At 36.2% G+C, this 72,089-nt stretch overlaps 1 protein-coding gene across 1 annotated transcript; it reads right to left on the minus strand.

The window, feature by feature from the left end:
- Positions 1 to 36,026: 36,026 nt before the first annotated feature.
- Positions 36,027 to 56,415, minus strand: LOC105060143 (uncharacterized). Its single transcript, XM_010943750.2, has 4 exons — positions 56,004 to 56,415; positions 53,034 to 53,179; positions 51,198 to 51,305; positions 36,027 to 36,638 (listed from the first exon to the last, which is right to left on the minus strand). The coding sequence occupies exons 1-4, from the start codon at positions 56,341 to 56,343 to the stop codon at positions 36,069 to 36,071; spliced, it is 1,164 nt and encodes a 387-aa protein (XP_010942052.2). The 5' UTR covers positions 56,344 to 56,415; the 3' UTR covers positions 36,027 to 36,068.
- Between the last annotated feature and the right edge of the window lie 15,674 nt (positions 56,416 to 72,089).

Here is a 72,089-nt window from a genome sequence, read left to right on the forward strand (position 1 = left end):
AGCGATTATTCAACTATTGCTATAGCTTATAATATAGCAGTGGTAATTTCAACCGCTACTATAATTTTTATAGCAACGGTTGGGCAACTGCTGCTTTAAAATATATAGCAACAGTTAAGAAATTACTGCCATAAACTATGGCAGTGGTTGTGCAACTACTACTATAGATCTACGAAAATGGTTTGTCAACTGCTGTCATACATCTATGATAGTGGTTGGTACGAAAATAAGACAGTGGTTGGTATAAATATAGCAGCGGTTGTGCAACCGCTACCGTAGGCTGTGGTTGTGAACCATTGCTATAGTCCTTTTGTCACGCCCCCGACTCGAGATCGCGAGCAGAAGGTCGCGGCAACCGCCGCATACTTATGAAGAACTTTCTCCATAAGCATGCAAGGCATCTCATCACGATATCAATGCATCACAGGGAATAAATTCAAATAATTATTATTCAACTTTAATTCAAGTAATTAAATCAAATATCTTACATCCAATAAAATTTTACTAAAAATAAAATAATAGATCTAAGTTCAATGAAGTTGACAATGCTAAATCTCGCCTCTAAAAGCTCTGTCCCAATATTTCTTCCCACGCTCGAAATTAATTATCAGAATCTGAAAAATAGAAAGAAAGGTAATGAGCCAGACAGCCCAGTAAGTAACAAATATCTCAACTAGATATTTCAGATATTATATAATTTTCAAGAATAATATTGTAAATAAACATAAAAAATATATTTCATGCTGATTTAATACAAATTCAATATTCTCAAATATTCATATATAATATAATCATAAATCCGATTCGATTCAAAGCACTCGTAACTCAACAGCCTCGACTATGACCAACGTTTAACCCCCATTGGCGGGGTCCACAGAATACCAGCGCACAACCCCCACTGGCAGGGTCTACAAATACCAGCGCACAACCCCCACTGACAGGGTCCACAAACACCAGCGCACAACCCCCACTGGCATGGTCCACTGAGTACCAACATATAATCTCCATTGGCGGGGTCCACTGAAACATAGTTAGGCTGAGAGCATAAATCCGATCTGTATCAAAACACTTTGTATCATAATATATCATAATTTTTCACTGAACATGTGCATAAATCGACATACCATAATATTTCAAAAGCACTTTTCTTTCAAAATATAATTTCATAAATCATACATAATTTCAGAGAATAATTATTTATTTTCAGAATAAATATGAAATATCTCGAGAAGATGATTCATTACTTACTTTTCACGGAGCACTGAATGAACAGATCGACTAACTTCTAGGAGATTCTTCCGTACCTATTATCCAAAATTATATTTTTATATTAATTTTAATTCAAAATTAAAACTAAACAAATCTCAAATCAAAACCTCACTTAAAATCAGGCTCTTCCCTAAACTCGATCAAATCATCAGAATGAAGTCTTTCACTACGTTAATCCCAGAGGAATAACTTTAGAGAGAAAAAAATCCATCAAGAGAGAGAAACAATCTAGAGAGAAAAAATTCTAGAGAGAGAAAGTAAGGGTTCAGATTGAAAGAAGAGAGAGAAGAGAGAGAAACTCTCTCTCTTTCTCTCTTTTTTATTTTATTTTATTTATTATATATATATATATTTCTTTTTCTTTTCTCTTTTTCTTTTCTTTTCTCTTTTTCTTCTTTTTTTTTCTTCTTTTTCTTCTTTTTTTTTCTTCTTTTTCTTTTTTTTTCTCTTTTTCTTTTCTTTTCTACTTTTTCTTCTTGTTTTTTTCTTCTTTTTTTTTTTCTTCTTTTTCTTCTTTTTCTTCTTCTTCTTCTCTCGGGCTCCTTCCAGGCCGAACAGGAGACCGGCAGTCCCCTCCTTTGTCGGGCCGTTCAGGCCGCGGCCGCCACGGCGGAGGCCGGCGACAGAGGGGGGCCACTCCCCCGATCACGGAGGGGCATGGCCGGCGGTCGATTGCGATCATCGGTGTCGGAAAATCCAAGGAAAAGAGGTCAAAACAGGGGTCTCTTTTCCGACCAAGAATCGGTGACTCCCGTCGCCGGCAGCCACGCACAAAGGCACGGGAGGAAGGGAAAGGAAGAGAGGAAGAGAAGGGAAACTCACCTCGACCTCCGGAGACCCCACCGACGAGCAATCACGGCGAGAACAAGAAGAGTGTCTGCGGCTCCAAATCAAAAAATAGGGAGAAAGAGAGAGGAAGAGGGCCGATGATCGGCTTCTAGGGAAAGGGGAGGTCTTTTTATAGAGGGCCCTAGGACTTCGAGAGGTCCTAGGACTCCCGTTTCGCCTGGGTCTCGCCGGAGAAGAAGACTCCTATCGGGAGTCTTCTTCTCGATTTTTCCTCTATTTTTTTTTTGAATGGGCTTGGGTCTTGCTAAATGGGCTTGGGCTTTGGGCTATAACACCTTTCCTATAGTTACTAACTTTCCAACAGCTTAAATTTATCATTTTTTACTTGATAAACGCAGTTCACTATATAATTACTCAAACTAAAACTTGTAAGAACCAAAAAATTCACATAAAACTCAATAATAATGCAGGAATATGCCTCAAATATTCAAATTATATTACTGATCAAATTATGTTATAATATTTTTTAAATAAAAATAAAATATATCAAAAATCTTCTAAATCAAAATTCTCTCCAAACATCTCGTCATCACCGGGAGGAGCTAAAGCAAGATCAGGATGGGTGTAGTAAGAGCTGGAGACACTGGAGCAGGAGGGGCTGGAGTAGGAGTTGGAGGGTTGGAGCTGAAACACTGGCCAACATATCCTAAATACTCAAAAAATCAGCTTCAAGATGAATGGAGAGCTGTGTCACCATAGCGGACATAACGCTCTATAGCTGAGATATGCGCTCCTGAGCCTGAGCTACCTGCGCCAAGACCTCGTCAAGCTGCTCTCAATTGACGACCCTAAAAGCATGTGAAGAGATGCTCGCTTCAGATTAGTAGCTCATCGGCGTATGTCCTGGTCTGCAATGAATCCTCTCAAAGTGCTCAGGTCTCAAAACCTAAGACAAATGATCATGGGAGCCAGAGGTATCCGGACCCTCGCTCGTAAGCATGTCTAACTGCTCCTGTAATTATAAATTCAAATAAAATATCATAAAAAATATTATAATACTAATCATACTTCAGTTATTACTTACAAAAAATCCTCTCAATCGCGGTGTTCATCGGCCTGCCCTTCTTGTCCATACGACTCGATCGAAAGATGGCACTATGGCTGGGCATCACCCTCTCTCTCATCAGCTACAACAATCAATCAACTTGTTAGAAATACATAAAAATAATAATAATTCAATAAATTATAAACTAAAAAATCAAAATTCATTACCTCTCTATGCACATGACTAACCATAGACTCACGATCGAGAGTGTGTGTATGCTCCGGAGCAGCCCGATTCTCTCGGTTCTGACGAGATGCAGCCTAAAAAATATTTAAATCATATAAGTTAAAATCAAATATAATTATCAGTATAATAAAAAATTTACAAGTTACAAATTAAACATGAAAGTCCTGGCTCCTCCAATGCCTGACCATCCCCTCCCACTGACTTAGGGAATAGTCTTGGATCCAAGGAACAAGCTCCCTCAGTGTCCCTACGGTGCTCTAGCCACCCTTTATGGAGCTTGATCTTGTAATTCTGGTACAACTCCTTAATCTTCTACAGTCGGACATCTCGAGTCCTCTCATGATCTGAGAAGTCATACCTCCTCTGCATAAAGTTATTAAAAGTTAATTACGAAATTATTCTAATCAAATATAATGTAAACATATCACATGCATATATATAATTAAGATACACTTATCCAAATCTCCTCCCATACCCGATCCTTGACCCGAAGGTCCATCAATCACCAGTCTACGGGCAGTATAGGAATGATGTCTGACCGCCTCATAAGCACTCCAAAAAAAAAATGTATCTCCCGTGCGGTCTCTCCTACTGGCCTTTCCTCCTGATCGTACTCTATCATGACCTAATGCTAGTGGTTCCACACATATGGCATGCGTGTGGGACCATAAAATATCTGACGGGATGATGCACCTGCAATGAAAATATATTACAAATATATAAGAGCATCCAATAACTATACAAAAATAAATAAATAAATAATTGATATAATAAAAATCTACTCTCATTGGGATTGTACGACATGGATGTTGGTGGAGCTAAATCGGTGGGTGGAGTATGTGTCGAAGATGTGGCTGTCGGTGGAGGCACAGATGTGTTGGTAGGAGAAAAATGTACCTACAAAGTTGAAGCCGAGGTCGATACGGTGGAACGAGTATGTGCCTTTGAAGCCGATGCGGATGCAGAGATGGATGCAGAGGTGGAGCTCCACGTAGCTTGCCGAGCGACGGGGGTGAAAGCTAGATGGCATTTTGATGCCATCATTGTTGGATATATGCCCTAAAAATCAGATCGGCTGACACTTGTAAAATACTTCTAAGGACATATTTTGTAATTTGACTTTGAATATTAATAAAAATTAGATTATTTTCATTCACATTATATTTAAAGTGTCTGTGAATCGTCTATTGAGTTAATGGATAAGATAATATATAGTATCAAAAGTTGAGAATTTGAGACATGTACTAATTTTAGTTAACTCATAAATTGCTTTCGATCATAGGATCATCATAGAGACGGTGATCGATCCAGAAGATTGGTGTATGATCGCTTTCTTCGAATAGATGAGTCTTGAATTTACGGTGTGGAGACATCAGAGTGAAAGTACTGGTGCTTATTAAGAATAAAGATGTTGAGCTTGACCATTTACGAATAGTCATAAGGATATCTACCTTCTCGTCAGTGACTTATTTACAGCTGCAGTTGTATGTCTAGTTCTTTGACCTGAGGTACATCGACAGTTCATCTTGAGAGTGCTATAGTTTGACTATACTATAACTCGATCTTCTAGCCATATAGAGCCTTGAGGTATATGTTGGCTGCAGTATATTTATTGTAGGACTTAGATTGCATCGAGATGGGATTTAACGACCTCGATAGAAAGGGAGTAGTCCTATATAGATCATGAGGTTGAGTCCAAATGTTCATGACTATGGCAGTGTGAAAGATAGAAAGGAGTTTCTATTGAGTTTTACATCAGACTCAAATCGAATGATTCTATTATATGACATATATGAGATTTGATAAGTTTATCTTAATCTCGATTCTGTCGGAACTCACGATAAAAGAATTGAATCATACGGTAACTCCATCTAGAGATTCTTATTCAGTTCTGATGGGTTGTCACTATATACTATTAGATGTTACTGGCAGATTGTGAGATCAATTAAAATTATTTCAATGATCGATAATTTTAATTGACTGAATTGAAAAGAGTTTCGATCCATCGAAAAGAGTTCCAATGATGTTGCTAATAGAGATCACAACATATTTCATTACCATACAGAATTAAATCTATAGGGTCACACAACAAAGTACTTTGGTTTAGGATTGTTTAATTGGACTCAATTGATCCAATTGGATGTAAGGTATTCATGCTAGCACTTGGTTTGACCCAGATTTCTCCAGATTAAGTTTTCCTATTGGATAGGGCTTAGCCTAATCTAATTGGACTCTTAATTAAGCACCAATTGTTGGTTGCATTAAACCTCCTTTTTTTAAGTTTGAATTAAATTCAAATTCTATTGGATAAATACCCATTTGAAAGTCAAATGGGCATGTGAATGGGATGAGGAGGGGCGACAACATGTTGTCACCCTCTCTCTTTTTTCATGTGTTCTCAAGGAATGATAGGACGCATGCCCCTTCTGGATAAGATCCAGAGGGTGTGTGCCCCATACGGATGAGGATGAAAGTTGTTGGAAGGTTGTTCATTCAAATTTGAAAGGATTAATTTTGAGCAAAGGTTGTTTGGATAAAAATCCATTTGAATTTGAATAAAACAAATCCTTCCATATCCTTTCTGATTTCTTGTGTAAGTGTTACATGAAGAAATGAAAAGAGATGGGATTCGGTCCCTCTCTTTGTGCATGGAGAAAATAGGGCTGACGCCCATTATGGATAATGGAGTTCGATGGAGAGATTAATGAGACACCCCATTTGAAATATGATTTCAAATGGGTGCCACCTCATCTAGTTTTTGTAAGGATTTCAAGTTTATAAAACCCTCTTGCAAAAAGGGTTCAGAAGTTTTTCAATTCCCGAAACCCTATCTCTCCTCCGACTCTCCTTATCCCACATGCCTAAGGTGTTAGGCTGATCTTCTCCACATTTTCTCCCTATTCCTCCACCATTTACCCAAGGTAGGCTACCTTATCCCACACCCAAAGGAGTTGATCTGATCAAGTGAGTGCTTAAAGGTGTTCAGATGCTGTCCGATCAAAAAAAGAAGAAAGCTACGGTGAGTGTCGATCCGTTAGCCTCGGAGGTCAGATCGTCATTGATCAAGAGCTCCACATCCATCTTGGAGAAAGTGGTTAGATCTAGAGAAAGAGTCCTAGACGGAGGTCTGAATGGATACCTGTAGAGGTCAAGCACGTACGTGGCTCAACAGCAAACCTCAATATTACCACAGATCATCGATTGTGGAGATCGTCTACCCGCATACGGTGATGAGATCAACTCTTATCTTTTGCATGCTGATTTTTATTATTAAATATGCTATTTATTATGATTTAGATCTATGAATGGCGAGCCGGGTCGGATCAAAAATTTTGAAATTCCACTGTCTCTGATCCGATCTGATCCGATGCGTACCCTGATTCTTTAACTAATATCAGAGTCAGGTTGAGGTCTGAAAAATAGATCAAAATCAGATTTGATCAGATGAGATCTAATGTTGTTAGTAGATCTAAAGTTGTTTAGATTTATTTTTTAGCATGTGTTAGCTAGGTCTAATGTAGTTCTTATATATATGATATGTTAGAACTAGATTTTACATATGTGATATGTGGTAGATTAGATCTAGTTAATTTTCAAATAACCAAATACTCCAATTGGATTTATCACCAGGCCTGTCCGGTCATAAGAGGAAGCAAGGATTATGTCCCTCTCTTAGCCATTTAAAAGGATTCTCTTATGACGTGTAGGGGTGCCATGTAGTTACATCCCATGAGGAAGAAAAGTGAAAGGAAAGAACTTAATTTTCTTACAAAATCCTAGATTTGAAACTCTAAGTTTGATTTATTGTGATGCATGATTAGTTATTTAGATATGAAAAAGGATTTTCAAATCTAAACTAGAATTGTTTATGCGATGCATACATGGATCAAAGCAAAAAAATTATGAAACCCTGAAATCTGCTACTGGCACGTCGCAAGGTCGACTCAATTTTTGTTTGAGTTGACCCAATGCCCGGTGGGTCAATTCAATTTCGAATTGAGCCGACTAAGTTTTCAGATGGAGGCCAATTGAATTTTTGTGTGTCACAAGTTAGTCGACTCAGTCCTTGAGCTGAGCTGACTAAGTATATCGAGTCGACTCAATTTCAAGGTGAGTCGACCCAGTTTTGTGAACAAAACTTGTATGTGATACTAATAAGTCTAAATTATTTGGACATCTAAAATAGATCCATAAATTTAACTAGGAATTAAAGATGAAATTAAAAGATCTAATTGGAAATTTAGATATGACACAATTTTATAAATCATAGGTCGAAGGTGTAGATAGCTCAATTAGGTCTAACAGGAGCAGTTGATCAAACTGACTCAAGAGTTGAATAGGTTTGGGTCAAGAGTACTTCAGACCAACTCAACAGTTGTAAGTTTGGCCAGATCGATTAACAGTCATATGTTATCGATTAATTTAAGACTTAATTCGGCTTAGTGGTTCGAGCCTGGGTCAATTAACCAACCTGATCAATTCTAATCAACCAATTTGGTATCTAAGATAAATACATAGATGGTGGTTCTTTAATGGGTTTCATTGTCTGACCTGGCCAACCATGTTGGTGTCTAAGGAAAGCAATAGGGGGACTCCTACACATCTTAACTTACATGACCATTTTGAAAGTTTAGTTTATGTATTAGGTTGACTTGTTAAACTTGAGCTAGCCCATGCCACTAGGTTAGTCATGATTATTATGACTAATTAAGGATGAGATCTGAATCAAATCTTCTTAAAAAAATATTAAGTCTAGTGATCTTCCACCGTTGCAGTTGTGCGGGCTCTTTCCAGGATTGATTATTCTCGACTGGATATAGTGCTTCAATTACACTGAAAAGATACAACCATGAGTATTAGGCATGAGATGCTATAGAGTGGAGAAGAGGTTGGGCTCAATATTTTGATCATAGTGAGTCCCAATGATAGCTCTATTTTGCACAAATAGTAGATTTGATTTGACTAAGGAGTAGGCCAATATTTCAGACATGGTGAAGCTCATGAAATAGAGACCGAAATTAGTTATAACGTATTTGGATAAACACTAGATAAGAGTTATCCACTTATCAATTGATCCGATACCAATAACTATTAGGTGAGGTAGTGAGTCAATTGATAAGACTGCAGCACCCACTAAAGACTCTTAATCGTAGAGGTCTTCATTTCTCTTTCCAGAGAGTGTGGAGAACTAAAAAAATAGTGAGAGCCCTAATTTATTTTTAAAATAAAATTTTTAAAATAAATTGGTTAAGTCAATTCAAATCTCCTAGCCTATATCCTAGAGACCAATTGGCTGATTGGACCGAATTCTAAGGACTGGCTCCAGAACTTGAAAATCATTTTGAGTTTTAAAAAATTAGCCTATATCCTTGACTAGGACCTTCCCCCTCGATCAGCCCATCTGACCACTGATCAGAGAGCATCTCATGAGAAGTGGTTGGATGATGACAACAAAGTTAGGTGCTATGTGTTGGGATCAATGTCTAATGAATTACAATACCAACACGAAGACATGACTACTGTCAGACAGATACTGACTCACCTATAAAAGTTGTATGGTGAGTAGAGCCATACAGCTCGCTATGAAGTATCCAAGCAACTCTTCAAAAGAAAGATACGTGACGGACAGTCGGTCTACGATCATTGTTTGACAATAATCAAGGACCTTAAGGAGCTTGAGAAGCTCGGCATGTCTTAGGATAAGGACTTACAGGTTGATCTGATTTTATAGTCCTTAACTGATTCATATGGACAGTTTATTTTAAACTTTCATATGAATAAGATCTAGTGCACCATCTACGAGTTGGTCAACATGCTAGTTACAACGAAGGAAATCTTGAAGAGTTCAAAGAGCTCTGTACTTATTGTAGAGCAGACTTCTTCCAAGAGAAAATCTATTAAAAAGAAGAAAAAGTCTGAGAAGAAGCAGAAGGTGGAGAGCAAGAAGGAGAAGAAGGCAGTCCCGAAGAAGAAGGCCATCAAAAAGAAAAAAATATTTTCACTGTGACAAACATGGCCATTGGAAGCAAAACTGCCCTGCTTACTTGGCAACACTGAAGAAGAAGGAAGGTAGACCTTCTGGAGATATGCTTGTCATAGAAATAAATCTGATAGTTTCTTCTACATCCAGTTGGCTGCTTGATTCTGGATCTAGTGCTCATTTGTGCACTTCTTTATAGGATTTTGAGGATAGCAGGAGATCGAGGGATGGAGAAATGATTCTATGCATCAAAAATAGAGCAAAAGTTACTGTTGTGATCGTGAAAATCTACCCTTTGCGACTACCGTTGAGAAATATTTTATTATTAAAAGATTGTTACTTTGTATCTATTGCGAGTAAGAACCTAATTTCTATCTCTTACTTAACCCAAGAAGATTATGTAATTAGCTTTTTTAAGGACCACTATAACATTTATTTTGAAAATAATAAAGTTGGAAGTGGTTTCTTAATTAACGATCTTTTTCAGTTACATGCAGATATTTTTATTTATTGTGTCGAGCAAAATATGAATGCAATAGGTTCCAAACGTCCTAGAGATAATGTGAATGAAAAGTACTTATGGTACTTTAGGTTAGGTCACATTACAGAAGATAGGATTAATAGATTGAAAAAAATTAGACTGTCAAGTTAGTTGACTTTCAAATCATATCCGGTCGTGAATCATGCCTTCAAGGCAAAATAACCAAGTTGCTCTTTGTGGGACATGGGGAAAGGATCATAGAGAAACTTGCTTTGGTGTATTTTGATGTTTGTAGTCCATTTGATGTGCCAGATAGAGGAGATTTTATCTACTTTATTATCTTTATCAATGATTTTTTATGGTATGGATATGTGTACTTTATGTGTCACAAGTCTGAGGCCCTTGAAAAGTTCAAAAAATTCAGATATGAAGTAAAAAAATAAATCAAAAAGCCCCTTAAAGCTTTTCGATTAGATCGAGGAGGTAAATATCTTGGTGGGGAGTTTCTGAATTATATCAAGAAATATAGAATTATCTCATAGTGGACTCTATTTGGAATGCCTCAACTCAATGGTGTTTCAGAACAGAAAAATCGAACCTTATTAGATATGATCCGTTCTATGATGAGTTTCACAGATCTTTCTAATTTTTTTTGGAGATATTGTATTTTGACTGCCATATATATATTGAATAAGATTTTATTTAAAATTATTCTTACCACACCATATGAGATATGGTATCGTAAGAAGCTGAGTTTGAGCCATCTCGAGATTTGGGGTTGTCCGACCCATGTCAAATGATAACAGACCGATAAGTTAGAAATCAGATTGCTTAGAGCTCATTTTATTGGATCGTCGAAAAAGTCATTAAGATATTATTTTTATCTTCTGAAAGATCATAATGTGATTGTGAGTCGATATACAGTCTTTTTTTAAAAAATAGTTTATTCAAGATGGAGGCATTGAAAGATAGATTAGGCTCGAGAAGAAAATCTCCGAAGAGCAGCGAGTCTTGAAACCTGAGGAACTAATTCAATCTGAGCCGATCAACACACTTCCTCTTCCATCTTGTAAGTTTAGTAGGATTTTCCATCTTCCTGAGAGGTACTTAGATATTATTTTAGAGGATGCAGAGGAAATGTTCTTCATAGAAAATGGAATACATGAAAATGAACCCAAGACCTACAACGAGATGATATCAGATATCGACTCTGAGAAATGGTTAGAGATAATAAAGTGATCAAAAATTAACTCAATGCACTTGAACCAAGTCTGGACCTTGATAAATCTACTTGAAGGTATTGTACCTATTGGGTATAAATAAATCTTCAAGAGAAAGATAGGCACAGATGAAAAGGTAGAGACCTTTAAGGCTAAGTTTGTGACGAAAGGGTATAGCCAGCGCGAAGGCATTGACTATCAAGAGACCTTCTTGCCTGTAGCTATGCTTAAATATATCCGCACATTGCTTGCTATTGCAGTGTATTTTAACTATGAAATATGGCAAATAGATGTGAAAATGACATTCTTGAATGGATATCTTGAGAACGATATCTATATAGAACAGCCACTTGATTTCATTCCTGTGATGATGATCACAAGATTTGCAAACTGCAAAGATCTATTTATGAACTAAAATAAGTATCTCGGGTTGAAATACTAGTTTCAATAATGTAATCAAATCGTTTGATTTCATCAAGAATGAGGAGGAGCCATGTGTCTTCAAGAAGGTCAGTGGGAGTGCTGTTACGTTCCTTATATTGTAAGTAGACGACATCCTTCTGACTGAAAAATGATATTTTCATGTTGACCTCGATCAAGATTTGGTTGTCTGAGTTTTCTATGAAAGATCTAGGAAAGGCATCCTTCATTTTAGAGAAAAAGATCTATAGAGATAGATCTAAGAGGATACTAGGACTGTCACAGAAGATATACATTGAGGAGGTGCTGAAAAGATTCAGCATGGAGAACTTCAAGAGGGGTCTAGTATCCTTCAAACATAGCATTCATCTTTTCAAAAAAATATGCTCCAACACATCGAAAGAGATTGAATGTATGAGCAAGATTTCTTATGCTTCAGCTATAGGGAGCCTCATGCACACCATACTTTATACATGACCTGATATCGCTCATGCTGTGAGTGTCACAAGCAGATATCAGTCAAATTCAGATGAAAAGTACTAAATTTTTGTGAAATATATACTTAAATACTTGAGAAGGACTAAGGATATATTTTTGATCTTTAGAAATGAAGAACTAAAAGTATAAGGGTATAAGATTCAAACTTCATGTCTGATACCGATGATCGAAAATCGACATCGAAAAATATTTTTTTATGTAATGGTGGTGCTGTTAGCTGGAAGAATTTCAAGCAGACTGTGATTGCAAACTCTATCATGGAAGCAAAATACATCGCCACATCAGAGGCTGCGAAGAAGGCATTCTAGTTCAACAAGTTTGTTGCAAAACTTGGAGTAATGCCATCCCTCTTTATTGCGACAACAATGGTGCCATAGCCCTAGCTAAAAAGTCGAGATTTTATCAGAAATTCAAGCACATCGAGCGGTGGTTCCACCTCATCCGCGATTACCTTGAGAAAGGATATATCGAGATGAAGAGAGTCGATACCGTAGATAATGTGGCTGATCCACTGACGAAGCTATTGAGCCAGTAAAAGATCGAAGCCTATCTTGAGAAGATGAAAATTAGATTTTTAGTCAATTGGCTTTAGGTCAGTGAGAGTTTGTTGGATGTATACCCTAGAAGCTAGATTGACTAACACTTATAAAATATTTTTAAAGATATATTTTATGATTTGATTTTAAATATTAATAAAAATTAAGTTATTTTCATTCACATTGTGTTTAAAGTATCTGTGAATCGTCCATTGAGTTAATGGATAAAATAATACATATTCTCAAGAGTTGAAAATTTTAGACATGTACTAATCTTAGTTAACTCATAAATTACTTCCGATCATAGGATCATCATGAGGATGGTGATCGATTTGAAGATTGGTGTACGATCATTTTCTTTGGATGGATAAATCTTGAATCTATAGTGTGAAGATATTAAAGTAAAAGTATAAATGCTTGTTAAAAATAAAGGTATTGAGCGTGACCATTTATGAACAGTCACAAAGATATCTACCTTCTCATCAGTGACTTGTTCATAGCTATAGTTGTGTGTCTAGTTATTTGATCTGAGGTGCATTGGCAGTTCACCTTGAGGGTGCTGTAATTTGATTATACCATAACTCGATCTTCTAGCCATATGGAGTCTTGAAGTGTATGTTGACTGCAGTATGTTCATTGCAAAAATTGGATTGCACTGAGATGGGATCTATCGACCTCGGTAGGAGAGTAGTCCTATGTAGATCATGAGGTTGAGCTCAAAAGCCCATGGCCATAGCAGTGTGAAAGATAGAAAGAAGTTTCTATTGAATTTCATATCAGACTCAAATCAAATGATTCTATCATATAACAGATATGAGATTTGACGAGTTTATCTTGACCTTAGTTCTATCGAAACTCACGATAGAAGAATCAAATCACACAGTAACTATATCTAGAAGTTCTTATTCAATTCTAATAGATTGTCACTACATACTGCTGGTGTTACTGGTAGATTGTGGGATCAATTAGAATTATTTTGATGATCGATAATTCTAATTGGCTGAATTGGAAAGAGCTTCGATCCATCGAAAAGAGTTCCGATGATGTTGCTGATAGAGATCACAACATATCCTATTACCATACAGAATTGAATCTATAGGGTCACACAACAAAGGACTTTGGTCTAGGATTGTTTAATTAGACTCAATTGATCCAATTAGGTCTAAGGCATTCATGCTAGCACTTGATTTGACCTAGATTTCTCCAGATTGGGTTTTCCTATTGGATAGGGTTTAGCCTAATCTAATTGGACTCTTAATTAAACACCAATTGTTGGTTGCATTAAACCTCCTTCTTTTAAGTTTGAATTAGATTCAAATTCTATTAGATAAATACCCATTTGAAAGTCAAATGGGTTGTGAAAGGGATGAGAAGGAGGGTTGTCACCCTCTTTCTTTTTCCATGTGTTCTCGAGGAATGATGGGACTGCTTGTTGTCACCCTCTTTCTTTTTCTCTGTGTTCTCGAGGAATGATGGGACTGCTTCTAGATAAGATCCAGAGGGCGTGCACCCCATATGGATGAAGATGAAAGTTGTTGGAAGGTTGTTCATTCAAATTTGAAAGGTTTAATTTTGAACAAAGGTTGTTTGGATAAAATTTGAATTTGAATGAAACGAATCCTTCCATATCCTTTCTGATTTCTCGTGTAATTGTTACATGAGGAAATGAAAAGAGATGGGATTCGGTCCCTCTCTTTGTGCATGGAGAAAATAAGGCCGATGCCCATTATGGATAATGGAGTTCAGTGGAGAGATTAATGAGACGCCCCATTTGAAATATGATTTCAAATAGGTGCCGTCTCATCTAGTTTTTGTTAGGGTTTCGAGTCTATAAAAACCCTCTTGCAAAAAGGGTTCAGAAGTTTTTCAATTCCCGAAACCCTACCTCTCCTTTGACTCTCCTCATTCCACATGCCTAAGGTGTTAGGTTGATCTTCTCCACATCTTCTCCCCATTCCTCCACCATACGCCTAGGATAGGCTACCTTATCCCACACCCAAAGGAGTTGGACTGATCAAGTGAGCGCTTGGAGGTTGCAGCAAGTGTCGATTTGTTAGCCTTAAAGATCAGATCGTCGTTGATCAAGAGCTCCACATCCATCTTGGAGAAGGTGGATCAGATCTAGAGAAAGAGGCCTAGATGGAGGTCTGAGTAGATACCTGTGGAGGTCGTGCAAGTGCACAGCTCAATAGCGGACCTCAACATTACTATGAATCATCAATTATGGAGATCGTCTATCCATACATGGTGATGGGATCACCTCTTATTTTTTTACATGCTGATTTCTATTATTAAATATGCTGTTTATTATGCTTTAGATCTGATTTAGATCTATGGATTTTGAAATTTCGCTGCCTCTGATCCGATCTGATCTGGTGCATAATCCGATCCTTCAAGCATGACCTGCAACATTAATGAATATTAACAAATATAATATGTTGTTGAACAATAATATTAGTAGAGCATAAATAAATAAATACTAATATTTATACTAGGATGTTGACTTACTGGCATCCACAATATGTACATAATTCTTTCATCTATACAAAAAATATATAAATATATGGATACTATAGATTATGTACACTAATCAATTGACGGATCTATCGTTATGCAATGCAACATGTAAAAGTAATAGGAACTAAATAGTAACCCAAAAAATTTTATGTAATTAATTTCACAACAGAAATTACATTAATTCTATAGCCCTGAACTTGTGGGCACAACTCAAAACCTGCCAGCATGGTCCAGAATTCAATAGCCCAGAATCTACTGGCATGGCCCAGCATCCGATGGCTCAAAACCCGACGGCATGATTCACAGCCACCGGCACGGCCTAGAACCCACAGGCACGGCCCAAAACTCATGAGCATGATCCAGAACCCATCGGCATTGCCCAAAATCCGACGACCTAGAATCCGATGGTCCAAAAATCGGTGGCATGGTCTGGAACTTGTGGACATGATCCAGAACCTATCGGCATGGTCTAAAACCTGACGGCATGGTCCATGTTAAGCAGATCTTACAAAAGCACAAGCATAATTACTTAAAGACTTTAAGAATGAGTATCAAGAGATATATGATTTTGGATCATTCATATATGCACGGTTTGAATTTTACAATCATCAATGTACCAATGATTAAAGTAATAGCAAAGATCATTTATCTAACAAATCATCTCATAATCGGACATCATTTGGCCTTTTGATCACTCATTTTTTATTTAATGATCGAAATCATCCCATGCTAAATTGATCATGATAATGATGTTCAATTGAAGTAAAATTTTGATAATGTGCTACAAACATCATCGAGATCATTGTTATAAATTTTTGGATCTATCGGTGATCTCTATCTATCAGATCATCATGCAGTCATTCGCAATCATTGAAATCAAATTTTATTAATCGACATAGTTAGGGCTATCAGATCGAGGTGGTCTTTTGTGACGATACTCTAAAAATAATTACTTAGATAATGAATGATGAAGATGAATTTTAAATTTTAAAATTATATCATATTCAAATAAAAATATAAAATTTATATTCTACCTATGACAGTGGTTATTCATAACCGCTGCCATATGTTCTTATTGTAGCGGTTATGCATAATTGCTGTCATAGGTCACGTATGGTAGCAGTTATGTATAGTATATGGCAGCAGTTTTTAAAACCACTGTCATAGATTAGGTCTTTTTCCTAGCCCGCCCCCTGTCTTCATTTTGCATCGGCATTTTGGTTTTTCTCTCTCTCTCCTCTCTATTCGAGCCCTACTCTCTTCGTCATTAGCCTGCCCCACCGCCGCCCCCTCCCTCTAGCACTGTCGTCAGCTCCCTCTTCCCCGATCTCCCTCGGGCCCACCCCGCGCCCTGCCTCCCTCTTCCCCCGGCCCCGCCTCGCTCTTCTCTTGGCCCTGCCTCCCTCGACCCCGGCCTTCCCCAGCCCTGCCTCCCTCTTCCCTCGACCCCGACCTTCCCCGACCCCACCTCGCTCTTCCTTAGCCTTGCCTCCCTCTTCCCTCGACCCCGCCATCGGTCTCCTTTGGCCCCGCACCCTACCTCCCTCAGCTCCGGCCACCTTTGCCCCCAGCCCCCTTTGGCCCTGCACCGCACCCTGTAGCTGCCCCCTTCTTCTAGCGTCACTACCAGTGACCCCCACAGCTCTGTGCGACCCCCCTCCCCACAGCTGCAGGTATGACTTTTTTTTCATTTCATGTCATATTATTTTTATAATTATATTTATAATTATATCATAATAATATTTAATAATAATTATGTCATAATAATATTTAAAGAAAACCACCGTCGGTGGGTTTTGGGCCTTGCCAGCAGCTGTGGGCCATGCCATTGAATTTTGAGCTATGCCGGTGGATTTTGGACCATGCCAGTGGGTTCTATGCTGTTAGTTTTTGAGCTAGACCAGCGAGTTCTGGACCGTGCCAGCAGGTTCTGGGCCATGCTGGTGGATTTTAGGTCGTGTCGGTGGGTTTCAGATCATTGGATTTTAGGCTAGGCTGGTGGGTTCTGGGCCGAGCCGGCGAGTTGTGGACTGTTGGGTTCTGGACCATGCTGGTGGGTTTTAGGCTATGCCGACAGATTCTAGGCCGTTGGGTTCTAGATTGTGTCGGCAAGTTTGGGGCCATCGGATTCTAGGCCGTGCCGATGGATTCTGGACCATGCCACTTTATGAAAAGTATTTTTTTTTTCTTTCTTTTTTGTATAAAGAGGCTGTGATGATTTTGGACAGAAAATGGTTAATTCTTAGCATTGATTTTAGTGATATTTTTTTTTATTTTTTTTCTTCTTCTATAAATATTTTAACAATTTCGAGCGGCAATGTGATCTTGGATGGCCTGTGGTTGTTTAGTGGATAACCGTTCACTGTCGATTTGGTTTACTTATAGTAGATACCGGAAGTAACGTTGCAATGCATGATTAAATAGTGAATCCGAGCCTCCCTTTTACATATTATTTTTATAATTATATCATAATAATATTTAATAATAATTATATCATAATAATAATATTATAATAATATTTAAAAAAACCATCATCGGTGGGTTCTGGGCCTTGCCGACGATTGTGGGCTGTGCCATCGAATTTTAGGCCATTGGATTTTGGATGGTGCTGGTGGAATCTAGATCGTACTGGCGGGTTCTAGGCCATCGGGTTCTGAGCCGGACCGGTGGGTTTTGGACTGTGCCAGCAGGTTTTGGGCCATACCAACGGGTTTTGGGCCGTACCGGCAGGTTCCAAGTAGTGGAGGATCTGAACTATTATGGGGTTGTGGAGAAGATAGTCATCTTAGACTACTATTCTAAAGGAAGGGTTGCATTGATGAAATACAATTGGTTTGACACCTTATCTTAGTCAGGAATGAAGACTGATGAGTGTGCTTTTACTCTCGTCAACTTGCAACACCATCTCTGCACTGAAGAACCGTATATACTTGCCTTCCAAGCTAGTCAAATTTTCTACGTTAGTGATCCCTTGGAGCCTCAATGGGATGTTGTTGTGAGGATGGTGGCTAGACATATCTTTGATGATATCGAGATTGATGGTGATATTGTACCATGCATACAAAGTGTTCCTCTAAGACAAAACTTATCTAGTATTGTCGAGGTCCTAAATACATTTATCAAAAGTGATGGTGATGTCTACATTGTAGATGCCACTAGGCGATGAGTTCAATATCTTGATATAAATGTTAGTGTTTATTTATTGATGCTCTACTAATATTATTATTCAACAACATATTATATTGGTTAATGTTCATTAACGTTGCAGGTCACGATGGCATTGAAATGTCATCTAGCTTTCTCTCCCGTTCCTCGGTGGGCTACGCGGAGCTTCGCATCTGAGCCGCTGGAGGAGCCTACTCCATCCACCTCCATATCAGCTTCGGCTTCGCAGGCACCATCGGCATCTGAGCCTCCATTGGTGGCCATATCTCTGGCACATACTCCACCTACCGAAGAAGCTCCATCGATATCTATGTCGCACGATCCCAATGAGAGTAGATTTTTATTGTGTCAATTATTTATTTATTTTTTATATAGTTATTGCACACTCTTATATATTTGTAATATATTTTCATTGTAGGTGCATCATCCAGTAAGATATTTTGTAGTCCCACATGCATGTTGCATGTGTGGAATCGCTAGCATCTGGTCATGGTGGAGTACGATCAAAAAGAGAGGCCAGTGGGGGGACCGCATGGGAGATGCATTTCTTTTTTGGAGTGCTTGTGAGGTGGTCCGACATCATTCTCATACTATCCGTAGGCTGGCGATTGATGGATGCTGATGTTAAGGATCGGGTGTGGAAGAAGATTTGGGTAAGTGTATCTTAATTATATATATGCATGTGATATATTTATACTATGTTTGATTAGAATAATTTTGAGCTGACTTCTGATAACTTTATGCAGAGGAGGTATGATTTTTCAGATCATGAGAGGACTCGAGATGCCCGATTGCAGAAGATTTGAAAGTTGTATCAAAACTACAAGGTCAAGCTCCACAGAGGGTGGCTAGAGCATTGTAGGAACACTGAGGAGGAGCTTGTTTCTTGGATTCAGGATTGTCTCCCTAGTCAGTGGGAGGGGATGGTCCAGCATTGGAGAAGCCAGGAGTTTCAGGTTTTAATTATAACTTATGAATTTTTTATTATACTGATAATTATATTTGATTTTAAGTTATATAATTTAAATACTTTTTAGGCTGCCTTCCGTCAGAATCAGGAGAATCGGGCTGCTCAGAAGTACACGCACACTCTCGATTGTGAGTCTATGACCAGTCATGTGCATAGAGAGGTAATAAATTTTGACCCTTAGTTTATATTGAATTATTATTTTTTGCATATTTCTAACAAGCTGATTGATTATTATAGCTGATGAGAGAGAGGGTGATGCCCACCCATAGCGTCATTTTCCAATCCAGTCATATAAGCAAGAAGGGCAGGTCGATGACCGCCACGATTGGAAGGATTTTTATAAGTAATAACTAAAGTATGATTAATATGATTAGTATTATAGCATTTCTTATGAGATTTTATTTGAATTTGTACTTACAGGAGCAGTTAGACACGCTTGCGAGTGAGAGCCCAGACACCTCTGGCCCCCATGACCATCTGTCTCAGGTCTTGGGACTTGAGCACTCTAGGAGGATTCATTGTAGGTCCGGATATACGCCGACGAGCTACTAGTCTTAGACGAACGTCTTCTCATATGCTTCCAGGATCATCAGTCGGGAGCAGCTTGATGAGGCCTGGGCACAAGCAGCTCAAGCTCAGGAGCACTCATCTCAGGCTGAGGAGCGCGCATCTCAACTACAGAGCATCATGTCCGCTATAGTGACACAATTCTTCGCTCATCTTGAAGCTGATTTTTCAAGCATTCAGGATATGTTGGCCAGCATTTCAGCTCCAGCCCCTCCAGTGCTTCCAGCTCTTGCTCCAACCCCTCCCGATGATGACGAGATACTTGGAGAGGAGGATTTAGATTTAACAGATTTTTGATGTATTTTATTTTTATTTAAAAAATATTATAATATAATTTGATCAGTAATAAAATTTGAGTATTTGAGATATATTTCTGCATTATTATTACATTTTATATGAAATTTTTGATTCTTTCAAGTTTTAATTTGAGCAATTATATATGAAATTATATTTATTAGATAAAAAAGATAAATTTATATTTTTTTTGCTATCCAATTGCCTATGACAGCGGTTGCGCAATCGCTGCCATATCTGCACCAGCCGCTACCATATATCTGTGCTAACTACTGCTATAATCTATGGTAGCGGTTCAATAACTACTACCATAATCTACGGTAACAATTATAGTAGCGATTTTCTAACCGCTGCTGGAGGATCTATAGCAGCGGTTTCTAAATTACTGCTATAGAAGCTATAGTAGCGATTTAGGAACCGCTGCTGTAGAAGGTATAGCAGCAGTTTACGAACTGCTGCTGTAGACTCTATAGAACCACTGCTCTAGATGCTATAGCAGTGGTTTACCAACCGCTGCTATATACCACTGCGATAGATCCAATTTTAGCAGTGATTTAATAACCATTGCTATATATATGTATGGCAGTGTTTACCATAACCGCTGCAACAACCGCTGTCATAGACCTACGGTGACGGCGACGATGACAGCCTGTTGTGAAACCACTGCCATAGACTATGGTAGCAATTGTTTGAGTTATGGCAACGATTTCGAACTGCTACCATAGACCTGTCCTGTAGTAGTGATAACCATCATTTACAATCCTCTTATTAAAGATATTAGTGATATATTAGCAATAGTTTGTCCAAGCAATGCTAATAGCTTTTAATTAGTAATTGGCTTTTCCAAATTCCTGTTGAATTGTGGAATTGAATTTTGGATCCTTCATGTGATTGGAACCCTCAAAACCACTAAGGCATATCTCGTAGTTATTCTCAGTTATGATTTGTTATATTTTTGGAAAATTTATTTTTGTCATTAGAAAGTAGATTTTGAGGTTCTGAAATTTTGATAACCACTTTTCCCCTTTGATAGAACATTAAAAAAAATAAATAATAATTTAATTTTTAAAAAATTATTTATAGATCCCTAGATGGATCCGAAATTACTTTTAAGTCTCTGGACCTTTTAAGTGCAATAAAAAGTCTCTGAAATACTAAGAAGTTATTTTTAGGTCTCTACCATCCACACAGATTAGTTATACAGGTTCATATTCAGATTACACAGATTTATGTTCAAGTTTTACCGGCTTATATTCAGGTTACATAGATTATCTAGTTTCAATATCTGGTTATACACGTTCATATTCAAGTTACATAGGTATATATTTTGGTTACACAAAAATAACTCCTTAGCATTTCAGAGACTTTTTATTACACTTGAAAATCTAAAAATTTAAAAGTAATTCCGGATCCATCTAGGGATCTATAGATAATTTTTTTTTTAATTTATTCATTTGGATATTTTCATATCTTCAATATTTAAAATAACTCAAAAAAACAAAAGTACTATATTTTCCTACATTGTATATGGTTGTTGTTACATTAAAAAAAAAAGTTTTATAATATTATTTTATATTTATTTTGCAATTAAACAGACATAGAGAATGTAGATCCAAGTGATTTACAAAGTGATATTTAAACTAGGAAATTTATCAATAGACATATTCTCTTACAATATATTTAATATTTATATTTTATTTTTAAAATTTTAAATATTAGTTCAAACCAACCAGTTGATTCAATTGTCAGATCAGTGAGCAAAAGACTCGATCTAGGTAATATCCACTTTGTGTTTAATAATTATGCTTCTAACAATATTTTCCTCAAAATTTGTTGACTATTTTGGCCATAGCTAGTTGTACACTACATCAATAAGTAATTCTTTATGCTTAACAATCCTAAAAATCATAACTAATTGCAAAACAATCAGGGAACCTTTAGCAACAGTTTGAAAAGATGCCATTAATTATAAGTCAATTAGTAATAACCTAGGAGCAGCTAAAAAATTGACAATCTCTATAAGGTATTTAATTGTGATTCAGCGATGGCCTTAAAGCTCTTCGAGAAGTTGGTGACTTTAAAAATTGTTGCAAATGGCAAGAGTATTAGTGATAATTTAGTAATGAATCTATAAGTTATTGTTGATTGTAAGATAATTAGCAATATTTAAATATTAGTTTTATAAATCATTTTTAATTATAAGATAATCAACGACAACATAGTGATAGTTTATAACAACCATTTCTAAAATTATATTTTGTATTGAATCTTATGTTTCATTGCTAAAAATATGTTGCAAAAAATGCATCTAAATAGACAACTCAAGAAAACCAAATCTAGTCATGTGCACAACTATGCAACAATATAGTGGACAAAAAAGAAGTAGCATGCATAATATGTTTCCTTATCCATTGCAACTACCAATATCATCTACAGTATTGATAAGAATTTTGAAAAAATGGTTGCAATAACTTTACTAATACCATGAAAGAATTTGGGCAGAGAGGAAGGGCTGGCTTCATGATCAGAGGCCTTGTCTCCAGATTTATTGCTGTTAGAGGTGGGTAGAATTTTGATGTCTCCGTACTGGGGATAGAACTGCATGCGGCTTGGAAGCGGATTCGTTATGCGAGGCTCATTCTCGTAGCTAAGTCCATCATTCTCAAGGGTGGCTCCATGATGGTGATCCGATGGATTGCAAGGCAGTTGTTTACAGAGGATGATCACCTCCTGTTGCAAGACATTTGGAGGATGATGGGAAGCTGTCACATCTTTCGAGCAATGCATGTCTAAGGAGAGGAGAATAGTGTTATAGACTAAGTTGCTTCCTTTATTGTAAGCCATTTGGATGGACTGATCTAGATTCATGACATTTTGTTTTTTTGATTTCCATGGATGTATTCATACTAAAATTATATGATTCCTCTGCTACAATAAAAAAAAAAAAAAAATTCAATGTTATTTTTTGATGGAATTGTTGATTAATTGAATTGGTAAAGTTTGTGAATGTTGGATATACAATTATCCATGTGACCTCCATCATATATCTCTACCCTTAGTTCACTTTTCTTGCCATGCTACATCCTATCATATTCTTTAAATAAAATAAAAAAACAAAAGTATTCTTGGTTACGGACAAAATCATCTATGAAATTCTCAAATACCATTGCTAAATCCTTTAGCAAAGATTAGTGTAACCAACATGTACAATCCTCGTACTAAAGATATTAGTGATAGATTAGCAACAATTTGTGTAACCAATGCTAATAGCTTATAATTTGTGATCGATTTTTCCAAATTACTATTGGATTGTGGAATTAAATTTTGGATCCTTTATATGATTGGAACCCTTGAAACCATTGAGACATATCTTGTAGTTATTCTCTCTAATGATTTGTTATATTTCAAGAAAATATATCTTTATCACTAGCAAGTAGGTTTGTGGTTTTGAAATTTCAATAATCAATTTTCCCCTTCGATAGAAGATAAAAAGAAAATAACTAGTAATTTAATTTATTCTTTAGGAATTTTCATATCTTTAATATTTAAAATAACTCAAAAAATCAAAGTACAATATTTTTCTACATTGTATGTAATTATTGCTACAATTAAAAAATGATGTTTGATAATATTATTTTATATTTATTTTGCAATTAAAGAGATATAGAGAATGTAGATCTAAGTGATTTACATGATGATATTTAAACTAGAAAATTTATCAATATTAGACATATTCTCTTACAATATATCTAATTTTTGTATTTTTAATTCCCATACTTTAAATGTGAGCCCAAACTGACTGATTGATTCGATAGTTGGGATCAATGAGCAAAAGACTCAATATCTTATCTAAGTGTCAAATATCTACTTCGGGTTTAATAACTATTCTTCTCATAAAGGTCTCCTCAAATTTTAGTGACTATTTTGTCCTAGCTGATTGTACACTATGTCAGTCGTTTTCTACATTTTTTTTAGTACTAGCAATAATCGTAAGTTTTTTTTTATACTTAGCTATCCTTAAAGTCATAACTAATTGCAAAACAACCAAGGAACCTTTAGCAATAGTTTGAAAAGATGTCATTAATTGAGATTCAATTAGTAATAATTTAGTAGCACTTAAAAAATGGACAACCTTTGTAAGAAATTTAATTGTGATTTAGCAACATCGCACTAATTTTCGAGTAGTTAGTGACTTTAAAAATTATTACAAATGATGAGGGTATTGGTGATAATTCAATAATGAATCAATAAATTGTTGTTGATTGCAAGATAATTAGATAGTCAAATATTAGTTTTAGAAATTATCATTAATTATAAGATAACAGGTGACAGCACAGCGATTGTTTACAGCAAGCATTTGTAGAAATATATTTTGCATCGAATTTTGTATTCTATTGCAAAAAATATGTTACTAAAAGTGCCTTTTGTTTATACAGCTAAATAGACAACTTTGGAAAAGCAAATCTAGTGGAATGCACCAAGGCATACGACAACATATTGAACAGAAAAGACGTAACATGTAGAATAATATTTTCATGTCAATTCCGATATTATCATAACGACTACCAATATTATCTACAATATTGACAGGAACTTAAAAAAACATAGTTGCAATAAGTTTACTAATACCATCAAAAACTTTTGGAAGTGAGACCGGGTTAGCTTTATGATTGGAGGCTTTGATTCTAGATTCATTACTGTCGGAGATGGACATTTTTGATATCTCCATGTCGGAGGCAGAGTTGCGTGCAGCTTGAGAGAAGATTTGCTATATGAGGCTAGTTCTTGCAGTTTAGTTCATCATTTTCCATGGTGACTCCATAATGGTGATCGTGAGACTGAGACAGTGGAATGTAAGGCATGATCACCTCATGTTGTAAGAGACAGTGGAATGTAAGGCATGATCACCTCCTGTTGTGAGACATTTGAAGGATGATGAAGAGCTGTCATATCTTTTGAGCAGCATACATCAATCAGGAGGCGATCAGTGCTACAGACTGAATTACTATCCTCGTTACAAACCATTTGGATAGACTGATTTGGAGTTATGATATTTTATTTTTTAATTTTATTTGATGTATTTATATTAGAATTATATGGTTCCTTGCCGCATCTTTACAATATATATATATATATATATATATATATATATATATATATATATATATATATATATATATATATATATATATATTTAATGAAATTGTTGACTAATTAAATTGATAAGGTTTGTGAATGTTAGATGTTCAATCATCCAAATGACCTCCATTAAATGTCCCTGCCCTCACTTCACTTTTCCAGCCATACTTCCTCCCACCATATTCTTTTAAATAAAATAAAACAAAAAAAAAAATTACGAAACGTGTTGTTTTCCATTACCCAGGCTGGAGGGATTTGGTCACCACCACCATGATCTACTCCTCCACCCTCTAACTCCTCCGATGAAGGTGTAAGCATCCATGTGCGCAGCACCCAAAGGCCACCCCTGCTATCACCGCCACCAGCGCAATTGCCTCACCCAAATCTATTACTAATCGAGCACGGATCGCCTGCTGTGCACTGTATGGTATAGTACACAGCACGCACCATCCATCGTGCGATGGATGGCCGTGCACAGCCACGTGCAACGAGCACACATCCATGCATGGCTGTCCATCACACGATGGATGATGCACTGTGTACCATATTGTATGGTACTCTAACCCTGTATATTTTGCTTGTTTTTCTCCTTTCCACTCACGTAGAAAGGGAGAGATACGCTCCGACTGCGACCATGGAGTTATGGGAATATTGATTATTTGATTTATACCAAACCGAGCTACTACGATGAGAGCAATGTTTCTTAACATGCAAGAAAACCACCCTTTTAACTGACAAGTGCATTCGCAGGTGATTGGATCGGAAGTGGTATGATCTGCTTTACAAGCAATCAAGTTGCTGAATAATTTATCAATGTCTCCCTACTTTTGGATTTTGGGGAAAGAATACGGCTTTTTTATCACAAAAGCAGAAAGGGAGATTCCGCCTTCTTTACCACCGATAGCAAGCTGATACTACTTCAAATTATACTTGGGTAGAAATACCTATATGAATTTATTTTCATATCTGATTTTATTTGGATATATATTAAAATTAATTTAAGAATCCTGCTAATTTTTGTATTCGTATCTATATCTATAAAAAAAATGGGTATCGTTGTGGGTAGACAACTATGTGATCCACATCCAAATATCTAATTCTAAATCATTTAAAAATTTTGGAAAAAAATATATAATTAAATTAACATGCTATTAGTTTACTTAACATCTACTAGTAATATTTTTAATTCTATATCATAAAATTTAATTATCCGACTTATATCCATATTGACTTCATATTTGTAGTATAAAATTTGTATGTGTACTCATGTAATAATAATATGGATATGAATTTTTGCATCCAACTAGTATTATCCGTATTCCTCATGAAATAAAACAAATATTGATATGGATACACTGATATCCGATCTATATTCAATCTGATTTCAGCATTAGTTGTATGGTTAGATTTGGGTTAAGTTGGTTCGAAAGTCACTTAAATCTATTTATTCTACATGGATTTGGGCGGCTAGTTGGATACGGGTTAGGTTTGGCCACTCTCTGCCCGGCATAAGCGGGCAAAAATATACATATTTCTTTTATTAGTAAAAATATACGTACGTAGCGAAAACATAATCAACACTGTGACATTATATTTTATAATCAATTTGCAAATACATTATCAATATATGAACCAAAATTTCAATAATTAGGTTCATCCATTATATACTAGACTCCTACCAAACTCATCATGACTCTTATGATGGTTATAATGATCCTTTTTACCATAAAATGGTTGATTTCAACTTTTGTACCATTGAGATAATGATCATTATAATAATTGTTACAATGGCATTATAATAAAAAATGACTGAAGAATAATATCATTGTTTTCTAAATCATTATTCATGCAGAAAAATATTATCTTTAGGATGTAAAATCACTTTTGGTGAAAAATTGATACAGAATTCTGAATTTAAAACAAAAAACATACGGAAACAATGGAAAACATTTGCACTATAACGGATCATTATAATGTAAAATAACCAGCTCTAATGATCCTTATATTTTTTCTTCTTATTATCAATATAATGTTATGTTAGGGATCCAAAATTGTTATCACAGCTGTTATTTTAGACCTTGATGCGAAAACAAAAGACATATATACAAAGTACAAATATACCAGATTTTTTATTTTTCTTTTCTTTTCTTTTTTTTTTGTTTGTTTACATCGTAGTGTGACTTATTATGCAGACATTGCATTGCATGGCGCGATGCTATTTCTGTTTGAATCTTTGAATAGAATCTAATCTAATAGTCAAATAATTAACTAAAATAAAATAATAATAATATTTTATTTTTAGGAAGGAAAATAAATTAAGGCCAAGTGGGATTTGTTACACTTGTAGGAGTGGAATCAGATCAGACCGGAAGGATTTGGCTAATTGGATCACGCTTTTGTGATCCTTTGTACAGAACAAATCATTTCTTCAGTTCTAATATATCAACTATACTCTTATCTATCTATTGATATTAGGGATGGCAATCGGATTGGATCGGATATAAATGGGTCGGGTCAGATATAGATCGAGTTAAAAAATTTTGAATCCAGATCCGATCTGTTTATTAAACAGATCAAGTTTTAAAATTCAAACTCGACCTACTTAATAAACGGTTATCCGATCCAATTTATTTATGATCCATTTATAACCTAGTTAAAAGAAATTAGAACCCAACTCATTCACGATCTGCTTAAAAAAATATAGAAAAATTAAAAAAAACTATTTATTAACCCATTTGCCGCATCTTTGTTCGACTGCATCTCTACCATTGCTGCACTCTTAACCATTTCTTCGCCAACCCACGCCCTCGGCTGCCTTTCCATGCCCTCACCACATCCACATCTTTGCCAGACAGGCGACAACCTCCTTGCCCTCATCGTACTGTTGGCCACCTCTTCACTAGCCCGCACCCTCAGCCGCCTCTCCTACCCTCACCGCATCTCCGCCCTCACAGATGAAGTGGAGGAGGTTGCACTCGTCACCACTAAAGAAGGCACACCAGAAGCGGAGGAGGTTGCGCTCACCACCACCGAAGAAGGCATGCCAGAAGTGGAGGCTGGAGAGGACATCGTTGAGGCAAAGGGCATAGGGGTTGTAGTAGAGCAACCGGACGAGCATCTAGCCAATAAAGCCGTTGGACTTGAGCTCACTTGCACAGGGGCCGAGGGTCTTCCAGACATTGGCACAGAGGAGGAGGGGGTGCCAGGAGATGAGGATCTTGATGTGGGTGCGGGTGAGGCCAGGCTCCTTGAGGAAGCGGATGACAAAGTTTGGGTTCTCAAGGGACTGGGGTTTGGCAGGGCAAAGAAGTGTTAGCGGCATTATCTCCGAAATAGTGGCAGTGCAAAGAAGAAGGAAAGGGTGGGGAAGAGAAAACTCTAGCCACAGTGAAATACAAGGGGTTGTGTTGTGCAATCATGAATTGGTGAAATACAAGGATAGCATGGCATGTTATCCACCGTAGGATTTGATGCGGTCCAATTGAATATCACACAATATAGAGGTAGGCCGTGGGATATTGGGATGGGGGGACAACAGATCCAGGGATTTCTGGAAAAAGTGCACCGAGAGGAGCCCATTAGCCCATTGCTCAATCCATTTAAATGGCCCATATACTAGTAAATTTGGTCCAATCCAAAACTTATACGAGTTAAGCAGATTAGACAATTGAAATCTAAATCTGATTCAAATAATAAACAGATTAAAAGGATCGATCTATTTACGATTTGAATCTATTTAGTCCATATCTAAATATATTTATGATGGATCGAATATGGATCGGATTGATGAGTTAGATCATATTTTACCACCTCTAATTGATATTTAACAAAAAGGCATGAGATCGACTTGGAACGATCGATTGCGGAGCTCCAAGTTGGGACCCCCACCGCAAAAAAAAAAGCTAGAGCTCGGATTCTCTGTTGTGCACCGTACAGTGCGGTGCACATGCACCATCCATCATGTGATGGACAGTCATGAGTAGATACATGTCTGTCGCGCATGATCGTGTATGGCCGTCCATCATGCGATGTATAGAGCATGCTGTGCACTGCACGTATGGTGCAGTGCGGTGCACTGCAGAGGATCCATGCAGAAATAACTATGGCCATCACAACAAAAGAATAGCAGGCTCTCATTACAAACATGACATGGGCCCCACCGCCTGTTGAATGAAAATAGTCAAACTTTCAGTTGAGTTTTTCACCAGGTTAATTATCTTCTCTAAGGCTTTTGCCTCTTTTTTTTTTTATGCTATAATGGTTGTGTTCACGCCGATCTATATATCCAAAAAAAATTAGAAAATAAAATATTTCAAAACAACCCTAGAGTCGGTGTCCAATCAGTCCACAGGACCTCCACCAAGTGTTCAATGGCAAACAAAGCAAAGACTTCTATCGATTCCAAACTTTTGCTTTCAACAAAACGATTACCAATTCCAAACTTTTTTATATTAGAGCTTATCTTCCAAAACCAGAGAGACCCGTAAGTAAAAAAAACAGCTTTCCTACATCCAATCATTTCTTAATACCATCAAAATAGATATCATGTTTGTTTTCTTCATGCAATTTTGATGGTAATAGATAGCCGTACACTTAATATATGATTACATTGTATTAGAACCATGACAAATAGGTCACAATGGAACAACCTTACCATCATATCAAAATCTGACCTCTAATTTAAAATCATAAATTAAATAAACAACAAATAGTTAAAATGTGTTGGTGTGGGTCGTCCTTATGTGGGACCCACATTTTTTGAAATAAAAATAAAAAAATAAAAAGAAGAAGAATAAGGAAGAAAAAGAAGAAAAGTTTTCAGATTGTGGTGCTACTTTATTGGATGATCAGAGAGTTGATTCTATTTGCATTTGCTTGAGATTTCAATATGTTGTCTCTAAAATTGAGATCTATAGATTAAATGGTTTCAATCTTTGAAAAGCCTTCTCTTTTAGATATTTTAACATCAATAATTAATGAGATTCATCCTCTGCTTTCCTTTTAATTGTTGAAATCTACCTCATGGGTGATGATTGTTCTTACTGTAGAAGCAACGATTAGTCTTGATGATGTTTTTGCAGGCTCTAGTTAAGATTTTTTGCTGGACTAGATCCCATTATTCTAAATAGTAGAGGTTTTTGGCTACACTAGGTCCCATGATCTTTTGCTTTACATCGAAGGTTTTCTACGTTACAAAATGTGGTGTTTGTGGGTTGTTTGATTATTTGTTAATTGCATGTGTATATTGTGAAAATTATTATGACTTGATGAATTATAGTGATATTCCATTTAGTTGCACAAAAAGGAAAAGAAGCTTATGGCATTATTGTTTCTTGATTGCATTTTTTCCCATCAAAGTAGTATCAAAGCCAAATTCCTAGTGGCTAAATTTTCTTGTATTGATTAAATTAAAGAAACATACAGATGGTCGTATGGTCAAACTTACATCTTCCAATTATTCAATTTGAAAGTCCTAAATAGAGGGTTTACTATTTTATAAAGATTTGTATGATCTTATTAAAGGAAATAGTGTCAAATCAAATGATAAAACAATAAAAATGAAAAAAAATAAATAGAAAGATAATTGAATTAATCAGATAATAGATAGATGATAGTATTTTTTAGTATATTGCCATGGGGACTAATACCCATACTTTATTAAAAAAATTAGACAGTCTCTAATAGCAAAGGACAACACAGAACAAAGCATTCATGATCAAAATACTTATGACTATGAAGTATAAAAGGGAAGTGCAGCTATCAAGCATTTGAATAGATTTCAGGATATAGTAATTAATTAGTTGGTTGCTACAAAAATAATACTAAATGATAGGTTGCAAGCATGTATTGTTGTTGCTCAACTCCTTATTTGACAGTTGGGAAACGTTAGTTGTATTACTTAGTAATTAAGCTCTTAGTAGTATGGTGGCATTAGAAATAGTAAAAGATAGTATGCTTAATGCAGAAAGTAGAAGAAGAGAACATGTTGTGACCACACAATTAGAGGTATTTTTTATAGAAAGATTAGAGAAGAGTAAAACTAGAAACTTATAAAATTTTAACAATCATGATGAGTCAAGAGCAAGATCCAAATTCAGAAAGAGAAAATATTTTCATTTTGATAGGCTAGTGTATATACAAATGGAGTGCAAAAAACATAAAAAAGAGTAATCAAGAGAGAGGTGAAGAAAAAAGGAAGAAAAAAATACCATAGTAGTTGCATATGATAGTGATGTTATTATTATTTATCATGATGATTGTGTAAAACTTATATGCTATGATTGACTTAGATTGTTGACTCAAGTGTCTTTTTCTATGTTACTTTTCAACATGACTTCTTTATATCTTGCACCAGTGTCGATTTTGGCAGTAACAAAATAGGAAATAATAGAGTAACTAAGATTATAGGCATGAGAGATATTTGCTTGAAAATTAGCATAAAATATCATCTATTATTGAAAAATATGAGACATGTTTCAGATATTTACTTCCAATTGATCTCCAAAGTACTTGATGACAAAAGATACCACAACCATTTTAGTGAAGTTAAATAGAAGCTCACCAAAGGTTCTTTGGTGGTAACAAGAGGGAAGAAATTGAGCATAATTTACATGAGGTAAATAAAATTGTATAAGGAGGAGGTGAATATAGTTGAATATTTCTCCATTAAAACATGTCATTCTTGGTAGAAAGAAACTCTTTTCTATAAAAAGTATACCTCTAAGGACATACACTCATTATGTATCTAACAAACAATATGGAGTTACATTTCAGCATTTTATAAATCCCCTCCATATCATATGTTTTGAATTTAATTCAAACTGATATTTATACTCTGGATGCTAAAACTCTTGGTCGTGCTTTATATTTTGTTATTTTTATTGATGATCATTTTAGAAAAGTGTGGACTTTTACTTTGAAAGTTAAAAATCGGGTGCTTGATGTGTTCAAGCATTTTTATGGTAGTGCTGAAAGAGAATTAAAAAAAAGCAGCTAAAGTATATTTGAGTAGATAATGATGGTAAATATAAAAGTCTATTTGATAAATATTAAAAATTATGATATCCGGAGAAAACTATTTCTAAAATACCTCAATATAATAGAGTTGTTGAGAGAATGAATTATACTAGTTATGAAAAAAAATTGTTATTTGCTTTCTCATGCTAAATTGCTTAAATCCTTTTGGGATAAAGTGATGAGAATTGCAGCAGATTCGATCGACTTCTCTTCTTCAATTCCTTTAAAAGGTGATGTGTCCAAAAGAGTATAAATTGAAAAATATATATTATATGATCATTTGGAGGTATTTGACTGTAGGGCACTTCATTCCTAAAGATAAAAGATCTAAGCTTAATGGTAAGTCTAGATTGTGTATCCTCTTAGATTATGCACATAAAGAGTTTGTTTTTAGATTATGAGATTTAGTTTATAAGAAGATTGTCAAAAGCATATATGTGTTTTTAAAAGATCAAATTATTAAAGATTTTGAAAAGATTGAAAAGCTAAAGTCTATTATTAGAATTATGTTGATCTGAGTCTAGTGTCTTCTACTATGGTAAATGATGATAATGGGGGAACTATACATGAAGATAATGGCAATATAGTTGATGAGCTCGTACCTAATATTGATGCGTCTAATAAGCATGCTGAGCAAGCCTCCCCAGAAATATTAGTTAAATCTCAATTGAAAAAATCTACTAAAGAGTATTGACCTTTCTAGCTTCTTCTCACGAGTCTATTTTTGGTACATTGCATTTATTGTTGGTAGCTTGACGGATGCCATGGTTTGCATAAGACCAAAACTTGCTCATACAATTGGTACGTTGTAAGTGGATTTCTCTTTAATCCTAATAAAATATATTAGATAGTTATTAAATAGATTTTTGGTACCTTAGAGGCACTTCTGGAGTCTATTTATATTTTGACAATGGCAAACTTGTGTTGAATGCACTACAAGAAATAATACAATTAGCAACGGTCAGACCACCAGAAAAAGTATGAAAAACCATTTTTAAAAAAATCTTTTCCAGCAGTTTTCCTGACCGTTGCATGCCGCTGATAAATATACCATCATTGTTTTAGCCCCGAATGCTTTAAACAACTGCTGGAAAATGTTCGACAAATATTAATTAATGAAAACATGGTGGAGACTTTTCAAGGAGCAAGAAAAGCCTTGGGCACAAGTGTTCCAAAAAGCCTATTTTGCAAAAGATCCCCCGAGGCAAATAATTTGTTGTGGAAGTAGATCAGGATCAGCGGTTTGGAGAAGCATTTTGAAAGTCAGCAGCATAATTCTTTCCAAGCTCAAGGTTCATTGTTGGAAGCGGAATCGATCAACCTTCATTCGGGCATGACCAATTGGCTGGACATCAACCACTCAAGGAGTTATTTTTGGTGCATTCCTTCTAACTCATAATTCACACAAAACAGTTCAGAAGTTCTTGAAAGAGGAAAACAAAAGAAGTCTATTCCATTCGCCCCTGAACTCAGTGGTAAAGGAAGAATTTCAGCAACTAATGATGATAACCAATGCTATCAACTTATCGCATTCCAAGGATTCGATTCAATGTAGATGGAATAAAAGCCAATTGTTCTCGATCAAGAGCAGCTACAAGTTTCTTAGTCATGAAGGTATTGTATCAGCATTTGCAAAAGTAATCTGGAAGGTGCTAATACCTGAAAAGGTTGAGATTTTTAACTGATTGGCCTTCCAGAACAAAATTCTTACCATAGAGAATTTGAAGAAGGGGAAAATTCCAATCCCACTTATTTGCCCTCTATGAAGTGATGAAGAAAAGCAATGGATCATCTATTGCTAATATATAGGTTCTCAGGATCCATATGGCTCGCTCGGGCCATTGATCTACCTCAACCTCTAGATTTGCTAGAGGAGCTATTGGACGCACTACAACAAAAATAATTTATGATGATAGAATTTTAGTAACATCTAGAAAAAAAAATATTACTATAAATACTTTCTAATAATAATTTTAAAAAATATCATAAAAGATATATAATATTATAGTACATTGTCAAGAGTGTTACTAAGAGTTATTATATGACGATGGTATCTTATAATTGCTACAAAAAATTATATCCTATTATAATGATTTTAAAAATTATCATAAAAAATATATAACATTGTTATGGTTATTTATAAATATTATTAAAATTTATAATATTATGATGACATCATGTAAGAATAATATTTTTCTAATTAAATAGTATCTAATTGACAATATTTTATAATTCTATTATAGAATATTAATTATTTATGGATGAAATAAATTTTATCATTAATACGTCATTATATAACTAATAATTTTTATTATTAATTATTTAAGGATTATTTTTACAATAAATTAGTATCATTGTAACCTAATTTAAATTTTTATGATGATAATATTTGATTACTGAATATGTCTTTAAACTTTTTAGAAAAAGATATTGCATATATTCAATAAATTTTAAAATTAATATGGTTTCAACTATATAAGTTAAGATAGTTTAATAATTAAATAAAAATAGTTTCTCATATACAATGCACTATCAATATTGAATGCACAATATTACAATCAAGTAATGATCTATGACATAATTATTAAAAAATCTATATAAAAAAATTTAACAAAGAATTTGGATCTAGTCCAATTTAATTTGTAAAATTTAAGGATTACTTATATAAAATGTATACTATAAGGTTTTAAATATTATATATTAAATATTATTTTTTTTCTTATAGCATAAATAAGAAGAATTATGAATTATCCACTTTTATGATTATATAAATATGTCATAATTATTTATATTTTAAAAATCTTTTAAATAATAATATTTTCAAAATATTATAAAGAATAAAGTGAAGTAATATATCTTTTTATTTTCTTTCCAAAAAAAGAGGATAGATTTTTTATAAAAAAATTAATTATTAAAATTAAAATATCATAATATATTTGAAATAAGTATACTTTATATTTTATAATATGCATAAGTTTTGAATAAATATAATAAACTATAACTCTATATCAAATTTTAATATTATCATGGTAGCTAAGTACTAGATAATTATTATAAGAGAATAATATTTGATAATAAAAATATTTAATATTAATTTTTTATTATAAATATAATATTATTTTTAAAAAATATTTGATTTTATTGTATCTATAGCGATAGTTATAATCACTATAATAAGTTATACCGATGGTTACAAACCATCATTATAGGATGACTCAAAATCGTTAATATAAATTTGTTTATATCAACGCGTATCAAAACCATGGCAATAATTTTTAGTAATGCCATCTATTGCCGTAGTTTACTAACTATTGGTATAAATTTATCAATAATTTTTTATAATTTTTTAGGATAGTTTTGACTGCTACTACAGATTTTTTTGTTGTAGTGATGTTATGGCAGAAAAAGCTTCCGAGCAAGTGGCCTGGGATTGTTGTGTTTTAGTTTTGTGTTGGAACCTCTAGAAGGAGCGAATTGGCAGAGTTTTTCGTTTTGAAGCAAAAGCTCGCAGCATGGTACTTAATAATGCCATGCATCTGCTACAGAACTGGACCACAGGTCTCTGCTGGCAAACATATAGCAGGTGTCATTGGTTTTTTAAGTTCGCTTAAACTACCAGTTTGTGGTTAAGGTTAAGGTGTGGTAGAGGAGGAGAACGAGTCGTGAAACAGGAGCTTTGCAAGCGGAGTCGGTTAGAATGTAAATAGTCGGTGTTTGGCATCTAGGAGGGTGTAATGGTGAGAGCTCTGCCTTGGAGTCTAGGCTTAATTACACTCTCTTGTTAGCAATACTCGTTTGATATTGTTGTTAACCCCCTGTAACCTGTCTTTCTTCCTTCTTTTCTAAAACATAACGGGTGATCATACCTCCCGCTTCAACAAAAAAAAAAGAAGAAAAAGTGCTCAATTCTTATTGTTAATTTACACCATTATTTGTTACGTAAGACACAGTAAGGAGCAACCCATAGTGATCACTGGGCAAAGTAGGGACAATCTTCTTATTGTCGTTGCATGAGAAAACCCCAGGTATCGCCTCCGTCCCAATGATATCCACACCGATCAATTTGAAATCCTCTAGTTTGCAGACGAAGCGATCCAGTCTCTTCTGCAATAGCTGACGGCCTTTCAACATTTGGTTGGACTCGGTATCAAAAGTCCATCCATCTTCTCCAGGTCTAAGATGTGCCCAGGCATCAACCCACCCATGGAGTAGGGGAAAAGGACCATCCGAGTCCTCATCCCAGTTCATGTCGCCACCAAAAACAGCATTTGGAAAGAAGTCGAGAAAGCTGAGAGCCTTCTTAGCCTGAGCCGCACGTTCTGTGCTATGCGTATCATGAGGAGGATTTGGCCTCTTAAGGTGGGAGGTGGCGACAACCAGCTTCTTTCCCATTCCTACTTCGATGAAAGCTGAGTGAAGATCTCGTCCCAGCGTGGAATTCTCAAACCTTGTGAAGCAGGATACCTTTACAGGTAACTTACACAACTGCATGAAGGTAAATTTCCGATGATTAATCTCAGTAAATGCAATAAAACTAGAAAGCTACCGGGGGCATCCCTGAAAGAATTGACAAGGAATGGATCACCAATACATGTTTGGGGAAAAAAAATGAAAAAATTTTTAGAATTGTTACTTTCAAAACCACTAAAAAGCACACATGATGCATGTCTGCAATATTCATTGTTGCCGTTGAAATTTGGCTCTCGATTGGAATAGCTGGAGCAGTGTCACGTCCTCCTAAGAAAACGATCTGTAAGATAAGTCATGACTGGAGTTGGCTCCTACGGAGATCCTCTAATGCTCAAATTAAATCTCAGAGAAACAGAAGAGAAGGAGCGTTTCGGGAAAGATTATGCACATGCCTTAGGGATCCCCGATAGGCCGTTTTGTAGGCGAGGATTGAAAAATATTTTAGAATGCTGTTTGGTCGATTCAGATGGGGTCTTCAGGATTAGACAGTTACTCCTGTCTTATTTATTGCAAAGCCAATTGGGGGCGTCGTATGCATTTTGAATTTGAAATGAGAGCGCAGGTAAGATCAATTAGCTTTAGTTGAGGTGGCATCGGAGTGGTCCTATGAATATAGACACCGAAGGAAAAAGATAGCCGGGGCCAGTTGTGTTTACTGGGATAAGGATCAGTAGGGTCTGAAGTATATCTGCCGCCAAAGTCTGAAATCGATCTGTTCAAATGTTAGTCCGCTGCGGAGACTGGGATCGGCTAGTGGAGCCTTGGTTATAAGTCGAAGTCCGGACCAGCTGGAATCTGATGTTTCGCTTGGGAAGATCATCAGGAATAAGAATCATTGAGGCCTGAAGTTAAGATTGGGGAGGTTTGTAGTTATGCACTCAATGACCTCTTTTAGACAACCTTCTTATGGTTTGGGGGAGACATATCTATCTCTGGGGTCGGATACATTCATCTTCAATAGTACTGTAGTGTCGGTCCTGTATATTTCATCATGTACCTTTCTGCTGATTCATGTCTTCGGCGTGGTAACAAATTACCTCTAACATATGCCCCTACTCTCGAGTTCAGTGTGGACGAAGGGAGTATGTGAGTTTTGACTTGCCAAAGACATATTATCTATTGCTGCTTGAAACAGTGCCTATGACCCTTAGGCGAAATGAAAAGTCACATCAAGAGTAATCATGACCATAGAGAGTGGAGCAGTTAGCAGAATTTGAAGAGTGGCATCTCTCATTTCTATGCAAATCATAAATGAGCCGATGTTCTCTACTGATCAATAGAGACATGCCAAATATAGGACATCGAATGGTCGGGTAGGATTCGATAGCCGGGTCGTTCTGATCCTCTGCGCCTATAAAAAGGGGGTATATTTCTTACCTTCTCTTTCTCACATCTCCAAACTTCTCCAAAGCTTTTCATTTTCTTCTTACTCCGATTAGCTTTCCCACCCTAAGAGTCCTTCCAGCCATCTCTCTCAGTTTTCTCGGATCGTCGGCATTCTCTTTTGGTCCCTCGTCTCCACCTCTTGTGCAGTCGTAGGTCAATTTTCTTCCCCCTTTTCTTGATTTTTCTTTTGTTTCTTGGGTCCGATTAGCTTTTCTTTCCTCTTCTATGTTCATTTTCTTTTTTGTTTACTTCTCGTGTCCTTCAATGGCTAGTTTCGGGAGTCTCGATGAGGACTGGCCCTCTGAATCATCTTCTTCTTAGGAGGAGGCTCCCGCTGATCCAAGCGTAGGGTGCAGTATTGTACCACCCTTTGTGCCTAGCACGATCAGATCCATATTGGGTCCGAAAGACTTCAATCTTATCCATGTTCGATACAAGATCCCGTCTTCATACAAACTAGAACTCCCTAGCCCTAGTGATAGGATCGATAATTCCCCCCCCCTCTCAATCAGATCGGATTGTATGAAGAAGCTTTTAAGGGTAAGCTTAGCTTACCTATTCATCCTTTTGTCGTCTAGCTTTTCTACTTCTTTGACATTTTTTTTTGTTCTATTATTCCAAACTCTTTTCATTTCATCATCGGCTTTGTCGTCCTTTGTTTCATGACCAAAGTCCAACCTTCAATTCTCCTTTTTCGATTCTTCTATATTATAAAGAGGCGTATCGGTGATTGATGGTACGTCTCTACTTCAAAGGAGATCTTTGTCTTGATAAAAGAGGCTCCATCTTCAGTCCATAGTTGGAAGGACCGATTTTTCTTTATTTCGGAGCCTTCTATCGAAGAATGGAGGTTTCTTTACTGAGGTCGGTCGAGAAATTCTATCTTTTAGATTCTGAAGGTTGAGGGTGAGGATTTAGAGCACTCCACAACTTTGTGGGGATACAAAATTTTTTCACTAAAGTAGTTGTTGTTGGAGCAGACTCTCTTTAATGCTGGCATCAGTCTGGTCGATCCTAAAGGTGAGGGCTTGTCCGATCTTCCTAATATTTGATCTCTTTCTTCTTATGGATGCTGACTTTTTTTGGTTACAGAAATGAAGCCTGAGGAGCTAGAAAAGCTGAAGAAGGATGCAATGAAGAAGGAAAAGACACCCTTTTCATTTGCCATCGAGGTCCCAAAGAAATCAAAGACTTCAAACGAGAGTCAAAAGAAAGCGCTCCCCCTAGCCCCTACACGGGTGGGGGCCATATCAGTTCCTCCAATCCAATCCCACCCCTCAAAGCCTGCAATGCTCTCGACCCCCTAGACTGACAGAAGCAGCAATTTGACTTTGGTGAGATCGGACTCTACGGGAGTGTCCATGGAGCAAAGATAGGGTTCAGCTTTGCTGTCCTCGGTGATGTCTTCGATGATTGGAAGATCACCAACAGCACCTTATAAGGGATGCTTTTTGAAGTGGGCCTAGACAAGGTCGAAAGAGAGAGCTCTACAAGGTAGCAGAAGCGGATGATAACCTTCCTGGTCTAGATAAGCTCTTTCTTCCTTCTCTCTTTTTTTTTACTAACTTCTTGCTTTTCGAATGCAAACAGATCACTATATCGCTGCCATCATTAATAGGCCAAGGGATATCGAGATGGAATTAGCCAATGAGCATGAAAAGTGTAAGGTGGCCAAGGCTTTTGATGCCAAGGCGAATGCTGCTACCGCTGAAGCCAAGTCCAAGGTGGAGGTTGTTGAAACCGAAGTCGCCCACTTGAAGAAGGCATTAGAGGAGGCTGAAGCTGAGGAAGGCAAAGATCGAGGCTGACTTAGCTTTGGAGAAAGAGAAATGGTAGGAAGCCTAGGCCAAGGCCACTGAAGCTGAGAAAAAGGCAAAGGGCTGAGTTGCTAAAGCTGGGCGCATGGTTGTGGGAACTTTTCGTGTGTCTAAAGAGTTCTTCTAGGAGAAAGTCGACTTTGGCTAGAAGGCTTTTATCATCAGATGGGATATCTGCCACTAGAAGGTAGTGACACACTTTTCGAAGATGGATCTGAGCTTCCAGGATGAAGAAAAGGAAGAAGAGGGAGATGAAGAAGGAGAAAGAGCTGAAGGAGGAGCCGAAGGAGAAGAAGTAGGAGCCACAGGAAGTGAGGCTCCTCCATCTGCTGAGGCTACTGAAGGGCATTCCGAAGCACTCCAACATTAGAGGTTGTGCCAGCATCCATTCCCACTGAAGCTGTGCCAGCTTCATTGCCATTGGTGGAGTCGGAGCAGCCAGCCACAAACGTCCCAAGTTTGTCCGTCGATCCTCACACTAAAGTTGGAGATATTTGAATTTATGCTTTTTTTTTCTATTTTTCTGTCATTGTAATGAAAATTTTTATATCAATGAAGAAGTAATTTTTTCCTCTATGTTCTTCGATTTGTGTTTGTTTGTGATATTTATCTTAGTTGGTTTGATGTGAATGTTGTAATGCACGTTTATTCGATATCGTGCTAAACCTTTGCCTGTGGCTTTGCCTTTAAGGACTCAGATTGAAAACTCGAAGAAAACCTATAGCAGGCCCAATGAGATGCTGTCAAAGTAAAGAAGAAACTCTGGAGGATGAAAAAGAGTAACGATGAGGCTTCGACGAAAGTAGAACATCGGAGGAAATGCCTAAAGCAGATGGACAAAGAATATTTTACAAAAAGGTATAGGTTGATTGAAGAGTGCAATAAATTTGTGAAGTTGGCCAGAGAGAATAACTGAAAGATGGACACGACAACGGTTCTCTGTAATGAAAAATTGCATGAGGTCCAGGATAAAATAACAAAGCTGAAGTATGCTATACATCAGGCAAAGCTGCTAGCAAAGCTAGAGGGGATTCGGCTACCCGGATCAGCCAACTTCAGAGTGACCTTCGTTCGGCTGAGGGTGTGATTAGAGAACTCCATCGAGCGATGGATGTTGAGAGATCAATAGTTGATGATATTCGGAGCGAGCTTATCTCGATCTGACAGACCATTGTTGACCTTTCGGAAGCTTTGAGCAAGGATAGATATGCAATGATCGAGTTTCGTATCAAGCTCGTGGAGAGCATGGTGTGGCCAACCATGCCAAAACTATCATCAGGCAGTTGGAGGATAGGCTTGCCATAACTTTACACAATGCAACTCTCGAAGTTATGGATGTATCAGCCATGGCTTTTGATGTCAGTTTCGAAAAGTGTAGGAGTTTAGTCAGGCAACTTTTTTTTGAAGTCGACTCCCATCTCAATACCCTTAAAGATAGTGGACATATCGATCTTGTAGGCCCTGTAACTGGAGAAACATCAGGTACTGTGATCGGAGGAATATCGGATCTAGGATATGCTAAAGCTTCATCAATCGAAGGTGGGCCTTCTGAATGATTGATGTACTTTTATTTTTGTTCTTATAGATATCTTTTTGTAGCTTTTGTAATCAAGTTTATCAATAAAATGAATATGGATTGAAATTTTTCATTTCACCTATACCTTTATGCTTTGGTGACTTTATATTCGTACGACCCGATCTTAGTTGGGTATGATTTCTGCATTGAGGAGTTTCACAAAGATATTCATGGATTGACTTTAGTTTTCACTTCGAGAGTCCTTAAAGGTGAGCTCTCTAATGATTCTTCTAGGTTAGTCTCCATTTCCCACATAGCCAAAGTCGGTGGGCTGAGGGTCCTTATAGGTTAGCCTTCTGAAGATTTTTTTAGGTTAGCCTTCGCTTCTCAATCAGTCGGGATCTTCTTCGGTCCTGCTCGCTGAAAAATCAGGGATCATCAAGGGTCCTTATTGGTTAGTTCTCGGTTCCCATATGACTAAGATTTTTATGGGCACTGGCTTGCCGAAAAGTGAGCGGCCTTCAGAGGTTCTTATAGGTTAGCCCCCATTTTTTAGCCATTGAGGTCTTTATTATTGATGCCTTGGATCGATGGGCTTCGAGGATCTTTTTAGGTTAGCTCTCGCTTCTTGCATGACCAAGGGTTTTCACTCTTCTCGTCTTAAGATGAGTGGCATTTGTCACTCAAGGTCGTGCAAGGTCTTCGGTCTGCTAGCTGCAAAAGATGATAACATTCCTTAAAAAAGATTATTTGATTAGCTGATCATCAAGTTAATCATTGATAATACATTTGGAGATTCTCCGAGTTTCATGATCGAGGTAAGGGTGTTCCATCTAGTTGCTTGAGTCGATAAATTTTCGGTCTGATGACTTTGTTCACTTGATAGGGGCCTTCCCATTTCGAAAATATTTTTTTGTATTTTGTAGGTTGGAAGAATTTGGCTCGATGTAAGACCAGATCGCTAGCTTTGAATTCTTTATTCTGGACACGCGAGTTGTAGTATTGTGCCATCCTTTGCTGATAGGCTGCCATTCGCACTCGTGCTTTCTTGTGAACTCCTTCAAGTAGATCTAAATTTGCACGAAACTACTCTTCATTACTGCAGTCATTGTAGTCCTCGACCTGACGTGAAGGGAGTCCAATTTTTATAAGAATGATGGCTTTCATTCTGAAGGAGAGGTTGAAAGGGGTCTCTCTTGTGGATGTCCTTTAAGTGATCCAATAGGCCTAGAGCATACTATGTAGCTCATCCATCCATGCTCCTTTAGCTCGACTGATCCTAACCTTCAGTCCTTGCAAAAGGGTTCGATTAGTTATCTCAATCTCACCATTGGCCTGCGAGTGTCTCGTTGAGGTGAAATGTTGGGAAATGCCATAGCTTTGACAGAATTTGGCAAACTTGAAGCCCGAAAATTGACATCTATTGTTGGTGATCAGCACCCATAGGAGATCAAATTGGCAAATAATAAACTTCTAGATGAAGTTCATTACTCTGGCTTCGATGATTTTGGTGAGGGACTCAGCTTCTACCTACTTGGTGAAGTAGTCGATGGTTACAAATAAAATTTTTTTCTGATCCAATGCTAGTGGAAAGAGACCTAAAATATTCATCCCACACTATGCAAATGGCCAAAGAGTGACTATCAGGACTAGCAGAACAGCTGGTTGATGCTGAATATTAGCATTCCATTGATATCAATTGCATCACTTGATGAAGTAAGTTGCATCATCCTGTATTGTAGGCTAGTAGTACCCTTATCAAAGTATCTTGTAGGCTAGCGACTTACCATTCAGATGGTTTCTACATATCCCTTCATGCACCTCTCGAAGGGCATACTCGGCTTCGAAGGGATGAATGCATCTAAGAAGTAGTAGGAAGAAAGATTGCTTATAGAGCTTGCCTTCATAAAGAACATAATGAGGAGCTTGATATTTGAACTTTCGAGCTTTTTTAGAGTCTGCAGGTAGCACTCCATCTCGTAGGAAGCAGATAAAGAGATCCATCGAATAAGGTTCATTGTTAATCTGCAAGATTGGGATTAGTTCTTCAGTGTTGGGCTTCTCTAGAACCTCAAAGAATATTTTTCGAGGTAGATCTCTTAGAGTCAATGCCGTCAGTTTGGATGGTAGATCGGCTCTCAAATTTTTGGATCAAGGTACTTGCTGAATATAGAAATCAGTAAATACTAAAGTTAGGTCCTTCAATTTTTGAAGGTATTTCTTCATAATCTCCTCTTAGGCTTTGAAGTCTTCCTTCACTTATCCTGCCATCAGCTAGGAATCAGTGCAAATTCTTAGCTTTTGCACTCTGAGCTCCCTTGCGATTCTTAGTCCGGTGAGAAGAGCTTCATACTTAGCCTCCTTATTGGTGGTTGGAAAGTCAAACCTCAAGCGCACTCTACGATAGTGCCTTCAGGTCTAAGGAGTAAAGGCCTGCTCCCGATCCTATAGAGTTTGACGATCCATCCACATGCACTATCCAAAAGTCATCTGGCTCCCCCGACAAGCCTTGTTCCACCGATGTATTCTCTTCTTGAATTGGCTCCGACATTTCTTGATCCTCCAGGATAGTGCATTCCATAATACAGTCTGCCGAGATCTGGACTTTAATAAAGGATTGAGATTGAAATTTTATCTCAAACTCTGTGAGTTCAATCGTCCACTTCACCAATCACCTAGAAGTGTCGGGTCGATGCAAAATTATCTTGAGTGATTCATCAGTCAATACTATAATGGGATGTGCTTGGAAGTAAGATCAAAGCCTTCGGACTGCAATGATAAGGGCAAAGATCAACTTGTCCAACCTGGTGTATCTGGTCTCCACGTCATGCAAAATCAACTGACATAGTAGATTGACCTTCGGACCTTATCTTGCTTAGGGACCAATACTGTGCTTATGGCAATTGGTGAAACCATCAAGTATAAGTAGAGTTCTTCATTAGGCTTCGGCTTATTGAGAAGAGACATCGAACTGAGGTAATGTTTTAACTACATAAAGGCGCATTGACATTTTTCAGTCCATTGGAAGTTCTTTGGTTGCTTCAAAGTCTGAAAGAATGGAAGCAGCATTTAGTCGATCTAGAGACAAATCGATTTAGTGTTGCCACTCTGACTGTGAGACACTGAACTTCCATGATATTCTTAGGCAGACCCATCTTCTATATGGCTCAGATCTTCTCAAGATTGGCTTCTACTCCCCGATTGACCACCATGAAGCCTAGGAACTTGCTCGAAGTAACTTCAAAAGTACACTTAGTTAGGTTCAGCTTCATCTGGTACTTTCTTAGAGTGGCGAAGATCACTTCAAGATCCTCAACATAGGTTCATGAGGATCTACTTTTGACAAACATGTCATCCATATAGACCTCCATATTTTGATCGATCTGATCCTTAAAGATCTTGTTCACAAGGTGCTGATAAGTTGCACCTATATTTTTTAGACCAAAAGGTATAACCCAATAACAAAAGAGACCTCAGTTAGTAACAAAAGTGGTTTTCTCCTCATCTTCAGGCGCTATCCAGATTTGATTATATCTAGAAAAGGCATTCATAAAAATAAGGAGTTCATGTCCCGAAGTGGCATCCCCCAACTAGTCGATCGAAGGTAAGGAGTAGCCATCCTTCGAGCATACTTTCTTGAGGTTGGTGAAGTCGATGCAGATTCACCACTTACAATTCACCTTTTCACCAGGACCATGTTTGCGATCTAATTTGGATAGATCACTTTCTGAATGAAGCCTGCATCAAGTAATTTGTCTATCTCTTCAGCTATCACCTTCTATCATTCAAGAGCAAAGCTTCTTTTCTTCTACTTGATGGGTCGATAGTTTGGATTGATGCTTAGCCAATGCATCATCACCTCTAGATCGATGCTTGATATATCAGCTGGGGTCGAAACGAATACGTTTGCATTTTTTTACAAAGAAGAGATAAGATATTTTTTGGTTATCTGATCAAGATTCGATTCGATCTAGACTGTATGCTCCTTGTTGCCATCATTTACTGGGATCGTCTTCAAATCCTTCACTGGTGTCTCATGTTCTTCGGTTAGTTCATCTCGAGTGTCCAATCCATCAATCAGATAGGCTTCTAAGGGCTATGCACCACGAAGTATGATAGTGTAGCACTATCGCATCAGGGCCTGATCTCCTCTGACTTTGCCAACTCTGAACTTAGTTGGAAACTTCATCTTCAAGTGATAAGTGGACACCATAGCTTGAAATGCATTGAGTTTTAGGCGTTCGAGGATGGTGTTGTAGGCCGATGGTGTCTTAACCATCAGGAAATCAACCTGAGCCTTGGATCACCAGGGGGATCGTCTGACTACTATGGGGAGAGTAATGACTCCTTCAACGGATACTGCATTTTCAGTAAATTCCATAAGAAGTGAGTCCAGTCGTCCTAGCCGCTCAGGAAGAATGTCCATTTGGGAGAAAGCATCATAAAATAACACATCTGTCGAACTTCCATTACAATGAAAATATGGCTTACATCATAGTTTGTGGTGTTTAAAGATACAACCACTGCATCATTATGCAAGAACTGAACTCCTAGAGCATCTTCTTCAGTGAAAGCAATGGATTCTTCAATTTTTCTCTTCTTGACAGGTTTGGCTGACTCCTTTACTCGACTTCAGTGCCCTCCAGTTATTATATTTATTACTCTGATGGGAGGTCAATCTTCGGAGAGTTCTCCTTGCCACAATTCTGGTGGGTGAGGCTACCTCTGCCGTTCTTCCGATTGCTCCTATCAATGCTTGATGAACCGATCCAAGCATCCATACCAAACAAGCACCTCAATTTTGTCTCAAAGCTGAAGACAGTCTTCAGTGTCATGGCCATGGTCACGGTGGTAGAGACTGTACTTGTTAGGATTTCGTTGATCCAAATGGGACTGTAACTTTCTTGTCTGAGAAATTTGATCCCTAATATCCATCAAAACTTATGTTTGGACAGCGTTCAGTGGTGTGTAATTTGTGAACCTCCTAGGCGGAGACACACGCCACTCTCCTCTGAAGAAATTCTTTTGTCGGTGGTTCCATGGGGGAGTTCGGGACCTCCGACGTCTGGGTGGAGAGTGAGAGTGCAGCTGATTTCTTGATGGAGACCTCGTCTACTCTTCTTTCTTCTTCTCTTCGATAGCTAAATTTGCCGATGGGGCATCTTCGAATGCTTCATCAGCCCGTGCGTATTTCTCTGCCTAAGCCAACATATCGATGAAGTCGTGAGGATAGATCTTCTCTAGAGAATATCGAAGATAGTTCTTCAGAAGTTCGCCCTTTAGAATGGTCATAGTGATCGATTAATGTAGGTCATGAACCTCCAGTACAATCGCACTGAAGCGACTGAGGTAGGACCGGATTGACTCTTCCTCCTTCTACTTGACGTTGATAAGAGAATTCGATCCTTTCTGCTTCCTTTTGCTGACGAAGTGACCACGAACAAGTGACTAATTTAGTCAAATGAGTGGAGTGGATCATCTATGACTTCAAGCTTGAATACTAGTGCCAAGCTATGCCCTTCAAGGTAGATTGAAAAGCTCAATAGAGGACAGCATCAGTACCCTCATAAAGGAGCATCACAGCATTGAAGCCTTACAGATGGTCCACGAATTGGTAATCCTATGGTAGCTCTCTAGTTGTGGCATCTTGAAGTTGTTGGGGAGCGACTCCTGCATGATTCAGATGTTGAATAGTGGATCAGTGTTGTATCCCTCATCTCGCATTGGAGCTTGGTTGCAGATTGCTTCAATCCGCTCATTCATCTCTCAGAGTTTGTGGTTGATATCCGTATCTCGGGCAGTGCAGTCCTCTAAACATTATGGAGGAGATCGCTGACCAAGGGTTGAGTCCTACCTGAAATAGGTACTCGAAGATCATCGCCTTCTTCGCTCTAGACTTCGGGCTTGGCTATGGCGAGTCTGCCTCCCCCGCTCAGGGCTCCGCAGGAGATCTGCAGTCAGTCTTACGATGACGATGCAGGTTGTTGCACAAGATTGGTTGATCACGGCTCCGCCACTAGTATAGCGTTGGTCCATTGTGCTGCTGCTGCCGTCAATGTGGTATTAATCTGCTGCATCGTCTAGATGGAGGTGGTCAGATTTTGCACCTACTGAAATGGCAGGTTGAACTGCTCTGCATTGATGGCCACCACCGACTGCAGAGGTGGCTGAGGGACCTCTGACAGTTGCACTTGGGCCTGATGGTTGGTCGTGTTCTCTGTCAACTGAGAGGTAGTGACATTAGATCACCGACGTGGGGCCATGGTATCGATCTCCTGCTCCTCAAAATAGGGTCAAATGGTGGTTCTTCTTCTAGCGCCAATCTATTAATGCTAAAATCTGACTCTCGATCGAAATAATTAAAGCGATGGCACATCCTCTTGGGAAAGCGACATGCAAGATAAATCATGACCGAAGTTGGCTTTGTCAAGGACTCTCTGATGCTCAAGTTAGATCTTAAAAATATAAAAAAGGAGCATTTTGAGAAAGATTGTACGCATACTTTGGGGGTCTCCTATAGGCCATTTTGTAGAGGAGGGTTGAAAAGTCATTTTAGGCCGGGGTCTTCGGGATTAGGTAGTTACGCATGTCTTGTCCATTTCAGAGCTAGCTGGAGGTGTCATAAGAATTTTGAATTTGAAATGAGGGTATGAGGAGGCTTAGGAGTGGTTCAATGAATATAGACACCGAATGAAAAAGAGATCGGGACCAGTTGTGTTCATTGGGATAAGGATAGGTGGGGTTTGAAGTATATCTGCCGTCAAAGTCTGAGATCAACCTGTTCAGATACCTACTGTGGGGATTGGAATCAATTGGTGGAGCCTTGGTTATAAGCCAAAGTCTGGACCAGCTGGAATCTGATGTTCCTCTTGGGAATATCGCCGAAAATAAGGATCATTAAGGCCCGAAGTTAAGATTGGGGTGGTTCATAGTTTTGTACTAAATGACCTCTTTTAGACAGCCATCTTATGGTTTAGGGGAGATATATATATATCTATCTCTGGGGTAGGGCACATTCATCTCCAACAATTCTATGGTATTAGTCCTATATACTTCATCGTATGCCTTTCCACTGACTCATTCCTTCGGCCTGATAACAAATTACCCTCCAACATTCTTCATCCTAATAATATTAGGATTGTTATATATTTTTGTTTTTTTTTAAAAAATAGAAAATTGGAGTATGAGTCGAAATGGTTACCGAACCCATGGCTTTTGGCTTCTGTGGAAACCAGTTTGCATAGACGAGGGTAGGTAGCATGGTACTGTCATGGAAATTAAGTATGTCATTTTACTACTGTTTTCAGAAGTTAGCCCCTGACTTTTTGTAGGGTCCCGGTCACAACAATGAGTGATACTTACTTTTTTAGGAGTAAGGCCTGTATGTGAGATCTAGTCAGATATGGTGAAACAATTATTCTTTTTTAAGGCAGCATTTGGTTGCTTGGAATAAGGTGGAATAAGAACTTATTCCACCTTATTCCCTTAAACACACTATGAAATAGCAGTGAGGCCCACAGGTTCTATAATTCCGATCAAAGGTGCATTAAATGCACCTTATTTCTTTCCACCTGGTTTAAGCTATTCCATGTTTCACCATGGAACAGCTTATTCTAAAAAAATGATGAAAAATAATTTCACCTTATTCTAGTTTAGGGAATAGCACCACCTTATTTTCGGTGGGCCTCACAAATTTTCAACCAAACACAAAATTAGAATAGGGGTGGTGAGTAGGTATTCTGGGAAATTGATATTTCTATTCCAGAAATACCAAAATGGTTGCCAAACACTATCGATGGATGACTGCCATTCAAGTATTGGGACTTGGAAGTAAGATTAGATGGGCATTAGTGGGGAGATCTGGCAGAGTTGTGGAGTCCTCCTAAGAAGTGCAAAAAATGGAATCTTAATCGATGGCCACATGAGTTCGGATCCTCTAGGTTATGTATTTAATTTGCACCTCAAATAATTGTACTTCTCTAGATAAATCCGACATCAACTATCTCATAGATGAACGGCTACCATTCAGCTCTAAAACCTCATATAATGCATTTGATGGTAAACTTAAGTGTGGCGCATATTTGAATGACAATCGTTCATCTTGAAAATGGATAATATAGTGGCTATCCTGGACGATACAACCCTCTTACTACATTAGATATAGTGGATAATATAGTGGCCATCTTACTACATTAGATAGTTAGGTTAGCTAAAAGACATCAATCTTACTATTATTATTTTATTAATAAACTTTTGTCTTGATTCTTTTTTTAAAAAATTATTCTTTTTTCAATATGATCTTTTTTTCTCAAAAATACTTTTGTGATTGATTCTTATTCTTGTTATTCTATATATTACATGGTCCACCTACATAGAATCATGCCGGTCTACCAATATAAATATAATTTAGTATGTGAAATTGTGTAATACTCATAATTACTAAGCTCACAATTGTGACAAGTGAGTCCTCAAGGTCCGCTAAGTTTTAATTTTAAAAGCCTCTTAATGAACAAATTTTACATTATCTTCTTTTGAGCAATGTCTAAGATTCAAACCCTAAATCTCCTCTAAGGGCAAGTCACTAGAGGAGAGGTGCCAACCAAGCTAACAATTATTGATGCACTATCTGTAACGATATTCAATTCTTCTTGGCTCTCTCCTAAACTAAAAAAAGATTGCATCATTGAGGAATCAAGCCCCAATCTATGTACTATGCCAAAGTATTCTACCAGGTTGACTACTAGTTATCCATTCAACTAGTATTTGGCATGTAAGATGGATGAATTTTATTCAAGAGAATATTTGATAAATACAACCCTCCCAAAAATTAATATCATTGGTCATGATCTATTTAATTTATAATTCAAAATATTGATCTTGATCCAAATTAAACTTTAGCAAATTTGAAAATTTCTAACTTAAACTAAGACATGATATCATAAGTTGAAATTGTCAATTTTGTTTTTCTTTTTGATGCATGAGTGAAAGACCTCTCAAATTCATAATTTTCAATTTCTAGCTATTTTATATATAATAGATCATAGTCAATAATACTGATTTTAATTTTGTGAAGCCCTTCATCAATGAATTATATTGAAAAATATTGAAAGCCAAATGCTTTTGAAGCACTCCATCCTAACCCTCTCTCTCTCTCTCTCTCTCTCTCTCTCTCTCTCTATATATATATATATATATATATATATATATATAAGTCATTGCATAGTGAAATGCCTAGGTGGAGTTGAAAATGTAGATGTGGAGCGACATGGGCCTCATCTAGATAATTTGTGATGAAATAGTAAAGATATCAGGGAAGTTTCAATTTCCTAAACAAATTAACAGATCAACACCAAAGAAAATGATGATTAGTCGAATGGAAGGGGGAAAATGTTTGAATAGTTTTTTTATATTAAAATACATGAATACCAATGGTCATTTAGGAAGGAATTTTTTTCAAGTACAAGTCTATAACATGCTTGAAAGAAGTTAGACATATATGCACACATGTACTGCATAAAAATCGAGCATCCTTTAATTTCAGCACAAATGATGCTTAATGAAAAAAAAAAGAAAATCTAGTTCAGCATACCACAAGTTTATAAGTTGATTTTTCCATCTTTATATTGAATACATCGTTAACTATTTTGAATGGATGGGCTGATCTTTTTTTTTTTTTGGTTTAAGGCAACATAAGCAACAGAATGCAATCGAAATATTCTAAGCATGAGTATAAAATCTTGACATTACAAGCAACACAAACATGTTGAGATAACAATTTTATATTAATAGTAGGTGCAAGCCTCTAAAACTAAGAAACTTTAACAAATTTCTAGTAATAGGAACATGAGAGTTTACCAGCATGCAGAAATGGAATTTAGTTGCTTTCCTTGGTAAAACTGAATGTTCATATTCTTTCCACCATTCAAAGCTCTGAAAGATTTCATGGATTGAAGAAGTGACCTCCTGCAAGATGAACTTTTTATCATTTTATAGATGTAATAAATTTTTGGATAAATTATAGGAATACCTCTCAACTTTAGTCTAATTTTATTTACATCCTTTCGACTTTAAAAAGTAGCAAACTAGTCCTTCAAAACTTTTAGATATTTCAAAATGGTCCAATCATTTATCTTCATTAATGAAATGATATCATATAACTATCATATGATTCTATTATTTTATAAAATGATGAAAATTTTTTTATCTCCACCTCCTTTCTCCTCCCTTCTCTCCGATGGATCCCCACCTCCACCATGTCGGCTGTTGTAGTCAAGGGCTTATAGCTCCGCATGTAAGATATTATCCATTCTGGCCTATAGGTCTCACAGTTTTGCCCTTTAAAAGATACCTCATGTGAAAAAGATGGTCTCCTTCTATGTAAGTCAGAGTCTCTCTTGATTCACAACTAATGTGGAACTAATGATGTCATCCCTTCTACACCATAACATAGCCCTCCAGTCAAGAGAGAATTTGTGTAATCCCATAAACTATGTTTGTGTACTCCCATAAATTGGTGTTCGGATGGAAAGAGCCTTACAGTCCATGGAAAGTGGTGCTCTTCTTCTAGCACCAGTCTTGTAGTCAAGGGCTTATGGCTTGGCACGTGACGTATTGTTCGGTTTAGACGATGGGCCTTATGATTTTGTCCTTTAAAAGATATCTCATGTGGGAAAGATGATTTTTTCCTATGTAAGACAGAGTTTTCTTTGACTCACAATAAATATGGGACTAATAATGCCCTCCTTTCTACACCACAATACTAGCTTCCTCTTTCTCCTTCCTTCCCCCTCTTTTTCCTCCTTATCCACTTTTTTTCCTCCATGGCTGCTTCCTCCATCTCTATCCATTCCTCACCGATGACATCTCTTCCCCTTCTCCCCTTCCTCTTTACCTAGTTCTCCTCCTCTTAGCTCACCCATAAGCTCTTCTCCTCCATGGTCGCTCCCTTCATCTCCAACTATTCTTCGCCAGCGACCCCTCCATCCTCATCCTCTCCTTACTCATCCATTTCTCCTCTTCATTCTTCTCTTCAAAGCCGTCCGCGAATTTTCTCCTACATGACAGTCCCCTCCATTTCTGCTCCTCGCTAGCAACCCATCCTTCCCTCTCTCCTTCTTTCTCATCTACTTCTCCACCAAGCTTGGCCATAAGCACTATCCCTCCACGGTAGCTTCCTCCACCTCCGTCCCTTCTCATCGGTAAACCATTTTTTCCTCTCCACTTCCTTCTCACCATCCTTCTCTTTATTATTCTCCTCCTCCAAGCTCACCTATAAGGCCTCTCCCTCCACCTTGCCCCTTATTTGTCAGTGACCCCTCCCTCCCCCTCCTCCTCTTCCTCCTCCTCCTCCAATCCCACCCATGATGCCTTCAACATTGTCCTCCCCGTCCACACCGGCCTCCATGACCCCACTATCCCCCTCTACTGTGGCTCTCTCCACCTCCACCTCTTCCTCATCCATGACCACTCTCAAATGAGCGAGAGGTATTTTCATCTATTGAAAAGGAAAGCTAATACTATTTATTGGTAAGTGAATGATAAGATTATTTTGAAATATTTTTAAAATTTAAAGGACTAGTTTGATAATTTTTAAAATCCAAAAAATGCAAGTGAAATTAAGCTAAAATTTAAAAAATATTTCTACAATTTATTGTCAATTTTTTCAGACATGAACTATGAAAAAAGGCATACCTGAAATAAAATAACATGTGGGGAGTGCTTATGTACAAGGCAACCAATTGCTTTCATTCTCTCATGCACTTCCATGTCTTCATGAGACCAGATATTATAACTCATGATTTTTATCTTTATTTTAACAAGGTTTTGATTAGAATCACCTGTGATAGTAAATAATTTTCTTTAGTAAAACAAAGTTACTTCTTCATAAATTTTAGAAGGAAGTTGGAACCCATAAGGACTCACAAAAAGAATCTAAATAGAAGTTTGCCGAAAGGGTTTGAAATAGTTTTTCTTTCTCGAACGGTCCAGAGAAATACTGAAAAAGGTCTAAAAAAGCACAACCAAAAAGAGGGGCTTAGTCTTCTTGATTATGACCATTGAGTAACCTAAAGTCATGGTTAACTAAATTGACACTTGAAAATTAAAATCTTTTCACCATGTGAATTAATAAATCTGGATGATTTCATCCACAATCTTTTGCTGTTAATTATTTTCACAGGTTATACTTGCTAATGGTCGTCTTGTCAAAGTTAAGATAAAATTGATGCAAAAGTGAAAATTGATGCAAAAGTTAAACTCTATATCCAGGCTTGGCTACATTCAAATGTAGCCTAGTCAACCCCTTTGTGTGTGTGCGCGCGCGCATGCGCATATATACAAACATACATTTATATATGTATGTATGTATAGTACAGATATACATATATGTCTATACACACATGTACACAAATGAGAAGGTACCAGAAACTCTTGCTTCCTTTTAGTGTCATACAAAGCCCATAAGAAATTACCTAAAGAAACCAATGGAGACTCAAGAATTCAAAATATAACATGACAAGATCAAACAGGAGGAAAACACTTTCTTTGAAAGGAACCACTAGCCCAATAAAATTTTTCATAGGTTTAATTTCCATGCTACAAAAGTACTTTTGCTTATGGATAAAATCATCACTGGAATTCTCAAATACCGTTGCTAACACCTTTGGCAAAGATTAGTATAGCCATCATGTACAAGTCCTCTTACTAAAGATATATATTAGTGATAGACTAGCAATGGTTTGTGCAAGCAATGCTAATAGCTTATAATTAGTGATCGGTTTTTCCCAATTCCTATTGAACTGTGAAACTGAATTCTGGTTTCTTTTATGTGATTGGAACCCTCAAAACCTCTAAGATATATGTTGCAGTTATTATCTCTTATGATTTGTTATATTTTTGGAAAATATATCTTTGTCAGCAGCAAGTTGTAGGTTCTGAGATTCAGAAATTTTAGTAATCATTTTCCCCTTTTTATAGAAGATAAAAAGAAAATAAATAGTAATTTAATTTATTCACTTGGATATTTTTCATATCTTTAATATTTAAAATAAATCAAAAAATAAAAGTACTATATTTTCCTACATTGTATATAATTATTGTTACAATTTTTTAAAAAAGATGCTTTATACTATTATTTTATATTTATTTTGCAATTAAAGAGACATGGAGAATGTAGATCCAAGTGATTTACCGAGTAATATTTAAATTAGAAAATTTATCAGTAGACATAGTCTCTTACGATATATCTAATTCTTATATTTTTAATTTTAATATTTTAAATATGAGCCCAAACCGACCAGTTGATCCAATAGTTGGATCAATGAGCAAAAGACTCGATCTGTGCTTCTAGAAATGGTTTCCTCAAAGTTTAGTAACTATTTTGGCCATAGCTAATTGTACACTATCAGTAGTTTTCTAAATTTTTAGTAATAGCAATAATCATAAGTAATTCTTCATGCTTAACAATCCTAAAAGTCATAACTAATTGCAAAACAATCAAGGAACCTTTAGCAACAGTTCCAAAAGATGTCATTAATTGTGAGTAAATTAGTAATGATTTAGTCACTAAAAAAATGGATAATCTCTATAAGGTATTTAATCGTGGTTCAGTAATGATCTTAAAGGCCGCAACTGATCTTTGAGTACTTTAGTGACTTTAAAAATGGATGCAAATGGCGGCATGAGTATTAGTGATAATTTAGTAATGAATCTAGAAGTTATTGTTGATTGCAAGATAATTAGTGATAGTTAAATATTAGTTTTAGAAATTATCATTAATTGTAAGATAATTAGCAACGACATAGCAATAGTTTATAACAAGTATTTCTAGAAACATATTTTGTATTGAATTTTATATTCCATTGCTAAAAATATGTTGCTGAAAGTGTCTTTTGTTGTACAGCTAAATAGACAACTTAGGAAAACCAAATCTAGTTGCATGCACCAAGTATGCAACAAGATTTGGACAGAAAAGATGGAACATACAGAATATATTTTCTTACCCATAGCAACTACCAGTATTGTCTACAATATTGATAATTTTTTTTTTTTAAAATGGTTGCAATAACTTTACTAATACCATGAAAGAGTTTGCGTGGAGAAGCGGGTTCGGCTTTGTGATCAGGGACCGTAACTCTTAATTTATTGCTGCTGGAGCTAGGCAGATTTTTGACATCTTCATACAAGAAATTTGCTATATGAGGCTCATTCTTGCAGCTAAATCTATCATTTTCGAGAGTGACTCTATGATAATGATCCGATAAATTGTGAGATAGTTGCCAACAGAGAATGTTCATCTCTGCTGCCATATCTTTTGAGCAGATGCAAATAGTATTACGGACTGGATTGCCTCCTTCATTGCAGACCATGTAGATGAATAGATTTAGGTTCATGGCATTTTATTTTTTGATTTCTTCGGTGGTATTCATATTAGAATTGTATAATTCTTCCGCTGCATCGAAAAAAAGAATTTTATTTTTATTTTTTGATAAAATTGTTGACTAATTGAATTGGTAGAGTTTGTGAATGTTGGATATGCAATCATCCAAGTGACCCCCTACACTCACGTCACTTTTCCAGCCATGCTTCCTCCCATCATATTCTTTTAAATAAAATAAAACCAAACCAAAAAAAATTACGGAAACTTGATGTTTTTTCTCTTACCCAGGCTTGAGGGATTTGGCGGAATACGATCACCAACTCCACCACCTCCACCACCACGACCTACTCTTCCACCCTCTAACTCCGATGCATCGTTGTGGCGGTTATCGGGATCATCGGATCCTGGTGAAGGTGCACGCATCCATTTGCGTAGTGCCCAAAGGCCGGCCCCTGCTGCTGCCAACAAAAGCCAGTCGCCCAGGCTTGGGCCTCCGTAATCCTCATCGCCTTTGCTGCCGCTGCCACCACCTCTTCTGGCCTCCGACTGCCTCTTGGTTGAATTTTCCAGACTGCTACCAAAATTTTCGGAGATCCACCCCTCAATTACCTCACCCAGGCCCATCACTAATCCTGTATATTTTGCTTGTCTCTCCAGTCCTTTCCTCTCCACTCACATGAATAGGGAGAGAGAAGCTCCAACTGCGACCATGGAGTGTTATGGGAATATTGATTTATATCACAGGAGCTACTACGCTAAGACGAATATTTCTTAGCATGCGAGGGGACCACCTTTTTAATTGACAGGTGCACTCGGAGGTGACTAGATCGGGAGTGGCAGGAGCTGCTTTGCAGGCAATTAATTAATTTGCCCAATAATTTAAGATGCATTTGATTAATCATTAAAATAATATTTTTTTATATTTTAATTTTTGAAAAATAAAAATTAAAAAACAATGTTTGAAAAAATCATGAAAAATCAAAATCAAAATCAAAATAATTATTTTATATGTAAATAATTATTTTTTAAAAATTTATTTTTTTATTTTTTTTGCTTCCGCACACCTAAAACGTCAGATCAAAAAGTAAAAAATCTGAATTTTTCTTTCTCGTCCAGCTCTTTACCTCCCCACCCTTTTCTCCCTTCCTGAATCATTCTTTCTCGTCAAGTTCTTCATCTGATATTTTTAAATATTATATTTTACTTTATAGCAACGTAGTTATCAAACATATATTTTATTTTTTTATTTTTACTCAATAATAAAAATAAAAAAATAAAAAATATTTTTTAAAAATTAAAAAATATAATCAAACGCATTCTTAGCAATGTCTACCTGCTTGCGGAATTTGATGGAAGAATATGGCTTCCCTATCGCAAAAGCAGAAAGGGAGATTCCCACTTCTTCATCCTCGATCGTAAGCTTTAGCAGACTACTTTAAATTATTGTAGGTTTTGCGGCTAGATTTGGGTCGACTTGGCTCAAAATTCACTCAAATCCATTTTTTCTAGAGGGGTTCGGGCGGCTTGTTGGGTGAGGGTTAGGTTTGGACACTCCTATCACCTGCACCAGAGGGGGAAAACATACGTAAAAATGTACGTGCATGGGAAAAACATATATAATCAAGGCTGAAACATTATATTTTGTCATCAATTTGTAAATATATTATCAGTATGTGAACCAAAATTTCAATAATGGGGTCCGTCATGAATTATATAATGGACACCTACCAAACTCGTTATGACTCTTAATGATCATTTTTACCATAAAATGCTTGATTTCAACTCTTGTACCATTGAATTAATGATCATTATAATAATTGTTACAATGGCATTATAATAAAAAAAAAGACTGAAGTGTAATAGCATTATTTTCTAAATCAGTATTCATGCAGAAAAATATTATCTTTAGGATGTAAAATCACTCTTGGTGAGAAATTGATACAGAATTCTGAATTTAAAACAAAAAAATATGGAAACAATGGATATCATTTGCACTGTAACAGATCATTATAATGTAAAATAACCTTCTCTAATGATCCTTATATTTTCCCTTCTTATTATAAATATAATGTAATGTAAGGGATCCAACATTGTGATCACAGCTGTTATTTCAGAACTTGATGCAGTGAAAAACAAAAGACATATATAGAAAGTACAAATATCCCATCAAAATCATTCTATATATATTATATCAGATTAGTTTTTTTTTTTTTTTTCCCCACCATAGTGTAACCTATCATGTACATATTGCCTTGCATGGCATAATGCTATTTCTATGTGAATCTTTCACTAAAATATAATCTAATACTTAAATTAATAATTAAAATAATAATAATAATAATAAGAAACAAATTAAGTTTTTAGGAAGGGCTAGGGTCAAGTGGGATTTGTTGCACTTGTAGGAGTGGAAACGGATCAGACCGGAAGGATTTGACTAATAGTATCACTCTTTTGGTATCTTTTATATAGAACGAGTCGATAATAGTTCTAATGGGAAACTAATAAGTTTGTCCAAACATGACAAGAAGGTACAATCTATTAATCTACTAATATGTAACGGAAAATCCACTAACATATCAATTATATTTATTTTTTATTTTTTTGATAAAACAAATCCGAAAGCATATATATTAAAATAGAGTATTACAATACAGAAGTTCTATCCCTACTATCACTGTACAACAAAGCAATCCAAGAACACCCAACCATATTTACTCCTATCCATCAATTGATGCATAGCAAAAAGACCGAGACCGACTTCGAACGGCCGGTCGCGGAGCTCCAAGCCGGGACCGCCATCGCAGGAAAAGTAACCATGGCCATCGCGACAAAAAGAATCACTGGCTCTCATTTCGCAACGTGACCTGGGCCCCACCACCAGCGGAATAAAAATAGACAGTCTGCCGGTTGAGTTTTTACAAGATTAATTACCTTTCCCATGCAAGGCCCATCTTTTTTACGGATGTTCACACCAATCCATCCGGAGTACATCTTAGAAAATTAGAAAATAAAATATCCTGAACAATCCAGTCCACAAGATCTCCACTGAGTATTCCGTGACAAATAAAGCAAAAACTTTTATCGATTCCAAACTTTTTTCTTTCAATAAAACTTTTGCCGATTCCAAACTTTTTCTTTCAATAAAGCTTTTACCGATTCCGGACTTTTTGTAATTAGAGCTTATCTTCCATAATAGGAAGATCTGTAAGTAAAATACTGCTTTCCTACGTTCAATCATTTCTTAATAGCATCAAAATAGATATCATGTTTGTTTTCTTCATGTAATTTCTATGATAATATAGCCATCCACCAAATATATGATTACATTATGTATCATTTCTTAATAGCATCAAAATAGATATCATGTTTGTTTTCTTCATGTAATTTCCATGATAATATAGTCATCCACCAAATATATGATTACATTATATTAGAACCATGACAAATAGGTCGGAATGGAGTAATCTTACCATTACACTGAGTCTTGACCTCCAATTTAAAATCATAAATTAAATAAATAATAGGCAATTAACATATGTTGGTGTGGTCCTTCCTCATATGGGACCCACATCTTTTGAAATGAAAATAAAAATAATGATGATAATAATAACAGTAATAAAAGAAGAACATGAAGAAGAAAAGAAAAAAAGAAGAAAAATTTTAAAATCATAGTGTTACTTTATCGAATGATCGGAGAGTTGATTCTATTCCGATTTTGTTGAAATTTTAGTATATTATTCTTGATATTAAGAGCTACGGATTAAATAGTATAGATCTTTGAAAAGCCTTCTCCATTTGATAATTCAAGCATCAATACTTGATAAGATTCATCTACTACTTTGTTCTTAATTGTTAAAATCCACTTCATTGGTGATGATTTCTCTTATTGTGGAAGTCAAGATTTAATCTTGATGATGTTTGTATAGTCTCTAATCAAATTTTTTTTGTTGGATTAGATACATTTATTCTAAATGGTGGAAGTTTTTAGTTAGACTAGGTCCTATATTTTTTTCCTTCACATTGAAGGGCTTTCTATACTAAAAATTTTAGTGTCTTGTGAGTTGTTTGATTATTTGCTTGTTAATTGCTTATATAGATTGTAGAAATTATCATTACTTGGTGAATTATAGTGATATCTCATTTAATTATACAAAGAGAGAAAGAAATTTGTGGTATTACTATTTCTTGATTGCATTTTTCCATCATAGTATCGAGTCAGGTTCTTGTAAGTGGCTGAATTTTTTTATATTGATTAAATTGAAGGACATATGAATGGTGGTATGGTAAAATTTATATCTTCCAATTATTCAATTTTGAAGTCCTGAATGGAATGTTTACTATTTTGTAAAGATTTGTATGATCTTATTGAAGGATAGTATCAAACCCGATGGCAAAACTTAGTAAAAGTGAGAAAATAAATAGAAAAATACATAGGTTAATTAGGCAATGGATAGATAATAGTATTTTTTAGCATATCACCATGGAGATTAATGCTCATAGTTTATGGAAGAAATTAGAAAGTCTCTGTGAGTGAAAGACTACACAGAATAAGGCATTCGTGATCAAAAAGTTTGTGAATGTGAAGTATAAGGAGGAAAGTTTAGTTGCCAAGCATTTGAATAGATTTCAGGATGTAGTAATTAATTAGTTGGTTGATATGAAAATGATGCTAGATAATGAGTTGTAAGCATTATTGTTGCTCAACTTCTTATCTAATCTTAAAAAATTTTGGTTGTATCACTTGGTAATTCAGCTCCTAACAGTATAATAATGTTAGGATAGTAAAGGACAGTGTGCTTAATATAGAAATCAGAAGAAAAAAATATAGTGTGACTACACAGTTAGAGACATTTGTTATGGAAGGTGAGAGAAGAGTAAAACTAAAAGCTTATAAAATTTTAACAATTATGATTAGTCAAAGGAAAGGTCTAAATTGAGAATGAGATAAAATATTTTCATTATAGCAAGCCAGTTATATGAAAAGAGAGTGCAGCAAATATATATAAAAAAAAGGCAATTATAGAGAGAGGTGAAGAAAAGAAGGAACAAAAGAATACCATAGTAGTTGCATCTAATAGTGATGTTGACATTATTTACCATGATGATTGTGTGAAACTTATATGTTATATATAATTGTACTTCAGTTGTTGACTCAAATGTCTCTTTGCATGTTACTTTTCAACAAGATTTCTTCATATCTAATATTAGTGGTGATTTTGGCAATATCAGAATTAAAAATGATAGAGTAATTAGGAGTATGGGTAAGAGAAATATTTGCTTGAATATTGGCATAGATTGTCACCTATTGTTAAAAAATATGAAATATATTCTAGATATCCACCTTTACTTGATTGCTTGAATACTTACTGATAGAAGTCACCACAACCATTTCAGTGAAGAAAAATAAAAGCTCATAAAAAATTCTTTAGTGAGGCAAAAGAGAAGAAATTAAGCATACTTTACATGATGCAAGTAAAATTATGTAAAAAGGGCGTAACTATAGTTGAATATTCCTACATTAAATTATGAGCATAAGTGGCTTGGCCACATGATTAAGAAGGAACTTGACATTTTTACTAGAAAGAAACTCCTTCCTATAAAAGGTATACCTCTAAAGACATGCACTTATAATTATTTAGCTAGCAAATAATATAGAGTTGCATTTCATAAATCCCCTTCATATAGAAGATCATATGTTTTGGATTTAATTTATACTGATATGTGCAATCTAGATATTGGAACTCTTGGTGGTGCTTTATATTTTGCTATTTTTATTAATGAGTATTCCAGAAAAGTATGAGTTTTTGCTATGAAATTTAAAAGCTGGATGCTTGATGTGTTCAGGCATTTTCATAGTAGTATTGAAAGAGAATCAAAAGGATAACTAAAGTGTATTTAAGTAGAAAATGGTGGTGAATGCAAGGGTCTATTTTCAAAAATACTGTAGATCATGACATTAGACTTAAGAAAACTGTTCCTAAAATATCTCAATATAATAAAGTGGCTATGAGAATGAATTATACTATTTATAAAAGAATTTGGTGTTTGCTTTATCATGCTAAATTGCTAAATCCTTTTAAGGGGAAGAGATGAGAATTATGGTAGAATTAATCAATCTTTCTTCTTTGATTCCTCTTGAAGGTGATGTGCCAGAAAGAGTGTAGATTAGAAAAGATATATAATACGATCATTTAAGGGTGTTTGGCTGCATGGTATTTATTTTATTCTTAATGATGAGAGATCTAAGCTTAATGATAAGTCTAAATAGTGTATTTGGGTTATGTATATGAAGAGTTTGGTTACAGATTATAGAATCTAGTTAATAAGAAGATTGTCAGAAATAGAGATGTTGTATTTTTAAAAGATCAAACTATTGAAGATTTTAAAAAAGATTGAGAACTAAAGTCTGTCCCTAAAAATTATGTTGATCTGGGTCCAATGCCTCCTACCATGGTGAATGATGATAATGGGAGAGCTATATAAGAAAATGATAGTAACATAGTTGATGAGCTCATACCCATGGATGAAAATTTTAGTCAATTCGGTGGATATCCGATCTAACCTAAATGGGCTGGGTTTTATCCGACTCAATTAACTATGGGGGCGGATATAGGTTGGATGTGAAAAATAGTATGTCCCACCCTGAACCCAATCTGATATATATATATACATCGAAATAAAGGACCTTGACCTGATATAAATATGATGTAATGATGGGGCAAAGCATTTCTTGAGTTCGTTCTTCTTTCCCAACCCACCTTCACCCCGATGCCTCCTTTCCTCTGCCCTAGGTGTGCTCCTCCCTTTCTCCCATCTATTCGATGCCATAAGGTGAGAATTTGAGGATCATCTCTTCGATCTTTTAGGAGGTAGCATTAATTTCATCACCATCTCTTCGATCCTTGAATCCGAGAGTGCACTTGTTCATCCCTCCAAGTGAACTCTTCCACTCTTCTATCTGACTGTGACACTATCCCTCCTGGGCCATGCTTCCATCTATCCAATGTCAACAGTCGCTCATTCTAGTGATTCTTCTTTCTCCGATTCTAGGATTAGGGTTTATGTTTTTTAGGGTTAGGGTTAGGCATTTATGTAGATTTGTCGATTGCTAGTCTCCAAGTTGTTGCAAATACTTGCAAAGAATGACATGCTCATTCCCAGTGAAATCTAATGGGAATTTAAAAACCAGCTAGAGACCTTTCAATTTTCCCATTCAATTTGATTTGGAAAGCAGGCTGATTGAGGGTGATTTTCTTTTGCTCTAGAATATTTTACCTCTTCAATAGTTTACTTATCCTCCTTGCTTTTGTCTTGTTTTATGATCTATTTTATTGAATAATGATTGAGGCTGATTTGCTAATGGTCTATTTCTAGATGCTTGGATGTATTTTTATGGGATGAGAGGCTTTAAAATTTCTAACTTGATATAAATTTTTCTCTATATTGAGAACAGAATTAGTTTTTTGGAGGGTAGAAACTAAGATGGGGTATAATCTCAATGACATGATGACATCTTTCCTGACATTTGAAGCTATGAAAGGTAATTTTGGTGACAGGTATAACTTCTGCTTTCTTTTGGAGCATATTAGTGTGTTTGCCTTTCTTTGAAGTCATAATAGTTTGGTATAAGAGGCTCAAATCCATTCAAATTGATATCCTTGTCGTAATTGAGAATTGAAATAAAGATGCTGATATAGTTAAATTTAATTTATGATTTTCTTTACAATAGAGATGTTGCAAAATTTTTTGTCTCTTCCTAAGTGCCCTTTATAGGCATATCCTTTTGGGCACTATCTTATTAGAGTGTTTTTAATCTTGTTGTGCAGCAACAATTTAGCAAAGTATCTCTATATAATTTGATGCTTAAATAGCTTTCTATTTCTTCTTAGCTACGATGGAAGTCTTCATCTGGGGAAGTGGGACAAATTATCAGCTGGAAACCAGCAATGCAGACATTCGGAAGTCGTCATGCCAACTTGATGCCCTCTAGGATTCTTATATTAAAGCAATTGCTGCTTCAAAGTTCCATAGTGTACCTATTCGTTGGTCTCAAAGAGGAGCTTTACACCTGGGTATTTGGCAGGGGGGTCACCTTGGACACTCAAATTTTGACATTCATAGGTATCTGATTCATCTGCAACTTATCATGCTTTTTGGAATCTATATGATAAATTGATAATGATCAAGCGTATGCATAGTTTAGTGAATGATTGACCAGCTTCAATTTTCATTAGTGACATCTTATCAACGGATGCATTCTTTTTATTTGACTACATGTTATATAATCTATATATCTCTATTTCTTTAAATATTTATTTATATTTTTTTGATATTTTTTAGATCCAAAATATCTTCACAAGAAAATAGTAGCTCCCTCCCATCATGACTTGGGAGTAGCCAATCTCTATTATTACCTGACACAGCTTCAATATCAACATCACAATCAAATAGTAGTTCTATATCAACTAGTAATAAACCTATTTGTAATGTTGTTGCTATTGATGAAAATGAAAAAAGAAAGTTGACATCTGATATGTGGAATCATTTTAAGAAGACAAAAGTTGATGGGAAAGACAAAGCACAATGCAATTATTGTAGAAAACATCTTTTAGGAGGGAGCAAACATGGAATATCTCATTTGTGTGAACACTTAAAAAAATATCCAAGAATAAAATATAGGTATATTAGGGATATGAAGCAAAAGTTTTTGATGAATAAGTAAAATAAGATGGATGGTAAAGAGGGCTTGAGTAATTATCATTTTGACCGAGATGCAACTAGAAAGAAGCTTGCAAACATGATCATCTTGCATAAGTTCTCTCTTAGTGTAATTGATTATGTTAGGTCTAGAAGATATTCATATTCTCTTCAACCATTATTTAAGATGGTTTCTAGAAATACAATCAAGAGGAATATTTTCAAAATTTATGATTATGAGAACTCAAAGGTATTAGCGTCATTGGAGAAGATTCAAAGTAGGATTGCCATCATAACTAATATATGGACTTCCAGCAATAGAAAGACAAGTTTCATGGTTGTCACAGCACACTTCATTCACAACTCTTGGATATTACAAAATTAGATTTTAAAGTACATAAGTAATTCTCCTTTTAAAATATAATTTTTATTTATATATATGTGATTTCATTCAAGCTATATTTTTATGTGTTGTTTGATTGTTTATTATAGGTTAATCTATGTTCCTTCTCCACACACAAAAGAAGTTCTTTCTGATTTTCTTCTTGATTGCTTGTTAGAATGAAATATTGATAAGAAGTTATCTACTTTGATGGCTAATAGTTGTGGTGCCAATGATGCCATGATCAAAATTCTTTTAGAAAAACCTTCAAAGTAGTTCATTTATATTGCATGGTTCACTAATGTATATGCATTGTGCCGCACATATTTTAATTTTGATTGTTCAAGATGGTTTGAAAATTATTGAAGAATATATTGAAAAAATATGTGATAGTGTAATGTTCTAGACTGGATCAACAAAGAGAAGGCAGAAATTTAAAGAAATAACAAGGCAATTGTGTATTTCATGTTGCAAAAAAATTGGTTCTTGATTGCAAAACTTAGTGGAACTTTATATATTTGATGCTTTCTACCATATTATTGCATAAAGATGTATTTTTTTGCTTGAAAAAACATGATTCATCTTATACTTGCATGCCAAGTGAAGAAGAGTAGGAGGTAGAAAAAGAGATTTGTACAAAGTTAGAGTTATTTTATAATGTGACCAAGATCTTTTCTGAGACTATTTATCCTATAGTTAATACTTATTTTACAAAGGTATGTGAGGTAAAATTAGCATTAACGGGATGGCTTAGGTCTCCAAATGAGTTGATTAGAAACATGGCAGCAAGTATGTTAGATAAGTTTAACAGTTATTAGAATGTAATTCATGGTGTTATGGAAGTGATGGCTATCCTAGATCCAAGATTCAAGATGAAATTATTAGACTGGATCTTCACTCAAATCTATAATGATAAAGCTTTCAATGAAATTGCAAGGATTAAAAATATTTGTTATAAGTTACTTAATGAGTACAATAGAATGACTTCTAATGCTTTCTTTTTTGGTACTTCATCTACTATGGCAAAGGCTACTCAATCAATAGAAAATAACTTTCTTTCTAGTTTTGATTTATTTGTCAGCAGTGAGAAAAAGGTTGAGAAAATGAAAGCATAGTTGGATCACTATATTGAGGATGGTGTGTTGCCAAGAATTATGGATTTTTATATTTTAGCTTGGTGCAAAAATCATGGACTAAAGTATCATACTTTATGATTGATTGTTTAGGATATTCTGACCATTCCTATCTCAACAGTTGCTTTAGAGTCCACTTTTAGCACAAGTGGTATTGATGTATGCTCAAAATTGGTTATAGACGAAACTTAAAGGTAAGTAAAATATTTTTTTTTATTATATTTATTTATTTATTTAGGTTATATGTTAGACTCTATACATTATTGAATCATGGAGTTTTTTTCATTTTTTTTAGGTTCCTTTGTACCACCGGTAGCACAATTTTGATAATTCTTGATGATTATGATGATAACGAAGAAGAAAAGTTGATGGGGAGCTATGAGAAAGATTGATGAAGTGAAGAAACTTTTCTGCAAACACTCAATTGCTCCCTTTTTTACTGATTTTTTTTCTTATTATAAGGGAGAGATGACTTCCTAGAAAATAATACTTTTATTCTTAGAAAATAATACTTTTATTGTTATGTTTCTATTATTGTTTGTATTATGTGTTTTTTTTTGGTAATATTGTATTATGTGCTTTTGATATTTTGTTATGGGACTTGAATTTAAGTGAAATGGTTTGTCGCATTGTTTCTGTTCCATATTTGTGACATTCTATTCTTTCTCTTTTGGATAATGTTCTGTATATTATATAGATTAATTGTATATCTAAGTGTCAGTGACATCCCTCCTGCCTCTCTATTCTTTAACCCATTAATTCATGATTCAGTTATTAGCTGCTTCAATGACTTTTGAATACAAGCTTCTTGCTCGGGGTAAGATGGTTAATGTTGAGCATGGTTTCTGTTATTTAATTACTTCAATCTGTGTTCATATTTTCATATCTTAGTTTAGTATAGTAAATGAAAAATTCTTGATTTTCCAAGCAAATAGTTTTTTTTATGTGAATAGGAGGCAGTAGGAAGCCACCCCAATTTTATTCAATGAACAAAGTCTGACAATAGAAATTTAGCATACAAACACATTGCTAAATGGGAAACAGAAGCAAAAAAATAAGAAAGAGCTTTTAGATGCTGGAAGGGTGGGCTAACGATTGTGGCCTAATTCATAACTCTTGATGGAGAGTCTGAAATTTAGAAGAGCCCAAATATCTCCCACCATAAAAAGATTAAAACAACTTCTGCAAAAATTGAGAACACAAAATTTTTCTTGTTCAAAAATATGCAAGTATTTCTCTCTCTCCAAATCTTCCAGCAGATGGCTGCAAAAAGTTGATGTCCCACCTTCTTAGTCATGGTGGCTTTGTTCTTACTTTTCCAAACTATCCATAGGTCATGAAATATTGAAGGCCTTCTCTTTAATTTCAGCTATAACTTGATGGTTGTTTAGAGACTTCTTGCAAATGAACAACTGAAAAAAAGATGGTTAATAGACTCGATATTGGCTCCGCAACATGAGCATCTAGCACTAAAGCTCCATCCCTTCCTATTTAAAATTTCACCAGTATTTAGTTTATTCTTAGCAGCCAACTACAGAAATACTTTCACCTTCTCTAGATTTGGCGTCATCCAAATAGCATTGTGATATGAGCATCTCAATCGTCCAAAATTGAGAAAGCTATAGAAAAAGTCAAAAATGAAACACCCATTATAGGTCAATTTTCAAATTGGAACATCCACAATACGAGAGCGTAATTGAAGCAAGAAGGCCATACAAGAGATGCAGCCTTTGAGTCTCAAACCACGATAAAGGATCTCTTAGCCAAATACACCAGCTCAAAGTACTCCGATTCTAATAAGAAGAAACTAGAAGATTTGATTTCGATGTCTGAGCATAAAGATCCTCAAACTGAGAGCATAGGGGAATTGTATCAACCCACACATCTTTTCAAAATCGAATGGACTCTCCATTTCCAATTTGAAAGGCCACACAATTCCAAAAGGCTTCATTATTAGAACTCACTTCTTTCCAAATAGGTAAAAGGTCTGATGTTGACTTCCTTGCTCTCATCCCTAGCTTCCTCCTCGAATAGTAAGCTCTAGCAATCTGGTACCACCACCACACTCCCTTTGGCCCTTGGAGAAACTTTCATGCCCACTTTGCCAATGATGATTGATTCATGAGGGACAAATTTTTAACACCCAGACCACCATGTTCTTTGGATCTACAAACAACATCCCAATTAATTAGGCAATGAAAACCACTGACGATGTCAGATCCTTTCCATAAGAATGATTTTCTCATTTTATCGATTCTACTAATAACCCGTTTCAGCAATTTATATATAGACATGTAATAAAAAGGCACAGCTGTCATAACAAAGTTGATTAAAGTTAATCTGCCTTCCCAAGAAAGTAATTTTTCTATCTAAGAATCAAGTCTGGAGCTAACTTTATTAATTAAAGGCAGCCGGCATTGTTCGGGTAGCTTCCAAAAATGCAATGGAAGTCCTAGATAAATAAAAGAAAACTCACCTTTCTTGTAGTTCACCCATGATGCAAAATGAGAAGCCTCCCTATCATTCATGTTCATGCAATAACTAGAGCTCTTGTGAAAATTTATTTTCAGTTTGGAAGCACTTTCAAAAGCCAACAAAATAGCTTTAGCTGCCAACATGCTTCCTTATTTTTCAGCACAAAATAAAAATGTATCGTCTGCAAATTGCAAGCTCAAAATGCCATTGAACTCCTTCTAACAACCAATCCCCTCAATCAACCCAAGTGTGCCCACTCGTTTAAGCAGTCGAGCAAGAATGTCCACCGCCAGGACCGGTCCCGATATTTTTTAGGCTTGGGGCTAAATAAAAAAAAATTATTAAAAATTAATATATTTTAAATATTAATTATTATTAAAAAATTAATCTACGTACATTTTGTAATTCAAAATTTTTTATAATTTCTTTGTAATCAATATTTGACAATAATTCTTCTTCAATAGATAGCATAGCTAAACCATTTAATCTTTCTTCAATAGGTAAAACAAGGACTCTTTCTCTCTATTTTTTTTTTTTTTAATGAAACAGAAAACTCATCCCTGTTTCTGAGGTAAGGCCACAACCCACAAGGGAGATTCTCCTCTCCGGCCAACACCGCCCACAACTAAAGGGGCAGTCACGACGACAACCACAAGCTCCGGTGACCGGCGGTAGCCTAACGGTGCCGGAAAGATAAAAAACGAAAAAATAGGAAAACTTGTTGAACTAGGATTTCAAGAATTTTTCTGACAATAAATCGGCAAAAAATCAAGTTTAAAATTCATAGCAGATTGAAAGAGGAGGATTGAAGAGATTTACTTAACTTTTTGACGGATTTTGATCTGATTTTTGATGTCCAAAATAAGAAAGAATCACCGATGGACAGCAGAATAGGATGAAAAAATCGAAGACGGAGGAGGCGGGGGAGAGGAGCTACAGGTTGTGAGAGGGAGAAGATGTTTGGTTTATCCAGAAAAGCCGTTGGGGTGCTGGAACTCGGGAGAGGGAGAAAGCGTTTGGTTTACCCAGACAAAAAAAAAAAAAATAGGGGCCTGGGGCGGTCGCCCGCTTTGACCCGCCCCAGGGCCGGCAGTGTCCACCGCTAGAGTGAAGAGTGATGGGAGATTGGATCCTCCTGTCTAAGCCCTTGCTAGCATTTAATCCATCTACTCGATGAGCAATTCAAGATGAGAGCTATGAAAGCTGATGACAAAAGTTGATCCACCCAATCCATCTCTTAAGAAAGCCTCTAGCTTGTAGCATGATCAATACATGAATTATAACATTAGAAATATTAAATATTATATTATTTAATTTTTATTAATTAGAATTTGATGCTTCTTAATTTCTTTTGTAGATAATTAAGAGATTGAGCTCATTCAAACAAAACGGATTCAATTTGACTCGGACTTAAATCTTCAAGCACCAACTCCCTTCATATCACGTGCCAAGTTTCTTCATGCAGCTTAAAGCCACTCTTTCCCAAATTTATAGCATCCCACAAGTCTTCACAGAATAATGCTCCTCCTCCCAAAGTAGACCCCACTTTGTTTTCCTTTCTCTCTTAGCTCCCAGGTTCTCCACGTGACTCCCAGGTTTTCCTTTCTTTTTTCACGGCCATAACTCCAAGCGGCCCCCACTCCTATCCCAACTCTCATGCAATGCTCCAAAGTCCACGTACAAGAACAGAACTAAGATCCTCCACGTGGCAAACCTTCCTTTCTTATGCATTTCCTTACATCCCAACCTCATTTTAAATGCAGCAAGCTTGCAGGGAACAGGACGCGGAATTCAAATAGGCCTGGTGCGTGGTCTTCACGGCCTGGACGAGAATGGGACCGAGCGTGGGAACTGGTTAGCTTGCGTGGGTTCAAAAAGATGCTAGCTTCACGCGGATGTGCAGCAGACCGACAAGCACACATGATTTAAATACACTGGTTCATGTGAAAATAGTCATGAGACTGTTGAATGCGAAGCGATGATGCGAAGCGGGCAGAACGAACGCGATGGATTGTTGGACACGACATGGAACAAATGCATGATATGAAGTCTATAAAAAGGAGGCCGCAGAGGATCGAAAGGAGGGGATCTTTCCATGCCACAAGCCGGCCACCATCTTTCTCCACGCCTCCACCATCCTTCTCCACCTAAAAATTATTTCTGCTGCCATTTTTCCATCTCTTCCCTCCACACCTCCACCATCCTTCTCTACACTAAAACCCCTATCTCCCTAGCACCATCATCCCTCCTGCTATTGTCAACCATCTTCCAACTACTGCCCAATAGTCTCCTCAGCCCCAGGATATTAGCGAGCAAGAGTTCCATGGCTGGCTAAGCTTTTCTATCTCGAAAAATCTTTGAAGTGCTTGTAACAAGCAGTGGTGTTTTTGATTTATCTTTTGCATCTCTCCTTTCCATGCAATAAAACATCTGCTTTCAATTTTTTTATATTTTTTTATCTGAAATCATATTTAGAATAGTCGATACTCTTGAAATGAGCCGTGATTTACGGATATGGTTCGTACTCTTGGGGTAAATTTTTTTTAAACATGATTCCTTCTCACCTTATATGCATCTCATCTTAACTAGTCTATACTCCAGAAGAACGAACCGTGATCCAATGGATACAGGCCATGCTCTCACCAAATAGGTTATATCTTGATAGGTGGCATATAGATTAATTGTATAGTAGGAGGGTATTAACTGTTTCCCAGGTAACCGACGAAATCTCGAGATATTTTCTTAATTCTTGATATACCTTTCAGTTAGCATTTGATTTACTTGACTTTTGTTAATATTATTTTAGTAGATCGATCAATTTTAATTTTTGTTTAATTTTAGTACTCGAATGTAACTCAATTCACGATCCCTGTGGATACGAATCTGATTTGCATTATCTATATAGTAGTAAGTTAGTGATTTATTTTTGACCGTCTCGTGACAAGTGATCCACATCAAAAAAAAAGTTTCAATTCAACTTATTTAAGGCCTTTTCAAGGTCTAGTTTACAAAGCAATTGCTCCTTTCTAATTTGCTTGCAATATGCAACCATCTCGTACGAACTCAGAAAGTAGTCAATGATATTTAGTCCTTTGATAAAGGTTGACTAAGAATTATCAATGAGAGCTGGAAGAAACTGATCAAACCTCCTAGAAAGAACTTTAGTGATGATCTTGTAGAGCTTGTTCAATAGACTAATTAGCCTCGGATCTTTAGTTGTAAGAGTACTTTCCTTCTTAGGTATTAGAGAGATAAAAGATAAAGTTCAGTCGATCCAAGTCTAATTGACCTTTGTGGAAGTCCCTAAGAAGAATCATCAAATCATCTCTCAAAATGATCCAAAACTTTTGAAAAAAAAAAGAGAAGGTGACACCATCAGGACTTGGGGCTTCGTTACCATCAAAGAAAAAAAACTACCTCTCTAATCTCCTCCAGAGTAAAATCTTGCTCTAAATCAGACAAGTTCAGAGAGGGCATATCAAAAAGCAACTTCCAATAAATCTGTACCTTTGGGGTTAAACTCCTATCCAAAAACTTCTTAAAGAAGGTGCAGAGTTGTGAAGCAATATCTTCCTGGTTAGTGAACTCAATCCCACCTTCAGTCAAAGTGAAAAATGGTTCCTCCTTTTTCATCCCAAGACAACTTTACGAAAGAATGATGTGCTCCTATTACCTTCTTTTAG

The sequence above is a fragment of the Elaeis guineensis genome, chromosome 6 (genome assembly GCF_000442705.2).
Source record: "Elaeis guineensis isolate ETL-2024a chromosome 6, EG11, whole genome shotgun sequence".
NCBI classification, from domain to species: domain Eukaryota; kingdom Viridiplantae; phylum Streptophyta; class Magnoliopsida; order Arecales; family Arecaceae; genus Elaeis; species Elaeis guineensis.

Excerpts from the sequence above, each read along its gene's own strand:
- LOC105060143 (XM_010943750.2), bottom strand. The coding sequence starts at position 56,343 with ATGGGCCTGGGTGAGGTAATTGAGGGGTGGATCTCCGAAAATTTTGGT. Across the intron at positions 53,180-56,003 it reads GCCAAATCCCTCAAGCCTGG|GTGATTCTAATCAAAACCTT; the intron begins GTAAGAGAAAAA and ends TTACTATCACAG. Across the intron at positions 51,306-53,033 it reads CACATGTTATTTTATTTCAG|GAGGTCACTTCTTCAATCCA; the intron begins GTATGCCTTTTT and ends TTCATCTTGCAG.